The 72,089-nt window shown below is 42.3% G+C and overlaps 2 long non-coding RNA genes across 4 annotated transcripts in view; both read right to left on the bottom strand.

The window, feature by feature from the left end:
• LOC134391117 (uncharacterized) overlaps positions 1-9,920 on the bottom strand; it is a 19,114-nt gene extending 9,194 nt beyond the window's left edge. For both annotated transcript variants that reach the window (XR_010024919.1, XR_010024918.1), the window contains exons 1-2: positions 9,710-9,920; positions 7,699-7,817 (exon numbers count right to left, since the gene is read on the bottom strand). This is a non-coding gene — a long non-coding RNA (uncharacterized LOC134391117). The remainder of the gene's footprint in view (positions 1-7,698; positions 7,818-9,709) is intronic.
• A 15,766-nt stretch (positions 9,921-25,686) lies between these two features.
• LOC134391114 (uncharacterized) lies at positions 25,687-51,492 on the bottom strand. 2 transcript variants are annotated; one of them, XR_010024916.1, is made up of 6 exons: positions 51,411-51,492; positions 45,812-45,895; positions 36,158-36,285; positions 29,304-29,410; positions 27,487-27,546; positions 25,687-26,356 (listed from the first exon to the last, which is right to left on the bottom strand). It is a non-coding gene; the product is annotated as an uncharacterized LOC134391114 (long non-coding RNA). The 2 variants fall into 2 exon arrangements; XR_010024917.1 differs by lacking the exon at positions 45,812-45,895 and having other exon boundaries at positions 51,411-51,479.
• Positions 51,493-72,089: the final 20,597 nt, after the last annotated feature.

Below are 72,089 nucleotides of genomic sequence, written 5' to 3'. Positions count from 1 at the left end.
TTTTGGTTCCAGTCCTTGTGAGAACTACTGTTTCCATTTTACCATTACTTCTAAGGTATAACCCTTTAGAATATGGAGTGAAAGAAAAGGTGACATTCTAGGGCCTCTCCCTCATGAGCTCTAAACTCTGACTTTCCACCTCAATGAGTCTGCCAAAGACCTTCCCTGTCTCTTGGCCTTTCAGGCAGCTTTTGTTTTCGAAATTGGCAATCACTTGATTTCCCTCTTCTTTCATATCTTGACCTCAAAATTTCCACTATCTTGATGGCTCTTTGATACTTTCAAGCAGATTTTGAAAAATATTTTGTTTATTTTTTCTACTTGTATTCTGCCTGGTTGTTGATCTGAAACAAACTATGCTTGTATTATTCTCAGGGACTATTTTAAACTGGAAGTTTAGGACATGAATTTTGAAGGAAAAACCTTATAACTCTTTATTCTAACCTATTAATGCAACATTTAGAATAATGATTAAAGTAAAAATTGAAATATTCCAAGCTATGAGATATATCAGTTATGTGCTACCAGGTTCTTTCTACCAATTTCTTAACTTAAAGAATATGCATCCTGTTTCTAGGCATGCTTTTGTAATTTTTTACAGCAATGGTTCAAGATGAGTGGAGGATATCTCTCAGATACTCTTAATCTTTCAAATCAATTCCATGACTTTCTTCAGGCAAAGCATAACAAAAATGAAACTGCCATTGCGTTTTGTGAATTGTATGTTTTTAGTAATGATTAGATACTATGTTCATTTGTTGAATCCTTCACCAAATATCTGGTGAATGTTCTCACTATTCAAAACCTTTTGTTGCTATTGTACAAATCTTATTTTTCATTGAAAGTCTCTGACTTGAAGTATCTGTCCATTTCTTGATGTCTGTGCTGCTTTAAGTGGGACCTTCCCTGTCCTTCCTCGCAGTCTTGTGGAACCCAGTCTCTGACACTCACAGCTTGGATGGTGGCCTAATCAAATTTCCCTCACTTGCAACTAGTTATTTCATACATGTAATTAGTAGGAATTTCTCCCAGATTCTGGCAACAGACTTTTTGTAAGTTCAGCTTTCTCTGCTGTTATGAGTGTTTATGTTTCTCTGGGCCTTCAATAGGTAATTTAGTAGGAAGTTGGGAAAGGAGATGTTTTTTAAAAATATATATCTTCAATATCGTTGATATCAAAATGAAAGAAGATGATTACATTAAAAGAAATGGCCAATTGGAACCCAAATTACAGTGCATTTTAATTTAAATATGCCAGCTCTTCCAATGAATATTTTGCAGGCAATAAGTGACTTGGCCCAAGTCATAGACTAAATAGGCAATCATCTCCACTTGTTTAGGAAAAATGGTCACCCCTGGAGAGCAAATAACTTGCTATTTTCTAGGTTGTGGTGAAGTAGACTACGTTGCCCTCTTTAAAATAACGTGCTGCACAGTCCAACCCCTAAGGTTGAACAGAACATTCAGGATATCTCTTAACGATCCCTCTAGGCATTACTGCCTTAGAAACTAAGTAAATTTTTGTTGCCTTTAAAGTATAAACAGAGGCTCAAGATTATGTAAACAAAAGATGAATAAACCAGTTGGGGGAAAAGGAGAGCTTGCCAAATAGCAAAGCTCTCAAATAGCTCACCCTCGCTAGTGTTCATCCTTAGCCATTCTGATGCCGCTTCTCCTGACACCCACAAAGGATGGCTTTTCTACATCCCATTGTGATGAGTCGTTGAAAAATGCAGGCATTTCTTAGTAAACAATATTTCAGATTTATAGTGTTTTTCAGTGGGGCATTTCCAATCTGTAACAAATAATTTATGACAAATTCTAATGGTGTTCCTTATTATGGCAAGGACCATTTAAGAGATAGAAACAAAGGCCAAGAGAGGGCCAATAATACGTCCAAGGTTACAAAGCCATGGGGTGTAAAGTATGGAAGCTGAACTGTGGCCACTTGATTCAAAGCAGGTCCCTTACTAAGCACCCTCCATCAGCTAAATCTAGAATTTCATCTTTTGGAACCTTTCCCCCAGCATAGGTTCAAAAACCTCCTAATGACTGGAACCGTAAATTAGACCAGCACTAGGTGTGAGTGGCTTCCTCTAAGATTTAATACATCTTCCAAAGATTTGACATGATGCCTACAATTAATATATTGCTCAGTATTCTGATTAAGGCACTGAAGGCATCTATCAAATCCTATCCTATTATTTTCTAGAAGAAGATAATACATTAAATAACAGCGAGCATTAATACTCTAATGAAATGATTTTTCAGAAATTACATAACGATTCATTTAGCAGGGTCCTGAGGAAACAGGAATTAAACAGGTGGTTTAGATAAGAGAGAAGTAATTGAGCAAGATCTGGAGTATTGAGGCTATAAGAGAGGATTTTTGCCTGATACAGAATTAAATTATTTACCAATGTATTCTTGGTAAATTGTTCCAGTCTTTTCTCTCCATTCCTTTTTGTGTTTACGTATTTTTATCTAACCAAGCGGTCACTGGATAGGCCAAAAGCCATAGAGTAAAAATCAGGACCGGAGAGCCCCAAAGGAACCAGAAAGCCCGTGTGTCCTTATCTACCAGAGAGAGCACCAGTGCTGTAAACTGTACTGAAAAATAAAGCGACTGTTAGGAATTGCTCTCTTGGAACGGTGAATGTGGGAGAGGTCTGTTCGAAGTGCATGTCTGTGAATATATGTTGCCTAAAATGTGTCTCCACAGACCAGTCTATCAGAGAAACTGAGGTAGCTTGGCGTGAGCCACTGGTTTGGGGCACACTAACTGAAGGAGTGGTTCCAGATCAGGCATCACAGGGGGAGGAATAGGGGATCATGGGAAAGCAGAACGCACTGGGAGACGAGGTGGACACAGAACACAGGCAGGAAGGGTGACCAGTGGGAACGAAGATGAACTGTGCAACTTTATGGTTTTGCTGAGACTAGGTAGTGACCCAAACGTACGTGTTGCCAATTGCCCACAGTCAATAGCTCTAGGCAAAAGTAACTGGTGTTCCTGAAATACTACCTTTATCTGTATTTAATATTTTAGAGGTTTGTTATTTAAAGACAATCATTTAAAAATATCCTTAGTGGAAAACAACTTAATCTAGTAAAAAAAATGACTTTCTCTTAAAATAATAAAAGTTTTAGCTATTCAGTCAAACAAACATACTCAGGGATGACTTTTTTTAAGGTTTCTACCCTGAGATTATGTGTTAAATTCTAAGACTTTTTCCAGGTCTAAAATTGCATGTCTATGAGATCTCTCTCTATATGTAAATCACCAGAATCATCATCTTACTGCTGGATTAGAAAGAACCTTCATTATCATCTGATGGGCCCACCCTCCCTCTGATGTTTTAATCTACATACACCTGGGTAACTGCAGGGGTGGGAACGTGCTACATCCCATGCCTTCTGGGATAAGCCTCATTCTTAGGAAGGTGTAATTTGTTTATACCTTCCATCCATTAGTCTTAGGTCTATGCCTTTATTGCATAAAGAAAATTCCATTTCTTTCTTTAAAGTATCTAAAAATCTGTTATCAGATTCTCTGAGACTTGAACAGGCCAAACGTTAAAGCTCCTTGAGTAGTTCCTCAGGTGAAAAGACATCAGTATAATTTTGAGTCATTTTTTCATCCATCAAATTTTCTTTCTGAAAAATTATACCTTTTATATATTGAACATAATTGGACAGGTTTTGTCCAACATGCCTAAGACTTAGTTGACAGGATTCCAACTACAAAACTAAAATGCCTTTTTAAGTATAGTCATTTTAAATGCTCGATAATTATTTTTAAGAGTATGATTTCCTGATCAAAAATATTACTAATTACAGGCAAATATTAAATAGGTTTAAAGCAGAATAGCTTATTTATTCATTCAATAAGAAGAACTTTCTTCTGCCAAACCCCATGCTTTGTCATGGGGATACAATGGAAAAACAAGACAGGTACACACACAAAGAGCTGTTTTCTGGGAAAATGACAGGGGAACAGGGAATTGTGGTGCATGAAAGACCACGAAAGGAGAAGCTCAGTTCCACAGGAGACGGGACCTCCATGCTAGACAAACCATGGAGGTACGGGGACAGGTGTGGGGGAAAGGTGTGCAGGGTTTAGTCTGACGGAGCGTGGAGGGGATCTTCTAGAAGAGGTGTTATTGGTTTAAAGTTTACAAAGGAGAGAAACCGCTGCAGTTGCTTACACAGGATCCAAAATGGAGGGTGGGGGAGGGAGAGGAGGGAGAGGAGGAGGAAAAGGAGGAATGGGAGGAGTCGGGTGGGGAGGGAAGAGATGCCGAGGACTGGGACGGAGGGCTGAGAAGGACATGTTATGACAGTCTTTGCAGATCATGTTAAGGACTTTAGACTTTGTCTTAAGGGCAATGAGGGAGCACTGAAGGGTGTTCAGACCACGTTCGCTGAAGTGTGGAGAAGGCCCAAGGTGGGTCCAGCCTGACTGCAGGGACATCAATCAAGAAACTGCAGGAAGAGCCCAGGCAAGGAATGACAGTGGCCAGAACCCAGGTCCCAGCCATGAGCTGGAGGGATGCGTGAAAATCCACAGTGTGCTGTGAAGGGGAGTCCAGGCAGGGGAGGGAACAAGGGGTGCCAGGGCTGGCATCCAGGCTCTGCCTGGGCCACCAGCCGCCGGCTGAATCTGGACATGGAGAAGTGGGGACTGGAACAGGAGGCGGTTGCTTTGTTGTTAGCTGTGTTAGGTTTGAAAAGCCTGGGAAATCCGAGTTAAAAGATTCAGCAGCAGTTTAAATACGGGAGTGCAAAGTCGAGGAGAGAGTTTTGTGGTAGAAACAGATTTTCGAATCATCGACTTTGGGGTAGAAATCAAAGCCTCGTTGTGTGAATCTCACTGCCCAAGAAGAGCATCAAAAGTGGGATGGTCAGGGACCCAGGGAAGTCACCTCGGGGTGACCGCAGCCAGAGGAGTCTTCAGAAAACTCTAAGGGCCTGTTAAGGCACTAAAGGAGCTGTGCCCCCCGAGGAAGAGGCATCAGCTGAGGCAGAGGAGGGCACAGCGACTAGAGTCCACTCCCTGCGGCATCTGCGCCAGCTCCATGCTGCTCCGGTTCTGCTGCACAGTGCGGCTCCAGTGCCCAGTCTGCAGCTTCAGCACCAGCGCCCTGCGCCCAGCCCGCAGCTCCAGCGCCCAGCACCCAGCACCCAGTCTGCAGCTTCGGTGCCAGCTCCCAGCTCCAGCGCCTGGTGCCCCCTGCCCAGCCTGCAGCTCCAGCACTCAGCGCCCAGCATTGGCTCCGGCTCTACTGGTCTCCTCACCTCCTCCCATTGTCTCTCCAGCCCCGGGGGTGGTGGCTTCTCATCACTGGTGCAACCATCCCCCGAGGCAGACGTCCTCTGCATGCAGGCTGCCTGGAACGCTGTGGCTGCAGAAAAACCTGCACTCCCAGCACTTATCCCACGCCTCCTTCCTCCACACCGGGAAGGTAGTTTTTCCTCGTGTTTCGCTTCGCGGGCTCACGCCTACAGTGACGAGGAGCAGGCAGTACTAGAACTTAACTGGAAGTCCGAGCTCCAGGAACAAGTGAAAATCCAGGGTTTCTGAAGAGCCCATAAGTCACAGTCGCAATGAGAACCACCACCCGGCGCTGGCCTTGGAGTCGGGGCTTCCTGGCATCACAGGGTCTCAGGTCCGGTCCCCACTCCTCTGTCCGCCAGGGCAGTGCCGGCCTATCCTGTCTTGGCTGTTCAGTTCTGTGGGGTCCAGGCTGTCTGTGAAAAATACACTGAGGAATAAAGACCTTGTGTTCACTCTGTTATCTTCTGTCTTGCTATGGCAAGGTTAAGGCTAAGGCCTGGAATCCTCACAGTGCCAATTGTCTAGCTCTTAATCCTGTTCGTGACACCAATTGTAAAGCTAGGTGATCATACTAGTTGTTGCGGCTCTTTTACCTGCCAGTAATCCTGCACCAACTGGGCCAATGGTTGAACTAGGGCCGGGTCTGGAGCTCACAGACCCCTCAAGCCCATTCACAGACTGGGTCATAAACCCTTCACACACCAGGCTGGGTCACCAGAACCCTTCACACAGGTCTATAAGCTAGACAACCGGCCACACAGTCCTTGGAAGCTGCAGGTCTGGAAAAACATGGCTGCTCAGGGTGGGCGCCTGAGGCACTAAAAACCAGCCAAAGTGGCACCACCTTGCAGGTGCAGGTACTCCACTCACACACACAATGTTTACTGAACTGCCCTGGACCGGCTCGGGGGTGAGGGGAGCCTGATCAACTACTCCATTTTCCCAACAATCCACCTCTTTAGGGTTCCTCACCATAAAATCTATGCATTCAGAATCTTCCGCAATGTTCCCTTAGCGAGGATAAATGACCCTTAATTTTACATAACCTATTGTCCATTCAATATGCCTTAAGGCTTGCAGTTCTGTCCTTTTAACTGCCAGCCGCATATGTCCAGTTAGTAGTCACTGTTGGTGTGATCCTCCATGCTGGTCCTGCAGTCATACCAATGGTCAGTTCAATGCCTACTGAGCAGACCAACATGCTGATCATGCAACTCTGGTGCAGTGCCTGCAGCCAGAACACTTAGCCAAGGCATTGGCTTCATCATTTTTGGACTGGCTAAGGGGAAGTGTTCTGTAACATGGAAAAGAGTTACTTCTTTCTCATGCCCCAATTCCCATTACTCTTGCCACATGGCTTGTCCCCACAGGGGTTGGTGGCCTACCATCCACCATTGATACTTCCAATTAGAAATCCAAAGGGTTAAACCTTTGTATATAGCCCAGCTATCAGTATAGATGGTTAATGGCCCAGGCTCATTTTTTATTACCATCCAAACATCTCTCAATTCAGCCCATTGACTGCTTTGCCCTGTGCCATTTTCATTCCACATGGCATCTGTTAAGGGCTGGACAGCAACAGCTGAGGGTCCCATGCTAGAGCCATCTGTATACCAAGCTTGCTCTGTGATAGGGCCCTGTCCCTCATGAAGGTGTAGCCTCCACCTCCATGGGTAATGATTGTGTCAAAGTTTCCTCAACCTCTACTGGGCTTACCACAGTTTGCAACTCTTTGGACAGAGGACTCGTTGACACAGTGCTCCTTTGTTCTATATATGCTCCCCATTAGACAGAGTGGAAGTCTGACCTACACCTGTTTCAGGGTTGGTTGCCCATGTGTGCAGCCAACCTATTATGGGCTATGTCATCCTCACTAGGACTTTGGCAGGTCCTGTGAAAGCTTCAGTCGCTATGAAGGCAGAATACACAGCTGCTAACTGCTTTTCTATTAGGGTATAGTGCACTTCAGTACCCATAGCTGAGACCAGAATCCTACAGGTGTTCACAATCGGTCTTGTCTCTGCCACAAGCCTCATCCTAACCCCTCCTGGATTATATATACATCTAACTTAAATGGTTTAGTGGGGTCAGCCTTTACAAGGTCAGCCACTTGTAAAGTTGTACTTGCTATATTGCCCTTTTCATAGCCTGATAAGCTAGTTCTACTTCCTCAGTCGAATCCCAGAGGGCTCCTTTCATTGTCAATGCACATAGTGGGCATGCCATTTGGGGCATATGGGGTACAAAAGCTCTCCAATACCCCAAAAGTCCCAAATACATCTGCAGCTGAGCTACCATTGTGGGTCAAGGATATGCCTGTATCTTATCTATAATGGCTTCTGGAATGACCCTCATCTTACCTGACCAGACCACTCCCAGGAATTTGACTGACAGCCCAGGTCCTTGCACTTTGGCTGTGTTCACGGTCCACCCACATTGTTCCAAATGACTTAGCAGCATTGGAGCTGCCTGGGTTAATCTGCAAGAGAATCAGAGGTTAGTAACAGATCATCAATGTAGTGAAACATTGTAACCATGTTGGGCCTAGTCCACTTGGCTAGGTCCCCAGCCACCAAACCGTGACACATGGTTGGGCTATGCAGATAACCTTGGGGCAAAACTTGAAAGGTCCACTTTCTTCCTTCCCACGTGAAGGCGAACTGATCTTGGCTATCAGCCAAAGTTGGAATGGAGGAAAAAGCATTTGCAAGGTCCAATACATAATGATAAGTCCCTACCTGAGTCATCAGCTGATCCATCAAGTCATGAACTGAAGGCACAGCTGAATGCAAAGGAGGCACTACTTTGCTCAGTTCTCAATAATCTACAGTCATTCTCCAGGTACCATCAGGCTTTTTCACTGGCCATACTGGAGCAGACTAATAATGCCAACTTTCTCTAATTCCAATATAGTGGCACTAATCTCTCTATGTCCTCCTGGTAGGCGATACTGCTTTACATTAACCACATGTCTTGGCTTGGGTAACACCTGTGGGTCACGTTTAGCATATCCTCATAACACAGGCTTTACTGTCAATATTCACAGCTGAAACTTTCCAACTGTTGTTTGCAGGTGCAAGCCATAAAGTACATCCATACTGAAGATGTACTCAGCTACAGAAGATATATATACAGGATATACATGAGGAGGTAATCTTCCTATGCCCAATGGCAATGACACAGCTTTGACTTCAGTAGTATGCCCTCCATAGCCATCTATACGAACTGTGGTCCCTGGAAACTTGTCTGGGTTGCTATATATCAGGCTACATTCTGCACCTGTATCCACCAACGCCAAAACATGCTGCACATTTATCTTCGACCAATATATTGCCAATTCAACACTAGGCCTCTGGTCCTCGCCTGTACCCAAAAGACGAGAACCTTGGCCTGTTCCCTAATCAGAATGAAATAGTTCATCCACCTCCTCGGGAGCAACCAAAAAGTCCTTTAAATCCACTGAACATACCTTGCTACCTGTTTTCCGACATTTGGTGAAACACTGTTCAGGGCGTAACTGCTGCCACAAGGCTAACAGAGGTGCATTTGGCTGCCAGTCAATTTTCTTTTTATCAACCCCTGCTGCAAGCAGTCAAGCCACATCTGCTTACAGCTAGTCCTGCTTAGTCCTTTTGGGGTAAAATCCTGAGAATTTCTTGGGGGTTTGGTCTTAGCCACCTCTCGGACCCCTTTTGCTTGTCTTCTATCCTCTACTTTACCCAAGCTGGCTATGATGGTCGTTACCTCATGTATAGGATGACCAATGTATGGGGCCAGTATGGCCATCAGTGACCCAAAGGACATTGACAGGGCATTCTGCAGCACTATGTCTCTCATGCTGCCTGTAAAATTTACATCATCCAGGCCATGGGCATTCACATTAAACATGGACAGCCGCAGCCCCAGTTCCCAAATTATTTGGACCAGCTCAGCATACGTTTGCCATTTACTAACAATCTTGGGCAGTTCTCTAGCATTTGCCCACATGGTTCAGGCAGCTGCATTCATCCAGTCCATTAAGGAGTGATTACCTCGTCTGGGTGCATATCTGCAGCTATTTTGCAGTCACTGTCTCAGAGACAGGTGCATGGTAATGGAGGCCAATTTCTCCATCTCCTCACCAGAGCACATCACACTATCCACCCCTAGTCCCATATCCACAACAGCCAAGCATCCAGGGTCTCCTCATGTTTCTGCCTGAACTGTCTCCCCAATTCAACCAGTTCAACCTGGATATATGGGACACAGGTGGTGAACTGGGTCACCTGTGAATCGCCCACCAGTTGTCTATCCAGTCCCATAGCAGCTCATGCCTCAATATCTTGTGCACAATAGGTCATTCCCAGAGACGCACGGTTTCCCTCAACTCACCATTGGGTTGGTCGTCTTCCCTGGTGTGAGGGGCAGGAGTGGCCAGTTGCTGAACGTCATCCTCTAGGACATTTATCCATGCTTCCAACAACTCTGCTTTCTACTTTATATCTTCCAGTCACTGCACATCAACCTCCAGGATAATTGTCCATGTGTCCAATAACTCTGATTTCTTCTTTGGCTCTCAATCAGTTTGCAGCAGAGTGAGCAAAAGCCAGGCTCTGGTCAGCAGAAAAGTGGCCACCTGGCACCACACACTCAAAGACAGCCACATTTCCTCCCCCTCCCAAGGGGTTTTGTGTCATGGTACCTGGTCTATGCTGCCCTGCAGTATAGTGTGCAGCAACCAGGTCCTGGTCAACAGGAAGGTGGTCATAGGGCACAGCATACTCACAAATAGCCACATTTCTCCTTCTTCTGAGGGCTTTTAGCTCCTGTACCTGCTCAGAGTCCTGTCGCAGACTACGCCAAATGTGGCGTGGTCCTTGAAAGCTGCAGGTCTGGAAAAACGTGGCCACACAGGATGGGAGCCCGAGGCAGTAAAACACCAGCCAAAGTGGCGCTGCCTTGCAGGCACACCTACTCCACCCACACATACAGTGTTTACTGAATGACCCTGAACCAGCTCCAAGGCAAGGAGAGCCTGACCAAATTGTTCCATTTTCTCAACATCTTCTCAACTATGTCAGTTAGAAAATTCCTGCCAAGTACTCCTGGCTGGGTCTGAGCAAAGGGTAAGTTTTTCTACTATTACAATCAACATCTAAAAGGAAGAAAAGACATTCTCCAAATAAAGGCTTTGCTCTTAAATATAGGATCATTCTGGGGCCCACAGTAAGTGCAGGAAAGAGTATATTTTTTCTATTACATTTTAGTCATTGTTTTTCCAGTGGAACAGCTATACAAGGTAGAAAGCCATAATTCTACCCAGTACAGTTCGCAGAGCCATTCCGTGGGGACTCTGAGCTCTGTCATGCATGAACTGGTGACACCGTGGCCTCACCTGCACTACCATCCCAGGCACTGTGGGCTCCTGTGCTGGCAGCACCTTTTCTAATTCTCTTTTAGGAGGAAACAGAAAAAGGAGGGGAGAGTATTCATTCAGCGGCTTGCAGAAAAGACCTCAAAGACCTATTGATTATGCTGCGGCCTACAGGGAATTTGCTTCTGGGGATTCATTTCAACTGAGATACTAAGTAATGAAGGAAACAGCTTTCAGAATCAAAGCTCCTCCCCTCACTAGTACCAGTCCGGGCACGTCTGTAACTCTCCGGCGTGTTTGAGCCAGACCAGGGATTTCCTCTCCCTGTAGCTTTCATTCTCTCACTCTCTCTTGCCTTCTCACTCTCCCCCTGAATTCCAAATATCAGTGATTTCTTTATTCTTTATTCCTCTTCTCTTCTCTTTGGCTTTACTCTCCTCTTGTTTCCTTTCTGTTCTATGGTCAGAAAATTAACGTTGCTTTTGGGTAGCACCTTAGTGTGAGTCTCTTCTTCCACCAACTCTTGACAGAAATTTTTCCTTCTTCTGTTCCTGATAGTCTTTTAATTTCTCTCCACAGTTAGGTTTGACCTCTTCTCCACTGTGTTTCTTCTGTGTGTCTTTGTGTCTAAGGCAGGAAACAAGGGCCTCGAGCCCCATCCCTTCCTAATTCGAGTATTTTGTGTATTGTGGTTTTTTTGTTTATTTTGTTCTGGAATTAAAGTATGCAAAATAAAGAAGATGCAGTTTTATACAAAAAAAAGAGAGGGCAACGATTTTCTTGAACCTGCTCGTTTGTATTTTTTACTGGCATTTGTGCATTTCGTGGGGAAGGAATATGTGCAGTCATAGATGGAGTCAGTGGGGTGAATTGTTGTGATCAGGCCCCCAGTGTGTTCACAGTCCCCATATGCATGGCACTTTGCAGGGAGACTTTGCTGCTTCTCCCATGGGGATGATGTCTGTTTCTCTACTTCTTGGCCAGTGACTTGCTTTGGCCTGTGAGGCAAGTGCAAAAGTAATGCAAAAGGAGGCTCGAAAGTGCTCGCACACTGGGCTTGCTCTCCTGCTGCTCTTGGCTCTCTCTCTCTCTCTCTCTCTTTCTTTCTTTGTGCCTCTGGCACAACATGAGCAAGCCCAGGCCACAGGCTGCGGGTGAGGACCTGGGAAGAGAGCAGCCCGGCCCAGCACAGCCCCAACCAGCCCAGCAAGGCACCAGCCAAGAGGAGCCTGTACAGTGGTGATAGGTGCTCCTGGGAATGATTTTATGCCTTTTCAGCCTTCTCTTCCTTTAGATAGATATTTGGGAAAAGTTAAAATAAAAAACCTCAAAAATTCTGTTTATTATCATTTCTCAATGAAGTCACATTTATTGAGATCGATTTCACTTTTAAATCGCCTTCTTGTGCTTTCACTTGCATAGTAACCAGTGGGATATGTTTGCAAATAAGCCCACGTTTACCTTTCAACAGCGCATAAAATCATGAGGATGAGGTTTGCTGTTCTAATTCACTAGGCTGTGCAGTGGTTCTCCAGGCAGCAGGGTCTGACCGTTTGCAAGTGAGGCGAAGCATGCAGAGTGTGCAGCACAGTGTCGCATGCACGCTGCTGCCACCCGTGTGTGGAGGGACAGCCAGGGTGTCTAAGTCATGCCTGGAACAGAAAGTGAAGTGTTTTTCCAACCCTGGGATTCTCTTATATAAAACTACAGTGTACCTACATTTTTCATATCTTCTTAACCATGATAAGTTACTTGTGCATATACACAGATTTTTAAACATGCATTTAAAGGATGATTACAAAACGGTGGAACTATGGGTGGAAAGGAAAAGGAGACAAGGCAGAAGACAAGGCAGGAAGAATTTTTATAGTGCAGTCTTGGCTCAGCTACAGGAAGCAGACGCTAAGTAAACTTGGCCTTAAAACTGTACTCAGAAGTGGGCTGGGGTGAAGGAGCTGTTAGGCATGTAAGAACTGAAGGGATCAGGCACCTCTGCTGTCTTCTCATGTGCACATGGGTAGCATCGAGGCTGTGTTTAACTTCTGTATTTGGGAGAGAGGTTGAAAAATACGTACTTAGCTTTGGCAATATGACTGAGTTAAATAAACATTTCCCAGACTGTTTGCATCTCGAGCTTCCAAGTTAACTGCAATGTGAGACCTTAAAGGCATGTTTCAGCAGCTCCTAATTATAAAGCATTCAGCATTTGAATGGAAGACCAAGAACAACAACGACAAGAGAAAATATCACTGAAGTGTTTTTTTCTATATGTATCTCAGCAAACTGAATTACCAACTTTTCATTAACACTTCAAAGAAAGAAGATCTTGATATATTTCTATTACATGAAACAGAAGTTGGCAAACTACAACCTGCAGGCCCAATCCAGCCTGCCACCTGTTTTTGTAAGTAAAGTTTTATTGGAACACAGACGTGTCCATTCATTAGCAGATTGTCTATGGCTGCTTTGGGGCTACAACAGCAGAGTTGAGTAGTTCTGACAGAGACCAGGTGGCCTGCAAAGCCTAAAATATTTCCTATCTGCCCCTTTATAGAAAAGGTTTTTCGAGCCCCTGACACAGAAGGTAGATGGCAACTGTATACATAAATAACTACAGCAACCAGTCACTCAAGATGCATAAAGTCTCACTGGTACTCTCTTTTGCTGTCTTTGCTGTTTTATTTTAATTTAATTTTGTAGTGGGCATTCCAGCCTGAGTACAAGCCTCAGATATATCTAAACAGGGGAAGTGAGAGCTCCAGAGACCCATTTCCGTGGGGACGGAGGAGCGTCTTTGGAGAAGTCAGCCTGAGGCACGACCGAGGGAGAACGCTGGGCTCACCCCAGAAGGGAAGCTTCGGCTGCCACAGAGGGGCGCTTCTGAGCGCAGCATAGGTTCAGATATTTGAATTTGTCTTCCAGTCACAACCCCATCACTCGCCTCTTCATCCTCATGGGATCAGGGACAAAAATCAACCTGAGTGGTTTCACTAAAGTCACTGTAAGAGGTCACATGCAGTCCACTCTGGGACTCCTTTGAAAGGGGCAAACATGCAAGGGGAAGGGCATCTGACCCCACGTGCCAGGTAAGAATGCCATGCAGATGTGCCTGCGTGTCGACTCTGGTGAGGTTTTGCTGTCCAGGCAGCAGCGCCCGGCTTGGTGGGGGGCAGTGGAGACAGGAGCGCCTGTTGAGTGAGGCCTGGTTGAACAGATGGGCTGAGCAGAAGCACCACCCTGGGAGCCTGGCAGAGGCTGCAGTCTGAGATGGGCAGAGGGCATCTCAGGGCTGGCAAAACGTGCCCCGAGGACTGGCAGAGCCGGGGGGGTGGGTGTAGAGACCACCACTCAGCAATTCAGCCTCTGCCAACTTTCTAAGTTGCCCAGAAGACACATCCCAACCCCATTGGAATGGAGAAAATGAACATTTTTTCTCATCAGGATTATTTTTCCACTGTTTAAAAGTAGCTGAAGAAATCAGAGTAGATGGGAATCAGAGAATTGTTCTCAGACCAGTAGGAATGTGAGGAAGAGAGAATGTGCCTCTGGTCAGTTCTTCCTCCTAACTCAATCCACTCATTTGCTCTTCGATAAAAATGATGTTCCCAGGCCCATGTGCTTCTCTCCGCAGGTTTACAGAGAGTCAGTACAGAAGCCCCTCACCCCACAGGAGAGACACTGGGGCCATGCTCCGAAACTGCTGTCACAAAGAGAGGCCAGCTGCTAAGAAAATACAGGCCTCTTCCCAAATCAAGACAGACTTATTTTTCTTCTGACTCTGACCATGTCACATAATCTTTCATAGTCTACATTAAAAAGTAGTGCTATTTATAGAGAGATTCTTCCAGGAAAGGGATCCTTTGTCTTTTTATTTCACAGAGTATTTATTCTATAACTGATGTAATGTGTTTTCTAGAGGAATGGTTTATACATGAGTAATATTTTATCTATAAACCATTATAAAATAGCCTCAAGTTCATCACAGAAGTAAAATAAAAGCTATAGATATTGGATTGGATAGCCAGTTCCTCCCCCCCCCCCCCAAAAAAAAGTCATTATGGTAAATTATATCAGGGAAATGCTGGATTAGGAAAAATTAAATGGTTTGTCTACTTCAGAACCTCTCGGGTTCTTAAATACACTAATATGTGAAATGCAGTCACACGAGAGGAGTATACTTTGGTTATTACCTGAATGCATTTGACCAGTTAGGGCCCTTTTGTGTACCATAATGTTACACAAAGCACATTCATTCTTTGCATGTTTTAAAATCTCAGTGTATTATAGGACAGGAATTTGCTTAGAATGGTAAAAATCTGGGAGTATGCATTGTATTAGGCAAAACTCTAAGAGATGAAGGTGATAAAAATTCATTGCAAATTAGCTTGAGTAAAAATGAAACATTCGGGCTGTACCACAGAGCAGCTGTGGGGTCACAGAGCAGCTTCGTGTGTGGCTGAGCAGGTGCTCAGGCCCAGGACTTGGTCTCATGTGCTTCCTTGGTCATGTCTTTCTCTCTCCTTCCATCTTTCAGCTATGCTTGTCTCTGTTTCGTTTTTGTTTGTTGTGGTGGGATTTTTTAAAAATTTTTATTTTTTTTTTCCCCCAGACAGGCTCTTTCTAGAAGGTGGCAAACCTGCAATTTCAGAAGGAACAAAATGCTTCTTTTCTGAGAATCCCAGCAAAATCTGGAGAGAGAACTCATTGGCCAGGTTGGGTGACACATCCATCCCTGATCCAAACACTGTGGACAGGGCACTGCAGCAGTGTGGTGGGTCGGGTCTAGGTCACGTGTCCACCCCAAGCTGAAAGTGGAGGAGGAGGAGTTATTTCCATTCAAAGTATGTGGAACAAGAACCTGAAGACAGAAGAAGAGATGCCCGGCAGGAAAAAATTCATAGACGTCCACTAAGTCTCCACGTGCGTCTGGCGGGTGACCTTGTTTAGGCCTTTTACTTGTTAATCCTCTGTTACAGTCTCTATCTTACTTCTCTATTTGTCATCAGATGGACCAGATAAATTCACTTGGAAGGAAACATTTCTGTGACACCTACATTCTCCTTTACCTTCTACAAATTATTAATTCCTAAATCAAACAGTAAAAAATTCTCTTGAGGAGTCATTCTCAAAGTGTGGTCGTAGAATCACAGCATCAGCTGAAACGTGTTGGAAAGGCAAACGCTTGGACCCCACCCCAGACCCACTAAGTCACACCGCTGAGGTAGGGCCCAGCAGTCTGTGTTTCTCAAGCCCTCCAGGCGGTGCTGAAGCACACTCCGCTGCTGTCTGGGACACTTGGGAGCCACTCCCCACAGGTCACTCCAGAGCCTCAGATGGAAGCTTTTTCCTGCTCTTCTCTGATCGTCCTGATTCAACAGGTCTGGGATTGTACTCACTCATCTATATTTTATCAGAGCTCCACAACTAACCCAAATGTGTACTCAAGTTTGAGGACCACTCTGACAAGAGCAAAATGTTTCCTGTAAGGCTGGTGGCTACATTTCAACAGCAGCCACCATAATTCAAGAACAGTTCATTAATTGGAACAGATTGAAAACTGAGCGACCCCAGGATCTGAAAGCAGCTGTTGCAGGGTAATGAAATGTGATGAGGATGAGAGGAGCCCTTTCTAATGATGTGGCATAACCAAGCAACACTCAGGAACCACAGAAGGGATGCTGCCACTCAGCGATCTGGGGGATATCTGGAGGGGGACAGGCGCAGAGCAGCAAAGAATGTCTGAGCAGAGGCATTAGGTAATCGTGCAAGGTCAGGAGGCCACGATCTAAGCAGCAACGTATTCTACAGTCAGGCTGAGGACAATAGTAGTCATGTAGACATTTCCCAAGACTTCAAGTTTGCTGTTTCAGCCTTCCTGCCACACACGGGAAACAACCCATCAGCTGTGTCATTTTTAATATGGGAGGCAGAGGCACGTGCACCCTTCAGCAAGAATCTTGGCAGCATCGGGAGTCTCCACAGGTATTGAAAACACCAGCAGCAAGGGTTCCATTTCCTGAGGGATGATCACACAGTGAACGGTGACCCACTGTTCTCTTCCAGAGAATGTGGGCTTAAGTGACAACACAGAACCACATTTCCCCGTGAGAAGATCCTGTCTGATGGCAAGGTCTTGAGACATAGACACCAGGATGGATCTCTGCGGGAGGCTGGGAAGGCCTTTCCCAAGGGAGCCGCCTGCTGCATGGCGCCCATGGCCCTCGGAAGTCTCCTTGTTTCCCTGAGCTCGTCCCCACAATCGCTGCAAACTCCATCTGAGAAAGTGGAGGTGGATCCGTTTCTAATACGTAGATTGCCAAAACATTGAGCGCTTGAGGAATGAGGCACACAGAGCCTGCTAGGTTTACATAACCCACTGAAGGCCCCTGGGGATTCCCTGACCGTCCAGGTTAAAACACCCATTCAGTCTCCTCTTGACTGTTTAATGAGGAAGTCCAGTTGGTGGATTTCAGTGTTCCTTTGCTTTTTTTTTTTTTCCTACCTGCTTTTAATCATTTCTCCTTCCACCAGGTGTTCCTGATGAATGAAAACTGAAAGGAAAACTCACGCCACTTTTGCTATAGGTTCACAGCTCTGCTATAGCAAGTGGCCTCCTAAAGTCAAGAAAGACACACACTGACTTCATAACCTGCCATAAACGGTGGGAAGGGGAATGTGCTCCTCCAGGAAGACTTGCCCAGGAAGAGAATGGTGGAGGAAAGACAGCACAGGGTTGACAGCTGCTCGAGCTGCAGTCCCTAAAGATGGAAGCTCCATGCACAGCTGCAAGAGGAGATGAAACTACTCACCTCCTTGGATACTGGTGTGAACAAAACAGACGCAGGCACCCCGGCGTGGAGTGCTCCTCCTGGGAGGTTAGTGCTGTGGCTCCACGGACCCCTGGCTTATCCCCTGAACAGGACCCTGGGGATCGTGAAAAAAAGCCTGAAGACCGCAAAAAGAAATGCAGAGAAGAAAGCAGCCGTGAGAGGCAAGAAGGTGGGAGCTGAGTCTCCACACGCAGGTTCCTAGGGCTGCTGGGGCCTCTGTGCAGCTGCTGCTCTGGATGCACCCCGCCCACCCCCCAGCACCCACAACTGCCTGGTGAGCCGCAGCTCCTGGATCTGAGCCTGAATACGCCTAAATCCAGAGCCCGTGCATTTGTGACATCCTAAATAATGGTGAACACAGACCAGTTCCCAGTGAGGCAGGTAATGTGCTTACCAAGTTCTGACACTGCTGTTGTTGCTGAGTTTGGTTTTCTTCAGGATTCGCCATGTGCACTTGCACTGAGTCAGTTTCCCTAAGCTTGCCCTTATTCCTTTAAACCTGACAGAGCCTGAGCCCACCAGGTGACCGGCTTCCCCCACATCTCTGCTCCAGACCTTCTCCATCTGGCAGGGAAGTCACTGGCTCCTGGACATATCAGCCTTAGCATGGTCAATTGAGGTTATAAATCTCCCTCTAATAGCTGCTTTAACTGCATCCCACAAATTTGATATATTTTCCTTTTTGTTTCGTTTTTCTAATTTTCCTTTAGGTTTTTTTCTTTTATGTATTGATTACTTAGATGTGTGGTGTTCAATTTTCAACAATTTGAAGATTTTACTATTATCATCCTGTTATTGATTTCTACTGTGATCCTATTATGGTTAAAAAACATACAGGGTACTTCAAAAAGTTTGTGGAACAGTAGAAATAAAAGATAATAATAATCTTTCCATGAACTTTCTGAAGATCCCTTGTACTATGTGTGATTTCATTTTTAAAAATTGTTTAGTTTATGACTAAATCAATGATATGATCTGTCTTGGGGTATATACATGTACGCTTGAAAGGAATGAATATTCTCCTGTTGCTACATAGGACTCTATAAACATCAGATCCATTTGGCTGTGGTGTTATTTTGTTCTTCTGTTTGATTGCTGATTTTATTTCTACCTGTTTATTGATTAATGAAAGAGAAGTGTTGAAGTCTCCAACTGTAATTTCTTTTATTTCTATCACTTTTCCCCCTGTATTTTGATGCTGTGTTGTTAGGTGTATAAACATTTAGGTTCTTTTTTTTACTTGAAGTTTTACTGTTATGTGATATCTTTCTTTATTCCTGATAACTTTCCTTGCTCTGAAGTGCAATTTATCTGCTATTTATACAGCCACATAAGATTTTTTTTTTATTATTGGTTGCACAGAGTATATTTTCCATTCTTTTACTTTTATTCTATTCATATCACTAATTTAAAATGGGCTCCTTTTAGATAGTTTATGGTTGGATCTTATTTTTATCTATTTCTGCAATCTTCATCTTTTAATTGGTATGTTTAAATCACTTATATTCCATGTAACTATTTTTATATTTGGATTTAAGTCTGTCATCTTGATTTTCGTATTCTGTTTGCTTCCTCTGATTTTCATTTCTCTTTTTCTCTTTTCCCCCTTTTTTCTAAATTATTTAAATTTTTTGAGCATTTTAATTTTTCTATCTAGTTTAGACTATATTTCTTTGTATAGTTTTTAAGTATACAATATACAAAGTTAACTTCTCATGGTCTACTTAGGATTGATACTTTTCCACTTCATGTGCAGTGTTCAAATCTTCCCACCTCTTTGTCCTGCCCCACCCTGTATTGTTGTTGTAATACATTGCATCTACATACTTTAAAACCCCTTCAGGCAATGCTATAACATTTTCTCTCAACTGCTTAAATGTTTCAAATAACACAGAGGAGAATAGTCTATTATATTTATCTATATACTTAGCATTCCTTTCACTCTTCCTTTATTGCTGATGTTCCAAGTGTCTCTCTGGTATCATTTACCTTTGCCTAAAGAATCTACCTTATCTCCTATATTTGTTCCATAGCAGGTCTGCTACTGCAGATGCTCTTAGTTTTTTTTTTTTTTTTTTTTTTTTTTCTAGGCATGTCTTCATTTCATCTTTATTCCTGAAGGATATTTTGGCTGGACACACCATTCTCCATTGATAACTCTTTCCCTTCGGCACTGTGGCAATGTTGTCACGCCTCCAAGGCTTCTGGTGAGAAAGGAGCAGTGGCTGGGACCCTGCTTCCCTGAAGGTAATGCACTGTGGCTGGCTGGCTGCTTTCGGTGGTCTTTTCATTTCATTAATTTGTAGCAGTTAGATTATAATGTGTCTGGATGTGAGTTTCTTTGAGTTTATCCTTTTGTGGGTTTGCTGTACTTCTATAATCTATAAGTTTATGTCTTTTGCCAAATTAAAGAAAATTTCAGCCATTAGTTCTCAAACAAGTTTTCTGTGACACTCTGTCCTCTCCTTCCAGAACTCTGAAATAAATGTTAGATCTTTTGCTTTTCCTATAGAGGTCTCCGAGTCTTTATTTTTTTCAATCTTTTTTTTTTTCTTTCTGCCATTCAGATTGTATAATGTCTCTTTTCAAATGCAAGCACTCTCTCTTCTGTTGTTCTCATTCCGCTATTACTACATCCATTGAATTATTTATGTCAAGTTTTAAAATTTTTTTAAACTTGCATTTGATTCTTCTTTATATTATATATTTCTTTGCTCAGACTTCCTATTTTTCTATTTGTTTCAGGAGTATTCAGGCTTACTTCTCAGAACATGGTCATAACAGATGCTTTTGATTGCCTTTTCCACTGTGAGTTGAGATTTACCTTGTCTTTGATTTGCTGAGAAATTTTTGATTGTATCCTGGACAGTCTGAATATTGTGGTCTTACTTAAATCTTAATGAGACTGCTGAATTTTTTTTTTTTTTTTAGTTTTTTTTAGCAAGCAATTTACCTGATTAGATTCAGTACACAGCTTCTGACCCACATTCTTTCTGGCTGTGGTTGCCATATCCATTTGTATTTCTAGGCCTTTGCACTTTGTTCCATAGGTGCAAACCCAGAAGCCAGTCTGTGACCTGGCTGAAAGTCTCTATCCTTTAATGAAGTTCTCAGACTGTCGTATGCTGCTCAAAATTAGATACATTCATGAACACCACTCAGAGGAGCCTAGGAGTCATAAGAAATATCACAGGACCGAGCTCTGCTCCCCTCCTCTCTGCACCCTCTCTTGCACTTTCATAGTCCCAGGCCCCCTCCCCTGTCCCAGTACTTTAGTGAGAAAGCCAAGCTTTATTTTCTTAGTTCTGCTTCGCAATTCCCATGACTACATCCATATTAGGACCGAGAAGCATGATCAGAGAGAAAAACAGAAACAGGAATTGCTCTTTCCTTTAGCACTTTAATAATGTGGTCACTCTGTGACTATAGCTCCTCTGGTCAAAGTAAACTCTCCACCTCAGAGCCTCTGTGTCGTCACCCTAGCCTCTACCACGTGGTCATGGCATTGTCTGGGGCTGGGATGGGAAAGAACAGAAAAAAGAGTGGATTCATCCCCCTGCTCTTAAAGACACTCTAGGGTCTCATTTTCTGCTTGTGGACCTATAAGAAAGGAATCCTTTGGGGGATTTTCCCATCGTCACCTGCTGTGGACTTCTGGGTTTTGGCTGCTTTTAAGTCTGGGCAGGATGATACTGGAGGAGGGAAAAATGAGAAACTCACTGCCAGTGTCATACCACATTCAAACTATGGTCTCTTCTCTTTTTTTCCTTTTAATTAATTTATTTTTTAGTTGAACTGTATTGGTTGTACATATTTATGGGGTACGGAGTTGTAGTTTAATACATATATACAATTTGTCAAATCAGGGTAGTTAGCAAATTTGTCATCTGAAAAATTTATTGTTTCCTTTGTGATGAGAAAATTTGAGCTCTTCTCTTTTAGCCATTTGGGAACATACAATAAATTATTGTTAGTTTTAGATGCCTAGCTCTATTATACCCCCACTAGACCTTATTTTTCCTATTTAACTGTAATTTTGTGTCCATTAACCAATGTGGTTTCTTTTCTTAATCAGCCTACTGTCATTTACTTTTTGGAGTACGAGATAGCTGCCTCTTCATTCTGTCCAGAATTTAGTTGCATTCAGTGAGAGTGTCCCAGGATAGAGTGTATTTATACCATCTAGCCAGGAACCAGAATCTCAAGGACAGAATAATTTTTTTATACTTAAACTTCATCTGTTGCATAATACAACATCTCAAATTATTGGATCTAACATCAGATATGTCTTATTTTTTGTGTGTGTAGCTCTAGTCCTATTATTATGAAAGTGATGTTGTTTTGAATGTTTTATTCTCATAGTACAGCCTGCTATGTCTACTTTTTAGTGTCTTCTGAGAACATTTTCTTTATTTTACCAGTATAAAGCTGTTACACTTTATGTTGGACCTAGTCTGGTTACTTTCAATCTAAAGTGTTTGATGAGCTTCATTAATGAAATTACAACTTTTTTTTCACCAACCATTAAGACCTACCATACTAACAGATTTAGCATCGAGACTTCTGGATTTACAACCAATTCAGGACATAAAGAACTGATAGAAAAAGTAATTCAACTAGATGATCATAATTGCACCATCATATTCAAAGAGAGTTAGCGTTCTTAAATAGAGTGGCAATTCAAACAATTAAAAGTGGAGAAGGAGAAGGAGGCTCAATTTTCCACAAAAACGCACAGTGAGACGTGGTGCACAGGAGCTGCCTTACTCTGAGCATGAAACACGGGGTCTGCATCACAGAGGACTGGTAGAGACTGATCAGAGGAGCCAAGAGTGTCAGCAAGAGTAGAACCTCCACCAGATTAATAGTCACAAGGGCTTCCTAAGTTATTATAAAAAACAATAACTAATCTATAAGCTTCAGAATCCCTCTGCTATACATAATGAATGCCCCATTTTACATGCAAGATTTAAAGCTCTTTCGCACACTCCTACCAACCATGTGTTAGGATAATTTTTGCATTTACTTAGCCCAAAATAAAAGTTTGACTAAATTCATAAGCCTGGCCTCCAATGTTTTATGCCAAGAATATTTTATTGCTTGGATTTTCTTGATACTGTTTATACTTGGGAAGCAGATGAACAATCCTCCATACTCAAAATTTGCCCCAGAATCACTGCATATGTATACAAAATCAAAGCAGAAATCACCGTGTATGTATACAAAATGAAAGCAGAAATCACAGTGTATGTATACACAATCAAAGCAGAAATCACAGTGTATGTATACACAATCAAAGCAGAAACCACTGCCTATGTGTACAAAATCAAAGGAGAATTCAGAAGCCTCTTTTTCATGGTAACCCTGTGTGCAAAGAATAAACATGCACAGAGACACACAATGACAGCATGAGTTATTCATAACAGGAACAAGTGTGGTAGGCAGAGCAATGACCTTTCAAAAACATCTGCATCCTAATCCCTGGAGCCTATGAATCTGTGACCTCACATGACAGAAGGGACATTGCAGATATGATTGAGTTAAGAATCGAATTGGGGAGAATTTCCTGGAATTTCCAGGTGGGCCCAATAAAATAGGCGGGAGACTCAGAGTGGGAGATGTGAGGACAGAAGCAGGGGTTGGAGGGAGGTAGACACAGGCCAAGAAATGCAGGCAGCCCAGAGAATACAGAAAAGCAAAGAATGGAGTCTCCCCTAAAACCTCCAGAAGGAATGTAGGTCCCTGAGCTTGGCCACATAACACCCATTTTGGACTTCTAGCCTCCAGAACTATAGGATGATTAATTTCTGTAGTTTTAAGCCAGAAAGTCTGTGGTAATTTGCTACAGCATCAATAGGAAATGAATACCCTAAGTTTGGGGGGCAGAATCTATTTGAAGGAGAAGCACAGGCATCACAATAAATTTGCTGGGACAGAGGGTTCATTACATTAGGAATCTGTGTGTCAGAGGAAGGTAGGGGGAGAGAGAGTCGAAAAGCAAGGAAGGCGGAGAGGAAAGGACAAAAAGGTAGATCATTGTGTGGAAGCCCTAAGGCCAGCTGGAGCATCAGACCCACTTTTTGTTTCTGTTTTGATGGCTGGACATACAGGGATGGAACTCTAGGACTAGGTGTCGTCAGCACCATGCTCTAACCACCTGAGCCAACTGGCTGGCACAGGCCTCCCTTTAAAAACATTTTTATGTTTCTCTAATTTGAATATAATTTTCTCTCCTGTATTTCCTTCTTATGTTGCTTGACCTCTCCCCCAAAAGTCAGAGATGAATTCTTTTTATTCAAGTGGTGTTCTAAAACTCACTGAGAATGTTTCAGGTCTTCCTTAGAAAAACAAATGTAAAGACTACCTGTGAGACTTTCTTCAGGTCACATTGGGCTCAAAATGACTCCTAATTAAAATGAATTTTTTAGTTAAATATTTTTTCTTTTCCTTTTTTAATGAGATTTTTACAATAAAGACAGGATTCTAGAGAAGACCAGCAAAGCCAGCACAGGCACCTCATGTCTTCCGCTCTCAGAGGTTTATTTAAATGACGGATGAAAGTGAGGACAGAGATGAGCCTCCCTGAGCACTGGGAATGCCGTCCCCACACCAGGAGCCACAGGGAATCCAGTTAGCAGGAAGGAGTGTAAATCAGACCCCTTGCCTGGGAAGTCATCAGAGCAGATGCGGATGAAATCCCTGGAAGGTCTCCTGATTTAGAGAAGGAAAACTGGAGGTGAGGAGAAACCGTGGAGGAGGCCCCGGGCTCGGGCCACGCCAAGGAGGAAGGCAGTTTTCAGGAACGCTGTGGCCGCCGTTGCCTTTTTTCAAACGCAGTGAAGAGATACCAGAATCAAAGCATGCTGGGGTTGTACCCTGACCGCCTACCCCTTCCCTAAGTTTGTTCTAGCTCTGTAGACTAATACAAAAGTACAGCAAATGCCATCTTTATTTTTCCTCTAAATTCAAAAATGTCAGGAAGGTGTTTATTTCTTGCAATAAATTTAACTCATGTTTAACTCTAAACCAATATGTAAAGTTGAGCAAAGAGAGACGAATCAGATCTATGCAGAGATATGGCATGTCAGTGGAAGAAAAATTCTCTAAGAAGCAATAGAAACTTGCCGCCAGAAACGAGGAAAATTTAGAGAATTTCTTGTTTTCAATTCTAAGTGATTGAAGTGGACATTTTATCTTTGAAGCAAGTTTGAGCAGTTATGAATAGGGCTCAGGGGAGTCTGCATAAAGAATAAAAATATACACATATTGGCTGGTTGAGGGATTATAAACAATGCGGGTCAAGTATGATAGATGAGCTTTTGCAAACACCACATTGGAAAAATAGTAGACATATATGAGAAATATAAAAGGTACATGGAAAAGATAAGGAAAGGAAAAAAATAAATTTAACTTTTCCTAGTAGGAGTTGCCTGTACTACAGTTGGCTGATATATCTGAACAGTGTTGTAAATGTTAAATGAGTCAATAACTTGTTGTGCAACAAAAGGAACAAAAGTGACCAGTGCAGTCCGGCTACAGACAGTGTTCTCTGGACAACCTCCTGAGCAGCAGAAGCTTGGCAGTGGTGAGGATCTGGATATTATGGATTAATGTTCTTGGTCTGCTCTTGATCAAGGGTAAGAAAGAGTTTAAATTGATGACAGTAAATTTACTGGGAAAAGCAAATTGGGTTGTAACTTCACTTTTCAAATCATGGTTGAATTGCAACTATAGGTTAGCTACAAATATAAGAGTTTGGAAAAAAATCAATGAAAACATTCTGTGAGCATCAATTTTCCATATAGAACTTTCAATAAAAAGGATTGTACATTTGATTATTTTTTGTAAACTGTGTGCTACAATCCCTTATGTCAGCAAAATTTACAATACACACACAGATCCAGTTGTTAAACATTTACCAGCACATCACTATTTATAGATTATATTATATTATAGATTATAGATTATGATTATTTCTTAAAAATCAGTTAGAATTAACAACAAAAAAAATATACAAAATAAATACAAAAATACTTTGGTATGATTTTTATTTGATAAAAGTGATAGCAGGATTTGATTTGGTAGTTGAAAACAAACTGTTAAAGGACAGAATCATATATACAATATGATACATATACCTGAAAATATGATTTCAGCTTAAAAGAAATATTTGCCAATATGCCTATTTGCGGGGTATAAAGCTAAGGCCATTTCTTTTAGCACAATTTTTTTTGTCTTCTTGCATAAATCACATCCATTAATGCAAGACTTTGAGGATATCTGCAACCCTGTGCATAACTTGCCCAAGGCCATACAAGCAGGTAAGTGAGAGACCTAAGGTCTGACCCCAGAGAGTGTGGGTGCAGAACTGTGTTCTTAAGTATTGCACGGCCCTGACTCACCCCGTGTAGATGCTGGAGTAGCCAATCTGCCACGAGTGTTCGTTGTTCAGGACGCCCCAGTTAATACGCCTGAGAGAGGCCCAGGAGGGCATTGGTCATGGGAAAATCTGTTACAAGAGCTACTATAGCTTTACTTTATAACAACAATAACTAATTTAAAGGTATCATAAATCTCTCTACACAAAACTACAATGAGATACTACTTCTCACTCACTAGGATGGCTAGAGTTAAAAAATCAGATAGTAACAAGTGCTGGTAAGAATGTGGAGAGATTCAAGCATTGCTGGTGGGATTGCAAAATGGTGTGGCTGGTGCGGCTGGTTTGGCTGGTGCGGCTGGTGCGGCTGGTGCGGCTGGTGTGACAGTCTGACAGTTCTTCCAGTGGTTAAATATAGAATTGCCTTATGACCCAGCAATTCTATTCCAAGGTGTCTACCCAAGAGAAACAAAAACATACGTCCACACAAAAACCTGTACATGAGTGTTCATCGAAACATTACGCACAGTAGCCAAAAAGTGAAAAGCCTTATGCCCAACAATGGATTAAAAAATTCAAGAAAATATTAAAATACATGTTAATAAATATAATAAATATACTTGTTCTCTGTGAAGAAAGTGCTACAACTTTGATGAGGGCATAAAAGAAGACTTGAAAAAAGAGAATGTGTATTTCTGTAAGCAGGACTGTGTGCTGTGTGCACGTACAATGTGTTGGACAACTTAACACTAACAGATGAATTCATCCCAAGTTATTTTTTAAATGTAAGTTAGTTATTTAATTTCAATAGAAATCTCATCTTTCTCCCTTCTTGTACTTTATAATAACTTTCTAAAGTTTACTTGTAATTTTAAAGCTGATGAGAATTGTCTTGAAATTTTTTAAAAAATGGATAAAGAGAAGAAATTTATTCTAACACAAATTAAGTATTATTGTTTCAACACTTGTACAAATATGAAAAGGCAGATATTTTAATCGAACAAAGGGAGACTAGGAACATAAATTTAATAAATAATTACATTTGTGCACAAAATAATTGAGAAAAGAAACAATTATTGAATAAATTATAACAAGATAACTGGTAAAAGACAAAATTCAATTTGTCTTATATCTTACATTGAAATAAATCATGAATTAAAAAATGTAAGCTACATAAAATATAAAGCTATATAAGAACTAAAGTAAAATAAACATAGGTGATGTCACTTGAGAAAGAGCACCCTAGGAAGAAAAATTCTAAAAGGAACCACAAATTAATATGTTGACATACAGAAAAATGTAAATCTTCTATACATCGAAAGCCTTATAAAACTCAAAGTGAAATAGCAAAGAAGTAAAACCGTGTGAACACGTCAGTGCTTCCTGTCTATAACGTACAAAGTGCTTTCACAGATCACTCGGGAAAAGACAACAAAAGCTTGTCACATATACAATGAATTTATTTTTAAAAAAAAAAACCCACTTGTGAAAACATGTTGCCACACATAAATAATAAATTAAAATACAAATTCACAGGTAACGAGGTTTTTTTGCATAGTTTGAAAAAATGTAAAAAGATACTCACTGTTGTCAAGTGTGAAGTAAAAGGGACATTCTTGAAACTTTTTAGTTCATCTGTAAATTTCTACAACCATTTCAGAGAGAAATCGTCCCAAAGGAATTAGTGATGTTAAAAATCTAACACATAAGGACACTTCTGATTGCATTATTTATTTTACCAAAAATTAGCTAAATAAAAGCAAACTTAATATCCCCAAATAGGGTGCATGCCTAACAAATTATGATACATCTACATGATGGCAAATTATATAGCCACTAACAATCATAGTTTCAAAGAATCTAATCAGAGAAAATACTCACGGCATGTCAAGTTCAAAACTTAATGAACATGATTCCTGTTTTTCTGTGAGTACACACACACACACACACTCACATACACCAAATCATGTTTATAAATACATTCACACATGAACTGGAAAAAATATAAAAAATGTTTATGACGATTATCTTTAGTTGGTGGTATCACCAATAGTTTCTATTTTCTCCTGCAGGTTTTAAATTTTTTCTAAATTATCTATAATAAATGTATTTACTTTTAAAAGTGGAAATTAAGTTATTACAATAAAAACAGGAAGTTTTAAATTGAAGATATTGCATAGGATTTTACAATTAAATAATAAATATTTAATCAAAACATGTTTATTAAACATTTACTGTGTCCCCAGTACAATTCTAGGCACAACAGGGTAGAAATGAATTTTCTTCCCTCTAGAACCTTACGTCCTAGTAACAGCTCACACGAAAACATCTCCCCCAGACTCTGCTGCTCAAAAGAGTATGCTTTAAGGGCTCAAAGCAACTAGTCCTGAATAGGGAATTATGTTTTTACCTCTCAAGTGCTAGGTCACTATTGAAACCAGCGCATAAAACCGCAAACGTCCTATGTACATCGTGCTTTAAGTGATTTACCCCATGAATAATATGCTAGCACTTCATATTCTATATAGTACATAGTACATATATGTATTATCGTCCATAAAGTCATTCACCCCATGCATATGAGCAAGCACAGAACCCGCTTTACCGTACATAAAACATACGGTGATTTACCGTACATAAAAACCAACCCAAACACGAATATCCACAACAAACAAAACCCCTTAATTGGACGTAGCACATCCAAGTCAAATCATTTCCAGTCAACATGCATATCACCTCCAGCGCTGGTTTCTTAACTACCAAGCTTCAAGAAACCAGCAACCTGCGTGGGAAGTGTCACTCTCCTTGCTCCAGGCCCATGAATTCCTGTTTTGACTCTGACTCAACTAACTCAGGAGGAGCTCTCTACCTGTGTGAACATGGGTTAACTGTGGACCACACACAGTTCATTTGTGGTAGGCCACAAATCTGTGTCAGAGTGGTCACGTACTTGAGGGCGCAACAGAAGATATGAGTGGCTCACACGGACCCATTCTCTTTCCTAGAACTCAGAGGTTATAATCCTGTCTTTCCAAAGCTTGGCCTTTCAAGTGTCTGTATCTTTATAGAAGATTCATAGCTTTTCTACTACATGGTTTGTGCAAATTCATGAGTAGCCTCAGATCCACAAAGACATGCCTATTTACAGCCAAATGGGGGGGGGGGGCGGGGATATTCCATCAGCTCTGTCTCTTAAACAAATTCAATTATATCTACATTCTTTCATCCACTGTAGATTCCAGATTTCTGAAGGATGGGGACCCTAGAGGCTACTCTGAACTCTGTAGACACTAACCTAAACACATTAATTTTTAATAAAGACTCTAATGCTTCAGGATGATTAACACTGGGTTATTCAGTACGTAGTACAGAACTACGCACAGGATCTGATTAATGACTTACCTGGGGTGCTGAATAAATATGTTCTTACAGTCTTACACACTTGTTCATACACGCTTTGCTAGCCGTGATGAAATTTTCCAGACTATTTACACAAAATTAAGCTGACGCTGCCAAAAAAAAAAAAAAAAAAGTGAGTTATTCTTAGTTGAGAGAATGTATATCCTTTTATAGGTGCCTGTGTTTCTGGAGGGGCACAAAGTAACCACAGCATGTGCTTCTCTGCGGGGCTGCCATATTCAGGCAGGAGAATGTTGTCAGGGCTAGACTATGTTTACAGCAGAATTTATATTGAATCCGTAAAGAAATGGCTTATAGCATCCCCATATTTTCTTTCTTCTATATTTGCCCTTCCTGGGAAAAAATATTTTGGCTATTCTAGCACATTCATCATTTTGCTTAATTAAGACACATGCCCAGTTATTAGGGTATCTAAGGAAATTCCCCAAATCTACCTAGAGCTTGGAAGAAAATCATCATCTAACTTCCTAAATCCAGCATTTTTAACATCTGTGAGCATCAGATATCCTGTGGAGCTTTTCCAAACAGTTTCTTGGTTCCATTTTCAGCAATTACAGTTCTAGTAGATTTGGCTTTAACCAAGAATTGCTATTAAAAACACAAACAATCAAGAAAAAAACTTACATGGGTGATTCTTATATGCCTTAAAGGTAGAGAACCACTATCTTAACATATATAATATATAATAACTCCTCAATGATTTAAAAAAGGATGTCAGAAAGTTAATTGTTCACATAACATAGTTTTCCATATAACTAAGATGTATCATTTTAATTCGATTCAACTGTATTTATGAAGTATTAATTGTGTACAAGTTGCCTTCCTCTGATCGGGAGAATAAATAGATATGCTAAGATACAAAAACCTATCACACAATTACATCAATAATCAAACTCCAAGGGAGAATCTGGTAGGATCTACAAGAGTTAGAAAAGGAACTATCACTTTGGAAGTTCAAAGAAGAGAGAGGTCTTATCAATCTCATAAAATTATGAAAATCTTACTAAATGAGGAGAATTTGAGATAGACATTGAGGCGTTGATGGAAATGGGACAAGCAAGCAGAAGGGGCTGGGTGGGGCAGGGCAGGAGGAGGGAATGGAAAATATGGAGCAAAGTGGCTGGGGGTTAACTAGAAAAAGTGGGAAAGTTCTTTTGGGAAGTTAATTCCATAGGCAACAACCCAGTGCAAGGAAAAGAAAGAAATTCCCTTACCACCATAGAACTTAATAAAAACCAATTTTCAAAGAAAGCTTAAAAAAAAAAGGAGTAGTAAAAATAGTAGAATGAATTAAAAAGAAGGAGCTTGCAGAGTTAAAGAAATAAAATGGGGAAAAACAAGATTAAAACACATACATTAGAAACTATAATGAACAGAACACCTTGCTGGAATTTAATTATTAAAATAAGGCTTGTGATATAAGAGTTAGTTTGGGGTGCAAATATAAAAAATTAAAACATTTGGATAAATGATGCCATGCTTTATTAAATCAAAGGTGCCATCAATTGTAAGATATACTTTAATTTTATGAACCACCCAAAGAGGAAAAAAGTGCTGTCAATTACACTATGACTCAATGCTGTTTTATTTCTTAGAATTTTTATATTTACCAAAGTAACTCATCTAATCTTAGACATAGATTGTTTTGTATCACACAGCATTCTGGTGCACACAAAACAGATACTATAAACATGATGAATTAGTTCAGACATTCCTAGTTCTTCACATTCTGAATCACATTTTAACTCAGAGTCATTGATGTCTGTGTTGTTTTCATTAAATATTTCAGTAACACAACATAACACAGCAACATAACTGTGGGTACTATTGCTTGGTAAGAAAATATGGCATCGAGTCATTCTGCCTTTGATGAATATGTTTCAGAGATAATCCAATATACAAATAATAGATGTACCTGAATAAAAAAATTCAAAGAATGGATTTTTGAAGTTATATTCAAAACTGCAAGAGAAAAACACCCATGAAATAAGGTATAGTCTGTTCCAGAAAAAAAAAAAAAAAGGAGGGATTTGTGTATGGAGGCAATGCTGATTAAGCTATCACGTTTCAAACACTGGCTGTATCAGGTATGATTTAAGCCCATCAGGCTGAGGCTCGGGCTGCCGGAGTCCAGATCACAGTCCTTCCAGGTGCCATGTGTGTCCTCCCAGGCAGTCTATGCCACCGCTCTGGGGTCAGAATAGAACACGTCTCAGAGGGTTGTCTTGAGGATTAAGGAACCGTAGCAAATGTGTTCAGTAACTGTTAGGTATGATTACCATAAAAACAGCCATTCAGAGTTCTACTCTGGCTGACACGGAGTAACAAGAACTGGGTTTGCCTTCTCACCTGAGACCAAAAACTCAGACCAGCTACATGAAACAAAGGTTTTTGAGACACCAGGCAACAAACTACAGGAATCTGTGAGAAACGAGTCCCGCAAGTTGCCCCATTTTCCTGCTCCCCGGGAGAGTTTCCAGGCCGCAGGGCAGGCAGGAGGGACCCCAGGCGGGGCCCAGTGGTTTGCAGGGCAAGCTGATGCAGAGGGGAGTCCAGGGAGCCCCAGTGCCAGATTTCACAGGGCAGAGGACTGGAGAAGAGAAAGCTGCCCAGGCGTCAGGCCCTGAAGATGGGCAGAGGGTCCCCTCGATCCTCCGCTGAGCACAGTTCAGCGTATACCTGTGAGGAAGGACTGGAGAAAGTGATGGCTGAGTTCACACAGAGCCAGGCTAGAGAACCTCGTCATTCATGGGCCTCTGGGAAGAGTGCTCAGATGCCTCCAGCACAAGAAAGAACCGCTCCCGACCCAGTGCTTCTCAGTTCAGCCTAACAAAGCTCAGAAGCAAGACTCAACCCCCTTGGAGACAAGTCGGATCTTATCCTTTGCCCATTTTTTTCCTTTTTTCAGTTGGGTTTTTCATTTTCCATTATTGAGTTTTAGGAGTTCTTCATGCATTCTTGATACAAGACCTTTTATCATATGTGGGGTTGGCAAATACTTTTTTCCAATGTGGTGTGACTTTTCGTTCTCTAAACAATGTCTTTCAAAGGGCAAAAGTCCTCATTTTGATAAATTGCAATTTATCGATACATACAGAAATGTTCATAGCAGCCTTATTTGTAATAGCAAAAAACTGGAAACAATGCAAATGCCATCAATAGGTGAATGGACAAATAAATTTTCATATATTCATACAATGGAACACCACTCAGCAATAAAAAGAAATGAACTATTCATGTATGCAAAGACATGGGTGAATCTCAAAATAATAATGCTTAGTGAAAGAAAGCCTCCCCCCAAAAAAGTATATACTCTGCGATTCTATGTATATGTAATTCTGGAAAATAGAAGCTAATGTGCAGTGACAAAAAGCAGATCAGCACTTGCGAGGAGGAGGACTGGGCAAGGGGCAGGACAAGCGGCTACCAAGGGGCACGAAGACACATGGGGGGGTGGATATGCTCATTGTCTTGATGGTGGAAATTATTTCACACAATGTATATAATTTAAAACTCATCAAATTGTATGCTATAATACATGCATTTCATTGTATGTAAATTGAACCTTAATAAAGCTCTAAAAATGTTATTCAGTAATACAAGCATAAAACCAAGTACAGAGAAAGGTGAAAAAATTCAAGCTAACCTCAGATTTCTCTATGATCATATTTTATTTACTAGTGATTTTATGAAGGCATTTGACAGACTTTCTCAAGTACATAAGAATCCCGAGCATACAGCATCTATGATAATTTTTTTTTTAAGTACATAATTACAAATTATTCTAAGTGTGATGACTGCTATAGACCAGTCCAGGACACCATCCTGAGGGCCCTGATTCAGCCTGAGGATTCAAAGATGGTATCTCTAGGGAAAGGACATCTGTGCTAAGAAAAAGAAAATTTTCTGGGCGAAGAGGAGTCGGAAGAGTGTTTTTGGAAGAAAAAGCATGTGCAAATGAGGGTTTTCCTTGGAGCTAAATTCTGCCTTAGAGAAAATGGTACCAGATATAGGAAACTCAATTTAATTATTTAAGTTCTTGGCTTAAGTCACACTAGTAAGTGGCAAAGACTAGACAAAACCTAAACAGCTCTATTTGACCTATTTGATCCTGAAAATAAGTTTATATAATTTAACCCTATGAACTGAAAAAGGAAAGACTCATATCACCACTGGGAAAATACAGAAGATATATGCAGAAGTTTCCAAATGTCTCTTTGCTTTTTAAAAAACTTCCAGTGTCTTACCAGTGTCTGGATAAAGTCCAAACAGATTTGCATGACATGCAAACCCTTCGACACTTGCTCACTGCCCGCTTTTCCACATGCATTCATCGGCCTGTCCTCTTCAGGCTCCTTCCAGTGGGGTTGGACGACCTCCATCTTCCAGACCCCACACTGCCTTCTGCCTTTGCTAGGACTGCTCCCCCTGCCCGAAACAGCGCCCCCACCTGACCCAAGAGGCCAACAACACCGTACGTGATAAGACTCCCGCTGTATGGAAAGCTCACTGGGACACCTGAGGTTTAATTCTATCCCTTAGCCAGCATTGAGGATGTGCCCCATCAAAGTGCCCACACGCCTGTCATGGCACTCTTTGAAAACACATCGGTCATTTTTCAGACCTTGAAAGGAATGTTGACAGACAGATCTGAATTTAAGTTAAGCACCTTAAAACAGCAACATTTCATGGGTTGTGGGCAGCACTAAAAGTCCTGGGGAGACACAGAACATACTGAAAGTGTTGGAATTAAACTATTAAGCAGTGGGTTTCAAACGTTTTTAATAGTGAAGCCCTTTTTTTTCACATAAAATATTACCTGGGATCCCAACTTACAGTACAGATTAAAATAGGACTTTAAGAGTAAAAGTTTAATTTATAATTTTGAATTTATAAGGACCATCAATAAGAACAATGAGGCTGCTTAAGGAACACCAAATTTTGGTACTTAACACACTTGAGTGTGTGTGCTTTATAATTACTATTTTGTTAAAAGTTTTAAATCTGTCTTTTAAAAGGTCATTCAAACATTTGCAGACCCTGAAGCAGTCCTGAGTCTAGCTTGAAAATTACAGCCTTACATCAGGAGCCTGACATCACCAGCCTTACACCAGGAGGCCTTACACCAGGAGCCTTACACCAGGGGCCTTACACCAGGAGGCCTTACACCAGGAGGCCTTACACCAGGAGCCTTACACCAGGAGCCTTACACCAGGAGGCCTTACACCAGGAGGCCTTACACCAGGAGCCTTACACCAGGAGCCTTACACCAGGAGGCCTTACACCAGGAGCCTTACACCAGGAGCCTTACACCAGGGGCCTTACACCAGGAGCCTTACACCAGGAGGCCTTACACCAGGAGCCTTACACCAGGAGGCCTTACACCAGGAGCCTTACACCAGGAGGCCTTACATCAGGAGCCTGACATCACCAGCCTTACACCAGGAGGCCTTACACCAGGAGGCCTTACACCAGGAGCCTTACACCAGGAGGCCTTACACCAGGAGCCTTACACCAGGAGGCCTTACACCAGGAGGACTTACACCAGGAGGCCTTACACCAGGAGCCTTACACCAGGAGGACTTACACCAGGAGGCCTTACACCAGGAGCCTTACAGCAGGAGCCTTACACCAGGAGGCCTTACACCAGGAGGCCTTACACCAGGAGCCTTACACCAGGAGGCCTTACACCAGGGGCCTTACACCAGGGGCCTTACACCAGGAGCCTTACACCAGGAGGCCTTACGCCAGGGGCCTTACAGCAGGAGCCTTACATCAGGAGGCTTAGCGTGGAATCAGCGGGCACCCGAGAAGTCACTGTGCTGCCCCATGCAAGCCCAGGTCTGTGCAGTTCTGAAGCTGCATGCTATCCATTGCATCGCTGCTCCTGACTTCGCTGATCCGCCCTGAGCAGTGACAGACAGGCATTTGCACAGTCCTGAACCTCTAATTAACACAGCATAAAAGGCACTGGTGGGAGTGGGGATCCGAGGACCTTGACAACCCTGCACTCTACAAATGGCTCACTCTCTTGTGAGGCTGCCGGGCCAGATCATGCAACCTTCCAGGAAAACGCATTTGGTGAGGCCACAATTAACTGGGCTTGGGCAGTTTAACGATGATAAAAATGGAAGATCTTAGAGTTCGTCCAGATGCTTTCAGGAACAGCCAGTATCAAGTGCGTTTGTGAGGTTCCTTCCCCTCCACAGAAGTGGATAGCTTCTAAATGAAGTGATTGTGCACAAGCTTAGAGGAAATCTGAGCCAGTGCCAAACCGCAAGGAGGACAGCAGGCTCCTCGCCCAGGCGACAGGAGCTACAGAAGGCCGGTGCACACAGACGCTGTGGGCCATCTAAACAGGCAGCAAGGGTGCACGGTATATTAAGTTCATTGGATTTTATAGCCAACATTTGGCCTCAAGGACAGCTGTGGTCAGGTTTAGTGAAAGACTTCAGTGAAAAATGTTGAAGTCAAAATATTTGAGCCTCTCCATTTGCACTAAAGCAGTTTGTTAATCAGTCAATCTACATTGGGACTTATATTTACCAGTTCCATTTTAATTGAGGCAAGAGTAAACTTCTTCACACTTCATCCCTTGAACTCAAGGGAGTTTTATTCATACAGCGCTAGGTTTTCTGTTTGAAAAACATATATTTTTATTGTTAAGAAATTAGAAATGTTTCTCTTAACGTCTCTTGAGTCTTACTCACCCTGAAACCACTTGGCATCTGATGAATAAACAGAGAGAGGAGGTGGAGGTGCTGAGCCAGGAGGCCAGCCACCCTCGATCTGAGATTGTACATAGAAGTGTATTTAGCATAAATAACAACTCTTACCTGGAAAGCATGGAAACGACACTGAGGGATTTTATATTCAGTGCAGAAAAGCTGCATCTCAAAATCTGAGTCCACCTTGCAGTCTGCTTCTAATCTCTCAGAAAACACATCATGGATTTAAGGTGACCCTGAAGGACACAAGGAAAATAAGAATTGCCCTCTGACCCACACTGGAAGCTTGCTGAATTAGTCCAAGCACATTTGAAATGAGTTAAGATGGTCAACATCTGCCTCCTTTTGTTAGGAAAATTCTTTGTATTTATAAATAAACACTTTATCCAGGGAAGATTGTGAATTCCATCAGTCCGTGCGTTTGAGTTTCTGAGCAACTTGAGCACTGGGCCAGTAGCACAGGCACATTCTAAATCTCTCTAGAACCCATCGCAGGCCAGGGAGAATGAAACAGAATCAGCTAACACATGGCAGGCTTCTGCCTAGTCCTATGTGCAGCCGGTTCGGCCACACTGAGGAAGCTTGGGACATCACCGGGACCTTCCTGACTCACCCACAGCTGACTGGCTCAGAGGAGCTTGCAGCTCCTGAGAGTGGACCACGCCTCAGCCAGCATCTCCTAATTATTGGAAAACAGACAAGGCCACAAAGACCGTCACCTGCTTTCAGCCTCCTCAATGTGAGTGTTCACTGACATCAAGTGGATAAAGGAAAGGAGCTGTGGATGTTAGAAAATAGGACATGCGAGAGGAGGATGGGCCCCTGCCCTCCACACCCTGCATCTTCCTCCTGCTTTTCTCAGGAATGCGCACGATGCGGCTTTAAGTGTGGCTCTTCCGAGTGACCACATGATGTGGCTTACGGCTTATTTAATGGGTAGGCTGGTTCTGTGAATTCGGGAAAATAATTTCTTGTCAAATGCTGGAAAAATGGAAAGTCTGTTGAGGGAACGAGGCCCTTTTCACTAGAAGGTCTACGCCTCTCATACTGACCCTTCTACTTGAAGAAGAATGATTTTGAGGAGTGTCAAGATGGCGGCGGCTGCGGCGGCTGGCGCGGAGTAGCTGAGGTGGAAAAGGTGGCCACTGGGCCTCAGGCAGCCGGGAAACTTGTGGACCTTCCTCTCGCCATCTCTTAAGGGAGGACCGCTGCTGGTGGCTGGTTGAGGGGGGTGACCGCCACTTTGCCCCCGGCAGGAGAGGCTGCCTCATTTACCGGCAACAGCTTTGAAGTGTGGAGCAGGAAAAGAACTGATTCTTAGCTGCAAAAGCGAGTCTTGAAACAGGGAACACGGCGCCAGGGCTGCTGTGGATGCAGCCAGGATCCCGGAGGCTGGGGCCGCACTGAAGGCGGCCAGCTGCCCTATTCAGGATTCGAGGTTTCAGGCCGGCATTAAAGAAGATTCCTGGGAGCGCCCGAGCGGCGCCGCGACTGAACAGCCCGAGGCGGCAGCGCCGAGAACACGGAAGGCAACAAACCAGAGACAGAGCGAGCGCCCGACCTGGCACAGCACTGTGAGTGATCCCTGGCACAGCTCTGTTCGGGGGGTGGTTGCCCACCCGGCTCCCGCCTGCACCACCAGGCCACTCACTGCCCCAGTGCTGCCTCCATTTTCCCAGGTGCGGGCAGCTCCGCCCTGCTCGGCCATCACTGAGCCCATTTGCTTGGCCTGGCGCGGGGCTTTCCGGACCCTGCGGGCCAGCCTCCTCTCCCACTCCCTCCGCGGTTCTCTGGCGGGGCTGGGGGTGTGGGGCGTCCCGACCAGTGTTGGGAGGGCTAGGAAATACGGGCGGGCTGACTGTCACTCCACCACACCCTGGACTCCGGCCGGTAAACTTCCTGTTACTGGGAGGCAGATACCATCTCTGCGACCACCAGTTTGGAAAAAAGCCTAACGAATTTCTGGTTGGGAATAGTGTGGTAGGAGAGTTCCCAGGTCCGCTAGAACCTGCCGGAGAGCAGGCTGCAGGCGGGCACTAGACTCGGTTTATACCGGGGGGATACAAAGGTGAACAAGACCCGAGAAAGATCTACACAGTGCTACAAAGGCACCCAGAGAGACCGGTCGTCTGTGCCTAGCAGAAACCTGGTAGACTTCCTGGGCGAGGCGGTGATGAGCAGGGTCTTGAAGGCCCAGCTGATAGACAAGGGGTGCAGAAGACACACCCCAGCCCAGCACAGTGTGCACAGAGGGGGGAGACGTGCGGCCAGGGAGGCGGAGACTCGACAGAAACCACACACCCGGTGGGGTCGCCACTGCACGATCTAACAGCCTGGGCCAGAGCACACGGAACGGGGAGAAGTCCTGTACAGAAAGTGAAAGCTCAACAGAGATCACACACCCTGTGGTAAGTGATCCACCAGCCCAGCAGAGTACAAGCTGACCAGAAAGGTGGATCCCCGGAGAAGCCCAAGACCCGAGGCAACCACACACACAAGACACTAGAGGCCAACTGAGCAGTCACGGCGGGAGCCATACCAAATTGGCAACCACAGCAACATCCTAGTTAGTCATTAGTCTCAAACCGGTGGACTGTGAAACCCCCTGCCACAATGAATAAACACCAAAAAAAAGACACCAGAAATACAAAAAATCAAGAAAGTACACCACCAAAAGTTAATAAATCTCATACTCTAGATCCTATAGAACAAGAAGCCCTTGAAATAACTGACAAGGAATTTCGAGTGATAATTCTAAGGAAACTGAATGAGATACAAGAAAACTCAGCTAGACATCATGATGAAATGAGGAAAAGTATACAGGATCTGAAAGAGGAAATATACAAGGAAATCAATGTCCTGAAAAAAAATGTAGCAGAACTTGCTGAACTGAAGAAGTTATTCAGCGAAATAAAAAACACAACGGAGAGTTTAACCAGCAGGCTTGTCGAAGTTGAAGAGAGAACCTCTGAACTTGAAGATGGGCTGTTTGAAATAACACAAGCAGACAAAAAGAAAGAAAAAAGAATCAAGGACATGGAAGAAAATCTGAGAGAGATATCAGACAACCTCAAGCGCTCAAATATCCGAGTCATGGGTATTCCAGAAGGGGAGGAAAATGGAGATTCCATTGAAAACATATTCAACAAAATAGTGGCAGAAAACTTCCCAGGTATAGGAAAAATCACAGATCTTCAGATCCAGGAAGCTCAACGATCTCCAAATGTATTCAACCCAAAAAGGCCTTCTCCAAGACATGTCATAGTCAAATTGGCAAAACTCAGAGACAAAGAGAGAATATTAAAAGCTGCAAGAGAGAAGCGTCAAATCACCTATAAGGGAGCCCCAATCAGGTTAACATCAGACTTTTCATCACAAACCCTAAAAGCTAGAAAGGAATGGGATGATATTTTCAAAATACTAAAAGACAAAGATTGCCAGCCAAGAATACTCTACCCTGCAAGGCTATCCTTCCGAAATGAGGGGCAAATAGTATATTTCTCAGACAAACAAAAACTGCGGGAGTTCACTACCACAAGACCACCCTTACAAGAAATCCTCAAGGGAGTACTGGGTTTGGTTCCTGAAAAATAACTACCACTGCCATAAAAACCTAAGAAAAATCTAAACCCGCTAGTACAATAAAAATGGCATTCATGAAGAGAAAACAAGCTAACAAAAACACTATCTACAACCTAAGGAACCAACAAACAAAGAAACCAAATAGTAAATCAGAAAGCAAGGAACAAAAGACACCTAAGACAACCAAACAACCAATAAAATGCTAGGAATAAATCAACACCTTTCAATAACAACTCTTAATGTTAAAGGCTTAAATTCCCCAATTAAAAGACACAGACTGGCTGACTGGATCAAAAAGCAGGACCCAACTATATGCTGCCTACAAGAGACCCACCTCACCCATAAAGATTCACACAGACTAAGAGTGAAAGGATGGAAAAAGATTTACCATGCAAACAGAAAAGAAAAACGAGCTGGAGTGGCTATTCTTATATCTGACAAAATAGACTTTAAACTAAAAACCATAAAAAGAGACAATGAGGGACACTACTTAATGATAAAAGGACTGATCCATCAAGAAGACATAACAATCATAAATATGTACGCACCCAATGTTGGAGCAGCCAGATTTATAAAACAAACTCTATTAGACCTAAAGAAGGAAATAGACACTAATACCATAATATCAGGGGACCTGAACACTCCACTGTCAATATTAGACAGATCATCTAGGCAAAGAATCAGTAGAGAAACACAAGATCTAAACAAGACTCTAGACCAATTGGAATTGGCAGATATCTACAGAACATTCCACCCAACAACCTCAGAATATTCATTCTTCTCATCAGCACATGGATCATTCTCCAGGATAGATCACATATTAGGTCACAAATCAAGTCTCAGTAAATTCAAAAAAATTGGAATTATCCCATGTATCTTCTCAGACCACAATGGATTAAAACTAGAAATTAATAACAAACAAAACTTTGGAAACTATACAAACACATGGAAATTAAACAGCATTCTACTTAATGACATATGGGTCCAAGAAGAAATCAAGCAGGAAATCAAAAAGTTTATTGAAACTAATGAAAAAAATGATACATCATACCAAAACCTGTGGGATACTGCAAAAGCAGTATTGAGGGGAAAATTTATTGCATTAAACGCTCACTTCAGAAGAATGGAAAGATGGCAATTGAACAACCTAACACTTCACTTTAAAGAACTAGAAAAACAAGAACAATCCAATCCTAAAGTTAGCAGACGGAAAGAAATCATTAAGATCAGAGCAGAACTGAATGAAATTGAAAACCAAAAAACAATTCAAAAGATCAATGAATCAAAAGGTTGGTTTTTTGAAAAGATAAATAAAATTGACAAACCATTAGCATGGCTAACAAAAAAAAGAAGAGAGAAGACTCAAATAACAAAAATTAGAAATGAAAAAGGCGATATTACAACTGATTCATCTGAAATACAAGGAATCATTCGAGACTACTATAAACAACTATACGCCAACAAATTTGAAAATCTGGAGGAAATGGATAAATTTCTGGACACACACAAGCTCCCAAAACTGAACCGTGAAGACGTAGAAAATTTGAACAGACCAATAACAATAAAGGAGATTGAAGCTGTTATCAGAAGGCTCCCAACAAAGAAAAGCCCAGGACCAGATGGATTCACAGCAGAATTTTACCAAACATTCAAAGAGGAATTGACACCGATTCTTTACAAACTATTCCAAAAGATTGAAACGGACGCAAATCTCCCAAACTCATTCTATGAAGCAAACATCATCCTGATACCAAAACCAGGTAAAGATATAACCAAAAAAGAAAACTACAGGCCGATATCCTTGATGAATATAGATGCAAAAATCCTCACTAAAATACTAGCAAACAGAATACAGCAACACATACGAAAAATTATTCATCACGATCAAGTGGGATTCATCCCAGGGATGCAAGGTTGGTTCAACATACGCAAATCAATAAATGTGATACACCATATTAATAAACTCAAGCACAAGGACCATATGATCATCTCTATAGATGCTGAAAAAGCATTTGATAAAGTTCAGCACTCATTCATGACAAAGACCCTCTATAAGTTAGGTATAGAGGGAAAGTATCTCAACATAATTAAAGCCATATATGCCAAACCCACTGCCAATATCATCCTGAATGGGGAAAAGCTGAAAGCTTTTCCTTTAAGAACAGGCACTAGACAAGGATGCCCACTCTCACCACTCCTATTCAACATAGTGTTGGAAGTACTAGCCAGAGCAATCAGAGAAGAGAAGGAAATAAAGGGCATCCAGATTGGAAAAGATGAAGTCAAACTGTCCCTGTTTGCAGATGACATGATCCTATATATCGGACAGCCTAAAACCTCTACAAAAAAACTGTTGGAATTGATAAATGATTTCAGCACAGTAGCAGGATACAAAATCAACACACAAAAATCAGTAGCATTTCTTTTCTCCAATAGTGAACATGCAGAAGGAGAAATCAAGAAAGCCTGCCCATTTACAATAGCCACCAAAAAAATAAAATACTTAGGAATTGAGTTAACCAAGGATGTGAAAAATCTCTATAATGAGAACTACAAACCACTGCTGAGAGAAATTAGAGAGGATACAAGAAGATGGAAAGATATTCCATGCTCTTGGATTGGAAGAATCAACATAGTGAAAATGTCCATACTACCCAAAGTGATATACAAATTCAATGCAATCCCCATCAAAATTCCAAAGACATTTTTCTCAGAAATGGAAAAAACTATTCAGACATTTATATGGAACAATAAAAGACCACGAATAGCCAAAGCAATGCTCAGCAAAAAAAATAAAGCTGGAGGCATAACACTACCTGACTTTAAGCTATACTACAAAGCTATAATAACCAAAACAGTATGGTACTGGCATAAAAACAGACACACTGACCAATGGAATAGAATAGAGAATCCAGAAATCAACCCACACACCTACTGCCATCTGATCTTTGACAAAGGCACCAAGCCTATTCACTGGGGAAGGGACTGCCTCTTCAGCAAGTGGTGCTGGGATAACTGGATATCGATATGCAGGAGAATGAAACTAGATCCATACCTCTCACCGTATACTAAAATCAACTCAAAATGGATTAAGGATTTAAATATACACCCTGAGACAATAAAACTTCTTAAAGAAAACATAGGAGAAACACTTCAGGAAATAGGACTGGGCACAGACTTCATGAATACGACCCCAAAAGCACGGGCAACCAAAGGAAAAATAAACAAATGGGATTATATCAAACTAAAAAGCTTCTGCACAGCAAAAGAAACAATTAAAAGAGTTAAAAGACAACCAACAGAGTGGGAGAAAATATTTGCAAAATATACATCTGACAAAGGATTAATATCCAGAATATATAAGGAACTCAAACAACTTTACAAGAAGAAAACAAGCAACCCAATTAAAAAATGGGCAAAAGAGCTAAGTAGGCATTTCTCTAAGGAAGATATACAAATGGCCAACAGACATATGAAAAAATGCTCAACATCACTCAGCATCAGGGAAATGCAAATCAAAACCACATTGAGATACCATCTAACCCCAGTTAGGATGGCTAAAATCCAAAAGACTATGAACAATAAATGCTGGCGAGGCTGCGGGGAAAACGGAACTCTCATACATTGTTGGTGGGACTGCAAAATGGTGCAGCCTCTATGGAAAATGGTATGGAGGTTCCTTAAACAATTGCAAATAGATCTACCATACGACCCAGCCATCCCACTGTTGGGAATATACCCAGAGGAATGGAAATCATCAAGTCGGAGGTATACCTGTTCCCCAATGTTCATCGCAGCACTCTTTACAATAGCCAAGAGTTGGAACCAGCCCAAATGCCCATCATCAGATGAGTGGATACGGAAAATGTGGTACATCTACACAATGGAATACTACTCAGCTATAAAAACGAATGAAATACTGCCATTTGCAACAACATGGATGGACCTTGAGAGAATTATATTAAGTGAAACAAGTCAGGCACAGAAAGAGAAATACCACATGTTCTCACTTATTGGAGGGAGCTAAAAATTAATATATAAATTCACACACACACATACACACACACACACAAACCGGGGGGGGGGGGGAAGAAGATATAACAACCACAATTATTTGAAGTTGATACAACAAGCAAACAGAAAGGACATTGTCGGGGGGGAGGGGGGGAGGGAGAAGGGAGGGAGGTTTTGGTGATGGGAAGCAATAATCAGCTACAATGTATATCGACAAAATAAGATTTAAAAAAAAATAAATAAAGATAAAAATAAATAAATAAATAAATAAATAAAGGGTGATAAAACACTTTAAAAAAAAAAAAAAAAAAAAAAGAAGAAGAATGATTTGATTTGAACAATAAATTAGGACAGTGTAAGTTTGGACATGACACTTAACTCCTTTAGGACTCTTCGTCTGCTTCAAAAACGATACGAACATTGACATTTAAAAGCAATCTTTACAATATGTCTTCACTTAAACATACAATGTGTATAATGTGTGCCCCCAAATAACCCTGTGCTAGAGACATCAACCCACTTGAGCCAGGAGGAAAATTAATAAGACTCTTTTTTAAAAAAATTTAAAAGGATAAATAATCTATTTTAAAATTAAGGAAAATATTAGACTTGCTAAGACGTGGACTGGGGTTCACATCTGGTCTTCCCATTTCTCAGTTCTGTGTTCATTTCACGGCACTAAATACAAGGCACCTAAAAAAATAAAACAAACCTGAAAACTGTTACCATTCTACTCATTACAAGGTTTGATTGAAAGAAAGATATTCTGTTTTTGTTAATATGTCAGGCAAGGTACCGAGATCAACCCAGTGAAGACAAAAAAAGAAAGCCAGATAAAGTATTTTTTGAAGAATCTTATAAACAACCACTCAATTGTGACTAAATTCCTTGAGGGCATGGGTTGTTGTCCATTTTTTACACTGCTGTATCCTTGGCACATAAAACAGTCATTGCAGGCACTCCACAAATACTTGTTGAATAATTGAATTGGTGAGCTAGCAGGAAAATCTATGGGAAGGTGAGAACCAGAGAGGCAAGCATAGCATTTCAGCTTGAGTATATTTGCAGGACCTGGCAATTTAAGCTGTCGAGACTGCCAGGCATGTAGGTGAGAGTGTCTAATGTGAGACCTCCCCCATAAAGCAGAAACACCAAAAGCCCATATCTTCAGTATGAGTGTAAAGTAGGAATAAACTCTCCCACCCTCCTACCAGAAAATGGTAAACAGGGGGGAAAACATGGAGAGGGGAAAATTGCCTGTTTCCAAATGCTGGCACTGAGTAAAGGGGGAAAATAGACCCTGAGAAATTATATTCATGGTCTAGATCTCATATGGATTTGCTTCCCCAATTTCATAGTACCTGGATGGCCCAAAGTACCTAAAATAGAATTTAGCTTAAATAATCCTAGACTACTTGCCATCTGGCAGATGAAAGTAATATTTCTCTCCTCAGAAGCATCTACCTTTATTATAGTCCTTACAAGATTCTCACATAAAAAAGACATATAAGAAAATTAACAGCCCACATTTTAGAAACCACTAAACAGATGAAGACACAAGATACCTCTGAGTGAGAAACAGCAGAAAGTTGAACATTCTGTGAAAACTTTAGACACATAAACAAAACAATTATGTTTGCAATAATTCAATAAATAGGCTATAAGTTACAAGTTTCCATATATGGACAGAGAATAATAAATTGCAAAGAGAAATCATGCATATTTAAAAGAAGAATCAAATAAAATTTCTAAAAAGGAAACATAATGATAAAAATTTTGAAACTCAATGGGTGCATTTGAAAACAGATCAGACAAAGCTGAAGATTAAATGGGTAAACTGGAGGATTGACCTAAAGGATTTATCCAAAATGTAGCGCAAAAAGACAAAGAAGTAGTAATTATAAAAGAGTTAAGACACATGGAGGATAAATTGAAAGATCTAATTTATACCTAATTGGAGTTTCAGTAAGCAGAAGAAAAATATGGCAAAAGTAATGTTTGAGGAACAAATGGTGAGAAATTTTCAGAGAAAAGATTTTAAAATTTAAATATCTAAAAGAGGATATACAAAATGATATACACAATAAGATACACCATATTAATAGTAGAAAACATTGATGTCAAAGCAGAGGTACTAGAGGAAGCCAGAGAGGAGAGAGAATATACCTTCAACAGCGTGTCAGACTGACATCAAACTTCTCAGAAGCCACTTGGAAACAAGAAGACAGTAAGGTGGGGATTTCCACAGTACTGAGAGCAAAAACAAAGAATAAGGTTGGACATTTTTACAGAAACAAGAGCTGAAAGGTTTTGCTGCCCTCAGACATTCACTAAAGGACATTCTAAAGGGTGTCCTTAGAACTAAGGAAAGTAATTTCCAGATGGAAGATTTCCGGTGCCAGGAGAAACAAAGAGGAAAGAAAGTAATACTTATTTGGGTAACATTTAATGACTATTGAGCAAATAAATCCATAATAATTGTCCCAAGATAAGAGAGGAAATAATATACACCCAATAATAGCATTTAATTTGGGAAAGAGGTGAATGGGGTTAATGTGTTTCATGTTGATAAGTTAAGTGTGCATGCTCGTATGTAAACACTAAAACAATAGATACTAAATGTACAGTATCCAAACTAAAGGATAAAAAAGATTAAAAAAATAAAACTCAAGTCCCAAAAAGTCAAAAAAAAAAAAAAAAAAAGAGAGAGGGAGAAAAAGCCCATAACAGGTGAGACAAACAGAAAACAAAAATATGACAATAGATAAAACCAAATATAGTAGTTAGACATTACAGTGAATGTAAATAGACAAAATAATCTGGTTAAAATATTAAGGTTGTCAGTCTGTATTAAAAAAAATAATAATCAAACTCTACAATATGTGTATTTACATAAGGCAGCTGTCCATATAAAGACACAGAAGACTAAATGTAAAAGGATGAAAATATTAATGACCACAACAAAAGCCACTGTAGTTACATTAATAATATAAAATATGGATTTAAGATAAAAGGATTTCCTAGATATAGATTAATTTCAAATTATAAATGACTCGACTCAGCAGTAAGATATAACAATTCTATATGTATATGCACCAAATAATACAGCCCTGCATGGGAAGCCACAGAGCTGAAATGGTACTGCCAGGAAAAATAGAGTACAGACGATGCCTGGGCACAGCAGACCTTGGACCCTCCCAGCAAATATTCACTCATACAAAGAAAGGACCCTCCGTGACTGGAATCTACTGTAAACAAGTTTTAGTTCACAAGGATATGCTTGCTGAGGGAAGCTGGAAAAGGCTCTGGAGGTGACAAATATCATAAAGCATTAAAATAAAAATAATGAAGCATAAATTTTGCCCACGTTTGTGGCAATAATTTTCAAACAGATAAAATAGAGAATTTTCTAATAAAACAGAATTTAAAACAGGCTACAGATAAAATGAAAGAAACATCTAAACAAATTGATTAAAATTATAAAAAGTAAAGACATAAAAAGACCTAAAACTAAAAAATAAATAAATAAAATAAAATAAATAAAATAAAAACCCCAAAATATTTTATATAAAAAAATTAAAATTAAAATAAGACAAGGTTTAGATGTTCTAATTTTATCAAATCTGTAAAGACCAGATAATCCAATGCTATTCAAACTGTTTTAAAATATAGGTAAAAAAGTAAAAGTTATAAATTATTTTTAAAGAGGGAGTGTGTCTGATAAAGATCATGCACAAAGCACACAAAAATACAAACTATCCTCTCATAAATACCACAACAATAAGTGCAAAATCCTAAATAAAATGTTCATAAACAGAATTCAGCAGCCCATTAAATTAATATAAATTTAACCAAATAAGATTTATTCCAGAAACACAGGGATGAATCAACAGTGAAAAATCTGTTAACATAATTCAGTATATTATGACATCTAAGAAGAAAAACTATACGGTTATCTCCACAGTGATATAAACAGAATCTGACAAAATTTAATCTAATTTTGATATAAATAAATAAATAAATAAAAAGATACTTCCTCTATAGCAGTAGATTATAATTAGCAACACATAATTATGATCAAGCATTTCTACTTCTAGGTGTATACCCTAGAGAAAGAAATTTTTGGTCATGCCCCCAAGAGGTGTGTTTAAGAATGTGTGTGTATATACTGATATGTATACATAAACACACACATAATATATAAGCTATACTATAAAGTATAAATATACTATATATTTAACTGTGTATTTATAAATATACATAATAATAGACAATATATATAAGTGTGCATGCTATCTATCTATATGACAAAACATTTCAATTTGATAGCAAATAATTGAAAAGAAATCTGTCAGTGGCCAAATAAATTCTGACATATTTGTGCAATGGAACACTATAAAGTAGTGCAAATAAATACACTTCAGCTTTATGCATTAATATAGAATAATCAAAAATATATATATATATACACATATACTCCTTTTTTTGTGTGGTTTGGTTGCTTTTCCTCAATATTTTGTTTGTGAAATTGACCCACACTGTTGCATACAAAAATAGTTTATTCATTCTCTGCTTTATTATTTTTAAATCGTACAATATATTTTATGTACTTTTCTGTGTACATACTATGTTTCACAATAAAACATGAAAATAAAACTTTGAAAGATCACATTCCAGTGGTTAGTGAGTTCCTGTTACTCTGTGCATGTCCATTAAAGTTGTAAATTTTAATAATCCAAATATTTTAGACATTAAATATTTCCAGAAAGTCTGGAAAGAAAGTCATTTCTCAAACACCTCAGTCTTTCTACTTTGGCTGCCAAGTCCAGTCCAGACACAGGGACAACAAATATGGATTCTGTCAAGTAATTTTACCCAAAGTGTTTATAACAGCAAAATTCAAACAGCAGAAACAAAGCAGCGCTCACCCAGCCGGACTCCCCAAGGGGACCTGCCCCTGACGCAGCTGCACAGCAGGGAGCTTGCTCCAGCACCCGTGCTCCACCAGGCCTCAGCCCCATGCACACGTGCGCCCTTTCCCGTGTTTGCCGTTGTGATCTGCAGCCCCACCCCTGCACCGTGCTCAGTCCCGATTTCTCCTTGCGCCAGTCTTTTTACTACCGATGAAAAGGTCTGATAAAATAACTACAAAAATATGGGAAAGGAGGGATTCTCTCTTTCTAGAGACTGTCACATTTTACGAAGGCAGTGGTAAGAGCAAAGCTGTCACAAAGTATCAGCCACAGCAACAGAACCCTGGGGGAAGCCTTGGGGTGTGATTTTTACATAATATATAGTGGACTTTACCCTAATTTGCTTGCAGTGACCCTCTGCCCTGGGAGACTTTTGACAGCAGGAAGAAGGCTCGAGCCATACCCCTGTGCCCTCCAAACCAGAAACTACAATTCAAAAATGAAAGCTAATCTTCATGGCAGAAAAATCTTTCCGAACCGCTGCCACTGCAAAAAGCAAGAAGTCAACTCAAAAGAGGCCGTGATGGAAGAACTCCCAAGCACTGCCAACTCTTCTGACCAGGCCGAGTGGTGCCTGGAAAATGCCTGCACTTGAGCTGTGTCTGGAGGCAGATTTACCGGTCCAGTGAGAAGCGGGCTTGGGGGCAGCTGCCTGAAGCCAGTCCCGGGCCTGTGCCCCACTGTAACTGACATTGTTTCCCTGGAGAGGTTGCTTTTGCTGCATTCTTCTCTGGGACAGGCATTCGTCCTACCCACAAGGGGGCTGTACTTTCAGACTTGCCTCAAAGAGTCCTAGTTTATGCCTGCTGTCCTGAAATCCCTTTTGGTTTTGCATTTATCCTAGATTTTTTGTTTTCTAACAAGGTATTGTTAATAGTGGTTGCATTAAAGTATGTTGGGAAAGGCTGGATACACCCCTACTTTGTATCTCTAGCTTCCACCATGTCTCCTCCAGGAGTGGGGCAGGTAGATGATCACTGAGCAAGGTTCTCACTTCATTGCCTGGGTAGAGTAGAAAGATGACCAGCAATAATCTACTTTTTCGCTTGATCTGTTTCCCAGATGAATCACCTCTTTTGTGCATGCAGGATGCTGACTGACCAGCTAGAGCCTGGTTGGCCCTTTGCAGCTAGAGACAGCTCACTACTTCCAATCTCCAGTGATGTGCTGCAGGAAGCATTCTGGCCAGTGCTGCAGTCTACAAAATGCAAGATGCCACAGGACCACCAGATCCTACACCTAGGAAGTGGTTGAACTGGGACTCAAACCTGGATGTATCTGACTTGAAAACTCTTACTCTGAAGCACACTACCAACACCTCCTCACTTTCACTAAAGACTATGGCAAAGGCTCCACCTCCCTCTCTACTCCTTGCCTCTTTCTTTCCAGACGAATTCCATGTCCACGTCATCAGTTGCATCATCGTCTCAAGTTCATGGCTCCATGCCAAGTGCTACACTTGAGTGGTTGAAAGCTGACAAGAAAATTCTACAGCTCTGAGCTTAGTTCAATTATAATTCCCTGGCATCCTTGTAGTGTTTCCTGACAACTCCGCTGGTCTTTGATTAGCTCACTCTCCATTCACCTAAACAATGATATAAAACACTCATGACTTTTCTCAGGCCCCTTATACTATGCCAACCCTTTTCCTCTCAAAAGGTGGCCTCAAATCCTTCATCATTTTTGGAGAATATTGAGGGGATTGGCTTTGAATTTCTCAACCTTTAGACACCACCCTGCTCTTCCCTCCATGAAGGGCAAGCTATCCACCTGTGCCCGTAGCCCCTCTGCTCTGTCCCTCAAGGACCTGGCTCCATGACTTAGTACTGTATCCTTTCCGCCTTCAACCTACCCTGCTCTACTGTGTGTCATTTCTCTTGATACATAAACTTGATCAAGTCTCCCTCACCAAAACAAAGACACAAACAAACACAAATCCTAAAACTTAAACCATTTCTGCAATGGGATCCTTCTACCCTTGACCTAGCCTCCTTCTACTCTCGGAAGTCAAGCATCCTGAAAATGTAGAATATATTTGCTCTCTAAGTTTTTTCACTGCCCATTCTCATCTCAAATCCTCATAATATAGCTTGTACCCCTGAAACTGCTCCTGCAAAAATCACTAACATTCTCCCTACTGACATTTCAATGAAAAATAATTACTTTTGCTATTATTTGATCCTCTGCATAATTTGACATATGTTAGTATTCCACTTCCTGAAATGTTGTACATGCCTGGTTTCTTGTAACCACTACCTACTAATCTTATCTTCCTCCAAGCCAACTCCCATTTCTCCCTCTAATAAAGAGGAACACAGCCGTCTGACACACCCTCCTCAAATCTAAGCATTTCCTCTTAATCTCCTTCATGGGACATCAGAGTTCCCAGGACTCTCTCCTTGGGTCACTGTGGTCCTCACTTGACTGCTGCCCCAGGGCAATTCCACCCACACTAATGGTTCATCAACAACCTATAGGACAGTGACCCCAGATTGTCCTTCCCATCTTGGATTTTCACCAGCACATCAAATGCATATCCCTGCTTGTCCCCTGGAATTTGTACATTTAATTGTTACAGATACCTCATAGCTCCAGGGTCCAGCGTGCCTTCTTTTCCCCTAAGACTATTCCCTGTACTCCCTGCTTTCCTGTGTCAGGTTCCACCATGCAACAGCCAACTGGCCAGAATTCTGGGATTTATCTGAGAATCTCCCCTCCCCACACTGTCCAATGTCCAAAGAATCATCAATTATCCACTTTTCATCCTAAATAGTTTTCAAAACTGTTCCTACCTTTCATAACTGCTCTTCTCAGGTCCTCACTGCCTAATTTCTCTCCCTGCTTCTCTTCTGAACTTTTTGTTATCCCATGCTGCTGCCAGGCTAATATGAACCAACTTTCTAAAATAAACCTGTCGTGGGCTTGCTGTTGCCTGCCAGGCCAGCTCCAGGCTCCCAAGATGGCAGGTGCAGCTCTCTTTGGTGTGCAAGCCGAGGTCAGGCCACTCCCTGCGTCTGCCTGTCTGCTTCCTCTCTGGAAAACTCCAGGAGAAGCACACAGAAGCACCTTCTCTTCTCTGCTGACATGAAATTTGAACATGCATAAACCAGCAGCAAGGTGATGTAATCCCATCCAATTTTCACAGATAATATCCAGGGTGGAAATGTTTCCAAACCACAGCTGAAAGACACATGTGGTTTTATTCGGCATGAAATTCAGCAAGTAATTAATACTCAACTCTGTCATGCTCCTGGAAGCAGGGCCACTCTTGGAGCTTTGGGGAGTGAGATGAGACCCTGGTCTATACTGACTCCCTCTGTCCCAGCAGGGAAGTTCACATGCACTTCTGGGGAACCATGCACCTGTGCTCACTGCTTCTTGGGGTTCATGGAGATGTGTGAAAGACTCTGGATGATTATACAGAGAGAATCCTGAATCAAGACTGTTTCGGTGACCATCTGAGGCTGATTTCTCTCCAACATATCCAGCTATATATTGCTAAAGACAGTCCAGGAGAAAATATAAAATCATACTGAGGGTTTATACCACACTAAAGGTGTCGGATGCTAGAAAAACCTCCCATTTAAGACCAGCTGAAGCAAACCACAGGGGAAAACTAGAGGAGCAGTCGGGCTTCAGCAAGATGTACTTTAGAAAACACCAGCTGGACACCTCACCTCAGGCACATCTTTAAACACTCACCATAAGCGATGCGGAGTTTTCCTTTTCATTCTGCTCTTTCCCCTGTCCCCTCTCTACTGGATATCTTCACTCCTTACCTGGTCCTGCCTTTAACCAGTCTGCAATTCTGCTTGATGACTGACATCAGTGATTATAATAATTTGTTGGCTTTTAATCATATTTTGGTTTTTAATATTCTGGGACCTCATTGAGAAACAAAATTAAGTTATGGGCATTCTCTCCAGGAAAAAATGTACATACCGGTGAAATTTTGCTTATAATTCAGGGAGTCCATGGACATCCACAGCATCCCCAGGGCCTTCAAGTATTTGAAGAGAACTTTCTTCCTCCTCTCTTGTCACCCCCAGCCTGACTTACCAAAGTCCTTCCATGCTTGTCATGTTTCTTTCTCCTCCAAAATCCCTGTCCATTTTCCTCCTTGGTGGGGTCCTGAACTGCGTTTGACTCTGCAGGTGCGGTGCAAGGCACGCACGGAGGACAGGCCACTGCGTCTTCTCTCTACACAGCATTGCAAGAATCGTGGCAGGCTCTCACGGAACGCTAAAACTCTCAGCGTGCTCCTTGACATACGGATGCCAAGTCGCATCTCTATAGAGCATCACTCGGGTCTATAGGCCCCACATGGGAAGGCCCAGTCCACTGTGATCCAAGAGAGCAGGTGAGGGGAGGCCAGGCCCTGGGATCAGAGCTTCCCATGGGAATGGGGGCAGCTGCTGTACTGGAATAGGCTGGCAGTGCAGGAGGAAGTCCAGGGTGGCTGCCAGCACAGGGCACCCTTCACGGAACACCCATGGGTGCAGACAGGCAGAGGGTGCAGAGGTTTTGCTGTAATCTCAGCCCACCAGTGAAACAAAGCATGGGACAGCACGTTCTTTCATGCGTGCTATGAACCACTTCTCACCGTGCTCCTACCGAGTCCCAGTCTCTGTGCGGGGTGCCTGGAAAATAATGGTGTTTTTGAAAAAGCCGACATGGCCCGACCTTCACGTACATCCTGTCTAGTGGGTGATACAGCCACGGTGTGTGACCATGGACCACGCAGGTAAGTGCAAAGTTCCAGAGAGGACTTAGGAGGACGTGGAACATACTTTGGGAGGGGGCTGCTAATGGGTGGGGGGAGGCCGTCTCGGGGCTTGACGTCAGTGCCGACCTGTGCAGGGAGGCGGTGCAGAGGGGCTGGGGAAGAGTGGAGACCCCGAGGCAAGAGGGTCGTGCGGAGCAGAGAGGGAGGCTGGGAGACCGGGACATCCACAGATGTTACTGGAGCAGGAAGGGCCCAGGACACGATGGGCCTCTGTGCGGTCTCAAGAACTTTACACTCCGTTCCGAAGGGTTCCAGCACGGTGTCATCCAAGCAGACTTGAGTCCCGGGGCAGTGACGTGGCAATCGGGCCCACTGTCAGCTTGCCGCAGGGTTGGGTGAGGCTGGACCTGACTGGACCTGTCCTGAGGGCCAGTCAGCAACCAGGGGTTCAGACGGGAGTGCTCCAGAGCCCCTCATTTCTCTTCCACGTACCCTGGTGCGCCGCAGGCAGCGAGGTCGCTGAGCTCCTGTGCTTCCCGCCCGTGCGGAGGAGCAGCTTGGAGGTGCCAGAACTGATCGGGCACCAAGGGGCGTCAGGGAGTGAAGGTTCCCTCCTGCACAGTCACCCAGCGAGCTGACGTCGGCAGTCTCTGCCCTGCACCCGCCTCCAGGGCGCTGCGCGCAGGTCCTTGCCCGGTCCCCGGGCGGGGGCGGCATGCGGGGCGGGGATGGCGGCGAGGCTGGCCGGCCTTCCACCGCGCGCGGGGGACAGGGCCGGGCTCCCCCCGCGTGCAGGGACAGGGCCGGGCTCCCCCCGCGTGCAGGGACAGGGCCGGGCTCCCACCGCGCGCGGGGGACAGGGCCGGGCTCCCCCCGCGTGCGGGGGACAGGGCCGGGCTGCCCCCGCGCGCAGGGGACACGGCCGGGCTCCCACCGCGTGCAGGGACAGGGCCGGGCTCCCCCTGCGCGCGGGGGACAGGGCCGGGCTCCCCCCGCGTGCGGGGGACAGGGCCGGGCTCCCCCCGCGCTCGGGGGACAGGGCCGGGCTCCCCCCGCGTGCAGGGACAGGGCCGGGCTCCCCCGCGCAGGGCCGGAGGGACGGGGAAGGCCTGTCGCTCTAGTAAACTTCTTGAACCAGCAAGCTTTGGGGTGTCCGGTCAAGGGCTGGTAGAGCGAGGCGCAGAAGAGAGTGCGTGTGCGCCTCTGTCTGCTCCCGGGCTGGGGCGCGCACCTGCCCCTTCCTGCTGGAAGTGACCCGCGGACCCCCGCGCCAGGCCGGCCGCCCTCCCCGGGAAGCCGCGCAGCGTCCCCGCAGGCCCCCACCCCCGCGACCAGCCCGCCGACCTTCCGCTGACCCCTCCCCTTGGGACAAAACTCGGCCCAGGCAGCTGCCCGGTAACTCTCGGAGGTAATGGACCTCCTCTCCGTGCTCCTCAAAGTGCCCTGCGCTGGCTTAAGCTCTGGTAATTACTTTTGCTGAGAGATCCCTGGTGCCAACCGCTGCATGAGGTTTCTGGGGGCTCCGAAACCGCTGGGTGTGTCACTGAACTGGCTCAATTTTTTGGCAGCCAGCTGTAAGTCCCTGGTGACACTGATTAAGGGGACTTTTGAGGACTCTCGTGCTTCCTGTATATGAGCCAAACTGGAAACTCAACCTTTGCTGGGAAGCTTCCCTCCCTATAATGTGTGGGTGACCGGGGATATATGGGATTGTCTTGGCCTGAAAGCCAGGAGTGTGTTTGTTCTGCAATACGGTCTGAAGATGGGAATAAAGCCCCCAGGGCTGCTATCTGTACCTCAAGGCCAAAGTTAAAAAGAACAGGAGCTAAACTTTGCATTGTATCCAGTAACACCACAAAGCCCCTCACCCAGGCAGCCCACCGCCGTCTGTTTGGAGAGCTTATTCTGTGTAATCTTATATATCAGAGCAATTAGCAAATCCTAGAAGGTTCACTTATCAGTAAATATTCACACAACATTTATGATGAGAGAGAGAATCAGGAAATAGGTACCTCCCTTGTCTTTAAGGAACCTGATTTTGAGAGAAGAGAAATAGACTCTCCAGATTGGAAAGGATTAAGGACCGCGTGGGCCAATGTCTCTGGAAGCTCCAGCCTCCTGCATTATCTTCCTACTGGCAGAACTGGAGTCCAGGAAGAGCACTCCTAGAGATTATGTGCACTGATAGCATTGGCCCCTCTTCCAGAGGGGAGCTCATCAAATATCCCAAATCCAGTGCTCTCTGTCCCTGCTTTGTGCAGGCGCTGTCTCCAACCTTCTCCCAATCCTCTGAGATGAGGTCCAGGGAGAAGCTTTCTAAAGTCACCGAAACTCACTCCTCTCCTGTGCCTTGTCTTCCTCATCCTTAAACTCATTAGTTGATTCTTTAGTTCTAACGTGATCATCTCATTTCTATAATACAGCAACTTCATCTTTTTACGTTCATTTCCTTATGTCTTTCTAGATCAAGGCATCTGTACTGCCTACCATCTAAGAATTGTTTTTACATTTGTAAATGATTGGAAGCAAATCAAAAGAAATATATTTAATGACCCATGAAAATTATATAAAAATACTTACATAATATCTTCAATTGTATCTCTTGGGCTGCAAAGCCTAAAATATTTACTGTGTGGCCATTTACAGGAAAAGTGGGCCAAACCCCTAGTCTTGATTTTAATTCTGTTGTTGAACATAGCACAGTCAATCTGTTTTTCACAAGGGCTCCAATCTGGTAAGGATGATGTTTCATATCTTTCGTAAACTCTCTAAAACTGCATGCAGAGCAGACAGGGTTGGGATAGCACAGATAATATCCATCGAGTAATCAGGGTCGGGCAACTCCTCTAGTTCAGTTGTTTACAAATGTGCCTTGTGTTCAGGGACAGCAAGAGCACTATGGCAATGATCTTATTTACACCCAGACATACCAAGTATTCTCATACATCTCACTGCTGTTTGTGCTCAGGAGTCATTTGAAGTAAGACTCTGAAGCTAGACTGACATAACTTATACTTAGGTGCTAGTCTCCTTTTCTAGCAACATACACGATTTGCCCCAGAATTGCTCCAGGACTCAGTGGTGTGCTCCCTGGCCTGAGCTTGAGAGACCTTTCTGTATTGGTTAGGTAGTGCGTGCTACTATGACAGATAAACTCCACAATCTCGGTGTATTGGTGCAATAAAAGTTTATTTTATTCTCAAGGCAGTTTATAATTTGTGTAACTTCCATATCATGGCTTATGGACTTAATCACTCAAAGCTCTGTCTTCTCCTAGGGCTTCAGCAGGGAGAGAGGAGGTGGAAAAGGTATATCTGCCCCTAATCTTCCATCCCCTTTGATCACATGTCACTGATTAGGACAGTCACAAGACTCTACTGAAAGGGAATGACATTCCAGTCTCTTTCCAGCCACATTCTAAGCCATGAAAGAGGAATATAAGATTTTAGTGGGCAGCTAACCATCTCTGCTATGATACTTTGTTTTTCTTTCAAAAATTGTAGCTATATTTTCAAATATCTAAGTTGGGCCACCTCTGTTTTTCCTTCTATTATTCCTCCTTGAGCATTGACAAAAGGCATTTGTATTAAGGCCTGGACACAAGATGTATTTTTATTTTTATTGTCTATCAACAAATAATAATAGTATGTATTTATGGGGTACAAGGTGATGTTTGGATACATGTACACATTGTGGAGTGAGCCAACTGGGCTAATTAACACATTCATGACTTCACTTACTTATTTTGTGGTAAGGTAAGAACATTTAGAATCCATTCTTCTAGCATTTTTTAAATATACAGTGCATTATTAACTATATTTATATTATTAAATTTTATTATATATTATTATTGTTACAGTTCTATTGGTAATCTTAGCCACCTTGCTGTGCAGTAATCACCGGAACTAATTCCTGACTAGAAGAAACTTTGTGCCCGTTGGCCTACACTTCCCCCTTCTCTGCACCCCTCGCACACCTCAGTCTCTGATAACTCCACTCTGCTCTCTACTTCTATGAGTTCAAATTTTTTAGATTTCACACATGAGTGAGATTGTGCAATATTTGTCTTTCTGTGACTGGCTTAGCAAAATGTATTCTGGATTTATCTACATTGTCACAAATGACAGAATTCTGTTCTTCTCTAAGGCTGAGTAGCATTATATTGTATATATAGGAGGGGTCTTCAAAAAGTTCATGGAAGGATTCATATTATCTTTTCATTCCATTGTTCTATGAACTTTTGAAATACCCTTGTATGTACCACATTTCCTTGATCTGCTTATCTATTGGAGAGCACTTGGTTATTCTCATGCCTTGGCTGTTGTGAATAATGCTGCAATAAACAGCAGATGTCTCTTCGACATATTGACTTCAACTTCTTTGAATATATATTCCCAGAAGTGGGATTGTTGGATCATATGGTAATTCTCTTTTTAGTTTTTTGAAGAACCTCCATATTGTTTTCCAAAATGGCTACATTAATTTACCTACAAACACTGTACAAGGGTCCGTTTTTTCCACATCCTCACCAACATTTGTTTTGTATGTATTTGATAACTGCCATTCTAAAACATGACATTGTAATTTAATTTGCATTTTTTTTCTTGCTATCAAATAGTTTGAGTTCCTTAAATACTGTGAATGATTTGCAAATATTTTCTCCCAATGTGTGGGTTGACTCTTCACTCTGTTGATTGTTTCCTTTGCTGTGCAGAAGGTTTTTAGTTTTATTCAATCCCATTTGTCTATTTTTGCTTTTGTTGCATGTGCTTTTGGAGTCCTATGCAAGAAGTAATTGCCCAAACAAATGTCATGTAGCTTTTCCCCTATGTTTTCTTCTAGTAGATTTACAGTTTCAGGTTTTACATTTAAGTCTTTAACTCAGTTTGTGTTGATCCTTATATAAGGAGTGAGATAAGGGTCCAATCTCATTCTTCTACACATGGATATCCAGTTTTGCTAACACCATGTATCAAAGAGACTGTCCCTTCTCCATTGTGTGTTCTTGGCACCTTTGTCAAAAATCAATTGACCATAGATTCATGGGTTTATTTGGGGGCTCTCTATCCTGTTCCATCAATTGATGTGTCTATTTTTATGCCAGTACTATGCTGTTTTGATTACTATAACTTTGTAATATTTTTCTTCTTCTTTTTTTCTTTTTTTGTGACCAGTAAAGGGATCACAACCCTTGGCTTGGTGTCGCCCGTACCACACTCAGCCGGTGAGTGCACTGGCCATCCCTATATAGGATCCAAACCTGTGGCGGGAGCGCTGCTGTGCTCCCAGTGCCACACTCTCCCGAGTGAGCCACGGGGTCGGCCCTGTAATATTTTTTTGATGGCTGGCCAATATAGGAATGTAATGTATTTTGAAATAAGGTGATGTGATGCCTTTACCTTTGTTCTTTTTTCTGAAGACTGCTGTCTTAGTCCATTTTGTGTTGCTATAACAGAATACCTGTGGCTGGGAAATTTATAAGGGAAACAGGTTTATTTGTCTCACAATTCTGGTGTCTGGAAAGTTCAAGATTGGGCAGCTGCACCTGTCAAGGGCCTCAGGCTGCTTCGACTCATGGAGGAAAACAAAAGGGGAGTGGGCCTGTGCAGAGGGACCACATGGTGAGAAAGGAAGCAAAAAAGAGAAACCGAGGAAGCCAGACTCTTTTTAACAACCCACTCTCCTGGGAACTAACCTGTCCCATGAATGCAAGAACTCACTCACTCCTGTGGGAGAGCATTAATCTATTCATGAAGGATTCATCCCCATGGCACGAGTACCTCCAACTTGGCCCCACCTCCCAACACTGCCATACTAGGGATCAAATTTCAACATGAGTTTTGGCAGGAACAAACCATATCTAAACCACAGCAATTGCTTTGGCTAATTGGGGTCTTTTGTAGTTCGAGATGAATTAAAGGATTGTTATTTCTATTTCTGTGAAGAATGACATTGGAATATTAATATAGCATGCATTGAATCTTTTAGATCACTTTGGGTAGTATGAACATTTTCCAAATTTTAATTCTTTTAACCCATGAACATGGAATATCTTTCCACTTATTTTATTTTCCATTTATTTATTTTCTTCAGTTTCTTTCACCGATGTTTTATAGTTTTCAGTTTATAGATCTTTCATTTTCTTTGGTTAAATTTACCCACAAATGTTTCTTTTTTCTTTTGATGCTATTGTACATAGGATTGTTTTTTAAATTTCTTATAAACTTCTTTCTATGGTTCATTGTTAGAGTATGAAAATGCTACTGATTTCTGTATGTTTATTTTATATTCTGCGACTTTACTAAATTCATTTATCAGTTCTGGCAGTCTTTTGGTGGCATCACAAGACATATTTTTAAAAAGCAAGATGTTCTGTTAGAATTATTTCACTCAAGTGATATTATTTCCACTTAAAAATTGTTCTACCCATATTGGTTTTAAGATCATTCTCTCTCTCTCTTTTTTTTTTTTTTTTTTGGTGGGTGGCCAGTTCCAGGATCCAAACCCATGACCTTGGTGTTATAAGGCTGCACATTGTCTACTCAGAGACAATGGAAATAGGAGGTGGGAATTCCTTTTCTATCTGTTATCCATATTCATTGTTCTACTGGCCGCATGCAGCCAACCAAGACCTAAAACTTCTTTGTCTTTTGTTTTGTTTTTAATTGTTGTTTTTGACTTTAACACGCAGATGCACACACACTCACACACCTAAAAGAACATGTTTACCAATATCATGGAGTAAAACATATTACATGCTGTGAGTGAGACATGAACAGAATGCTGTAAAAGTTTGGAAGTAAGAGCGATCCTAGGTGACATTCGGATTACAACCTGCAGGACATATAGGATTTCAACTGGCAGCCATGGGGAGGGAAAAAGAGGAGCTGGGGCAGGCATTCCAGGCACATTCAATGTTTTGAGAAAATCCTGAGCTGTGATCTCTATTAGAAAGAGTGTCAGAGTGAAGGGCAGAGCGGAAGAGTTCCAGTGAGTATTTTTTGGAACAAGAAGTAGCTGGATTTGGCTGAGGTCTATGAAGTCCAGAGTATCAGGATACATAAATTCTGGCATGCCTGTGTGAGAAACAGTCTCATTTCCTTATCATCTCTCATTGTAGATTTGGTTTCCCTCATTAAATGCCAAGCTCCTTGAATCCTCAGGGAAAGAAACTCCTCTACAGAAAGTCAGCTGTGTGTTGATGCGTTTTTAAGTCTCCATAAATCATGCTAGCCTTTCATAAATCACATGGAGCTGCCTGCATTTTGCAGCTGCACTCCACGGACACTTCTGGTTAATGCTTCTATTTGTCCCAGGCAAAACCATCAAGACTGCGGCAGTCCCCGGCATTTCTAGATGGTGCCTCTCCCCACCCCCTTCATTTGCCCAAAGGCCTCTTCTTGCCTTGACTTTCCTCTTCTTCCCACCCACTGCACCCATGAAAACAGGAAAGACTCTGTTATCAGTCACTTACCCTTGATGATGGATTGATTAATGGCACTTTAACTGAAATCCAGTCGCCCAAGTAGAACCTGTGCTTTTAACTGTTCATTTGAAATGTTAATCCTTTTATCTTCAAATGTAGAATGAAAGACTATTTTCCATGCTAAAAGAGATTCCAGGCTTTAACCAGTTTATAGGGATATTTTAGATGGTAACGGCAAAGAAGGAGGGAAAACACCAAAGGAAAAGATCAGGAATATTGGACACACTGTAAAGCAGGAAAAAAAATATAGAAGAGGTAAAGAGCCATGTGGAAATTAATAAAGTATGCCTAATAGATAAGATGTTTGTTAAATATTTATTGAATATGTGCTTATGGGTGCTGCATTTAGAAAAACAGATAAATTATGTATTACGCAAAACCCATAGAACTGTACAATACAAAGAGGGAACCCTAACATAAAGTTAGTAATAATGTATCAGTACAGACTCATAATTGTAACAACTGTACCACACTAATGTAACATGTCTATAATAGGAGCAACTGTATGTGTGGGTGGGAAAAAGGGATGGGAGATATCTGTACTTTCTGCTCAATTTCTCTATAAAACTAAAACTGCTATAAAAATAAAGAAAAGAAAAACAGATGAATAACTTTTCTCTTCCAAACTAGACAGCAAGTCTCTTGGAGGGAAACATGACTTATTTTTTTATCCATGGCACTTAGGATATATTGCCCTACTCAATAAATAAGTAAAGACTTAATAAATATATGCTGATTGAGGTGCTATATGTATCATTAGCAGATATTGCCAAAATATGTTTCAGGCTTGGAGTCTGTCGATGAAATAATTTTTAAAAGCCCCAAGCCTCAGACTTTTACTTCTAGACCCCTGGCTTTTCAATCAGCTAGCTGTGCGACTTCAGCCACTGGTTGAACTCTCTGTACCTGTTTCTTCCTTTGCTAACTAAGTAGTTACAGATTAGTAAATGTGAATCTGTGCTCCATGGAACCCTAGTGGTCTCTGAGAGTGCCCCAAAAGCCATCGTGGGGCAGAAGGCAAGGAAAAAGCAGGGGGGGGGTGTGTAGTGAATTGAATTATGTCCCTCCAAAACTCAAGCTTGAATTGTGTCCCCCAAGTTTTATGCATTAGAAACTTAGCCACCACTGTGACTGTTAAGTGGGTGGGAAATCCTACCATGGTAATTGAAAGGTGGGACCTTGGAGGGGTGATTGGGTTGTAGGACTGTGCAGTAGTGAATGCATTAGTAATGGTGGCTGGGGTGTGGTTCTGAGCACTTTAAAAGAAGAGGAGAGTCTGTCTCTCTCCTATGGCTCTCTCTGCTTCTTCCATCTTGCAATGTGAGACCCCTGGGTCACTGTCACCACCACCCAGACCCTCATCAAACGTGTTCCCTGGACTTTGGACTTCCTATCCTCCAAAACTATAAGCAAATAAATTTTGTTTTCTTATAAGTCACCCAGTTCCAAGTATTTTGTTGTAAGCAACAGAAACATACTAACACAGGAGGGAGAAAGCCATGCAGCCCAGCACTGCCTTGGCTCATCCCCCCGCAGCTCTGTGTCAAGGACAGAGCACTGCTTTGACCTTTGCCTGCTTTATAGTTCTGAGTAATTTTGATCTGAAGTTTCAAGACCACTGCACTTGACCTCCAAATTCAAAATTTCTTTTCACTATTTTTAGGATATTTTCCCTAGCAGTAGTATCTCACTATAGAAGCTTCTCAACTTTCCATGATTAATATCTTTAAAATTAGGAATTCAAAACAATGCAATTCCAAAGCATTTGCCAGATGCCTTTATACAATAGACGCTAGGCTGAAAAGAGATTTAGACATAATCTTAAAATTACTACTAGTACCTTTTGAAGTCCTTTCCAAAATAGTTGCAAAACCCTCAAACTATATTCAAAATATTCATTGAGTCGGCAGCTATGAAAATTAATTTCTGAAAACATCTCTCTCTTCTTAATCAGAAAGCTGAGTCATATTTTGTGGGTTCATGAAGAGGAAGCATTTTATAATTAGCGAACTCTCTGCTGTGTTGTAAGTGAAAAATATAAAGTCTCATATTAATGAAGAAGAGAGCATAAATAAATCTCGATTGTGTGATCACTGGGGAGTTATGAAAACATAGAGTTCATGAAAACATGGGGATTGAAGCAAAATGTACATCCAGCCTCCAGCTTGGTGATGACTGTACTCAAACAGTCCACATATTTAATCTAAAATGATGTCTGAGGACATAAAACATGAGGGCAGGAGATGGAACAACCACGTCACATGGATTGTGAGTGATTTTAGAATTCCTTGACACCTCCATGTCAGGGAGGATTAACTAAAGGCCAACATCTAGTAATTCATGTAGACATGCAGCTGTACATGTGCTTGTGTTCAATGCAGTTAGTCAAATATTTCCTGCACATGGAAAGATTGTACTTCCTGGCTTCCTTGTGGTTGGATGTGGCTAGTTCTGGCCAACATTTGATGTGGGTGGATTCCGGGCTAAGCATTTGATGGCTAATGCAAGACATTCCAGAGTTCTCTTTCTGCCTGGCATAACTCTCAGCAACGTCTAGATGGTGGTGAGTCCCAGACAGATGATCAGAGACCCCATGGTGACTGTAATGGGTGTGTAGTTGGGTAGCGCAAGTGAACGATAAACCATCGTGCTTTCTGCCACTGAGATTTGAGGGTTAATCACTGCAGCATAATCTGATAGGATGGGTGAAAGAGAAATTTGTTTTAACCAGCTAGTAAGTAGCTTTCCTTTCCTGAGCAAATTGGAAAATTTGCAAAAGACCAGACCACAGGCAGGAGTTTGGGGGATAACTGTGGCATACCCCTTCTGAAAAAACAAAAACTCTGCACCTATTCCTCAGGCTCCCATGGAATACTTAAATACTCTCTGGGAGACTGAAATAACATATTTTAATTGAAAGCATATGACTTTTCTACTCCCATCTTGAAGTTTTTAAATGGCATATGCATATTTATGTGAAAACAAGACTGATTGAGGTTAAAAAAAAAAAAAAAAATTCCTGTAATGATTTTCATTTGAAGAGAGCTCTGAAATTTTTCCAACAGATTTTTTTTTTTTTTTTTTTGCTTTGAAAGAAATGCTAAAGAAAGAAAAAAAAGAAAATTCTTCAGAACATCTCATGCCTCACAATCCCAGGCACCACCTTCAGATACATTGATGATAGGTCACAAGGCTGTCTTTCCAGGCAACTCTGATGGCTCTTAACCTGCTTAACACAGGCTTAAAGGCCAATGGCTGATGGCAGCGGCCAGACTCCCCTGCGAGGGGCAGAGGGAGGTTCTTTCCCGGAATGAGTGCCGGGGTCGCCGGGGCTGCTGAGTGCACGGTTTCTGTCAGCCAGAGTTCCAGAGCTTCCGCCCCGACTCCTGTGTCAACAGCAATATTAATTCCATTCCTATGCACTGAGGTTTGGACAAGTGCCTCCTTGATTTTTAAAAACGTATTAGTAGTGAATCAGAATGAGCCCCCGAGTAAGAGAAAAGTACACAAAACCTCTGCATAATTCCACTCATATTAAACCATAAATTCATCCACTTTTCCACTTTATACTTCTTTCCGTCATTTAGTCTTACTGGAATACTCTGTCCTCCCACTAACCAATTAGTCACTAATATTTTATTGGTAAAATAAAATGGGACATAAATAATTTATTTTGGCGGTACTCCTTGGGAATTTTTTAACATGAAGTTCCCAACTTCCAAATGCCAAGTACCATCTGCATTTTATAGTCTCACTCAAAGACTGTGGTAGCAAAGCACTTACTACCCATGACTACTTAATTAACTTCACAGATTATTCAGTTTATCTCTTTAAAATATAATGCCTGAAACCACAGTGCCCTCAATATAGCTTTATTTTCAACCTGAGGTATATTTTCCACATGTAGCCTTGGAAGTTTATAAATTTGCCTTTTGATAATTGAGCCTCACAAGGCTCTGAAAATGCAGGGTGATGATGAACACAATGGCCTAACAGTCCATTAGTTGTAATCGTTAGGACCTTGCTGTCATCTGGCAAATTGTCATCCTGGCTTTGTGGGTGTCATTGTGGCTTCCATGGAAGAACTTTCTTAAAACAGTGACTCTTGTTCACCGGCAGCTATGTCAACAGCTGAACAAGTCAGAGATATTTTTACCATCATCGCTGCAACTACCTTCCTGACACTAGAATGGATGATCTGATTTAGTTTTTTTTTTTTTTTTTTTATTAAATTTTTTTTTTTTTTTTTTTTTTAAATTTTATTTTGTCGATATACATTGTAGCTGATTAATGCTCCCCATCACCAAAACCTCCCTCCCTTTTCCCTCCCCCCCCTCCCCCCCAACAATGTCCTTTCTGTTTGCTTGTTGTATCAACTTCAAATAATTGTGGTTGTTATATCTTCTCCCCTCCCCCCCCCGATTTGTGTGTGTGTGTGTGTGTGTGAATTTATATATTAAAACTGATTTAGTTTAAAAAATAGAAAGAGAGGTTGGTGACTTCAAATTTTTGGTCATCTACTAGAACAACACATGCGAAAAAAAAAAAAAAAAAAAAAACCTTTAAATGTTCTAAGTTTTCCCTTGAAACCACATGGTTTGGTAAAGATTTGGCAAATCAATGGTTTGGTAACTAGAGTCAGGCTTAAGTGAAGGAGCATGGGAGGTATGAACAAAAAAAGAGTCAGAGAAAGACTTTTTAAATGTGGTGAACATGCCACAGGCAGCATGTCTAGGACCTTCATGGCTAGTGCTGTCTGCACCATGTGCGTGAGGACACGCTCAGGACTCGTGGTCTGTGCATGAGGTGAAATTAGAAAGTCGTACTGTACACAGTTGTAGCCCTCAGAGAGCTGTGAAACATTAAGCAAGTAGAAGAATTTTTAAAAATGCACTAATTTTATGTATAAGTAGGGTCTGGTTGGTTTTATGCAATAAGTAAGGGACTGGACTAATAAGTGAAAGATGGAAATGTTAGGTTAGTGGATTTTTCATGTCACTATTCTAGATACACTTCTGAGGATGTCCAAAATTATGTTAGGCAATACATATACATATATTTAAAAACAATTCTGGCTTGATTTGAACTGATAATTATTTATTAATCATCAAGCATCTGTTAGTACTAACGATGAAGACTTTTTAAGCTTCCTTTTATTAAGTACTTTGCATGTGTCAGACCCTATGCTGTTCATTTATGTTTTGAGTTGGTGATTATTATCCTCATTTGCTAGAAGAGGAAGAAGAGGTGCAGATTAGCCAGATGCTGACAAATTGCAAAGCTGAGAGTAGAAACGGCGCCTATCTGAATTCAGATGGTCGCTTTGAAAGTAGGTGCTTTGATGAGTTAACTCTTTGCTTGTTTATTTTCCTTACATATGCTTTTTGATATACTTGGAGAGTTGAGGAGGCTAATAGTGGAAAAAGAGAACCCAAGAAATCAGGGGATAACATTCTGCAGAGAGAAAAATGCTGTTGGAGAAGGAGAGAACAGGAACAACCCCAAGTGAAACAAACGAAGTTCTGTCTTCCTTACACCTGTCCCCACCCCAGCGGGAGCCCGGATGCCTCGACCTGGAGCCACGAGTGGAAAAGCCAAACACAGAGTGAAGTCTGAGGCCATCGCTTCCAGTCTCTGGGAGTGGTCCGGACAGCCTGCTCCAGTGCCAACACCTAGCGCAGGAAACACACGGAGGCCCACAACTCCACAAGGCAAACTGCTCATAGCAGAGTACCATGTCATGCTATCAGACAGAATTGCACAAGGACTCCCAACTGTTCAGCCTAAAACAAGGCTACATACGTCTTGAGCTTCCTTAAAGGAGACGGAATGAGTTTTCCCAACCAAGGTAGACCTGGAATTCTCTGTGTCTATGGATTTTATATATACCTAAAAATTTCACTTTTATATAATCACTTGATATATATTTGAATTTTGTAATTAAACTTTTTTTTTTTTTTTTTTAAAGATGACTGGTATGGGGATCTCAACCCTTGGCTTGGTGTTGTCAGCACCACACTCAGCCAGTGAGCCAACCGGCCATCCCTATATGGGATCCGAACCCATTGCCTTGGTGTTATCAGCACCACACTCTCCCAAGTGAGCCATGGGGCGGCCCCTGTAATTAAACTTTTAAATATAATCTTATGTTGAGTTCAGTCATGTAATTGAAATATTCTGTGAGTGTCTGGAGAGGGAAATATGCCACATGGCAATATTCCATAAAACTACCTGGAGAAATCCAGACGTATGTGCAAGCTCCCAGGCGTGTGCGTGTGAACGGGGGAAGGCTGGAAGACAGTCTTGTTCCTAGCCATCTGTTTAAATGTACTTTGCTTAATAGACTTCAAGCATCTCAAACAGAATCTGTTTTAGATGCAGTGGCCAGGATCACAGAAGGAGGGGTGTTAGGCATTTTTAGACCAAACTACACACTTTTCTTCACAGCAGCACATGTGACTACGAGACCATCACCTGGAATCCTCTTCCTTGCCTTTGCACCCTAAGGCATGATCACTCAGTGCAGCTCAGTGCAAAACTTAATTTTCTGGATAAGCACAGCTGAATTGCCCTCAGGGAATGGGGACCAAGGGTGACGATATTTTCACTAGAGTGCTGGATATTTGCAGTAATGTCCCTGGTGAGCATGGGTCACCCTGGTTCAGATGGCCACCTCTGCCTTCCTGGAAGGGGGCAGGACCCTGCCTGGGCCTCAGTGTCATAGAGGAGAGTGGTGTGAGCTATGGATTGAATGGCTTTCCTCGGGGAAACCTTCCTTCTTCAGTGTTGGAGCTCAAGGGGAGTGTTTTTCTTCTTTCTTTACGATTCCCAACCTCCCTTCTTGGTCTTGTTACCGCCAAATTGCACACAAGTGTGTCCTTTAAGCCAGACATTTTCTGGGCCCTCCACATCTCGATTTCTTCTCCTGATGAGGGTTCCATGCTGGGTCTGGCACTCACGCACATGGGAAATTGCCTAATAAATCACAGTGATCATGGGCTCCTTCTATACAAGTGTGCTTTTTCTTCATATATCTTCTACCTGGTGCAAAACACATTCAGGACTGATTTTCTGTGTGAGTAATTGTGCAATTTTATGCATTTGCAAGAACCCGAATCTTTAATAAATCAGATCTTTGGAGTCCTTCGAGTATTTCTCTTTATACCTCAGATCTGAATATTTTGTATAGTTTGTGGTCATTTGTTTTTTAATATTCTGGCTGGTTTTCAGTTTTCTTGGTAGTATTGGCTGCACACTTGTAACTTCTGCTGCAGCTGAATTTTCCAGTCAGAACAGTTTTATAGCTCTCTGGTGTTCACAGAGACCAAAATAGACATTTTTGCCAATTTGACCAACTTCATTGACAGACTCAGAATCTTAAGTGTGGGCCAGATAATGGACCTGATCCATACCTTACAAGCTCCCTGCTGATTTCCCAGATCTGATGCAGGCCTGTGCACAACACTCTGCAGCCTCTGCTCAGGGAGGACACAAGGCCCTGCCCCACATGGCAAAAAGGATGTTCTTCCTCATCTCCAGCACTTCTTATGCTCAGGGTTGTTAAAATCCTTTGGGAGAGATGCAGTGTCCACATGATCAGGAATATCTTTCTTCTTGATTACGTATGAAGAAAAATGTATTAGAGCAGTCTCTTGCAAAGGAAATCTAAAATGACTTCAGAAAGGCTCCCTTATCCTGCTTCAAAAGAGTGATCTCCAGGAGAATGACAGATACCCCAGATGTCGTCTAAGGATAGCTGATATAAGACAATACTTGCCTAATGTCACATATCAAGGCAATGAAACTCAGCACTCAAATCATTGTATATAATCTAGCTTGAGCTAAAATTAATGCTAATTATTATGCACGAGGAGGCATTCTAAGTGAAGTTCAGTCCCACGTAGGAAACACAACCTTCAGAGAAGTTGGGGGATGGGAATTAGCAGGAGTGAGCATCTGCTGTGTGGCCCCTGCCTTGGCTTTATTAAACTGAAGTGAATGCGGATGGACTCGGGAGTCCCGCCGAGCAGATCAACTGCTCGCAGCAGGAAAGTGGAGCACGCGTGTCTTTTTCTGACCAACACTGCGCTAAGGCCCAAGGCACGCACACCTAAAGTGCACGACGATTCCTCTCTTCTGGAAGCTCATAATCTAGGTGGAGAGACATGAGGTAACCACACACAGTAGTTTACTAACAAAACAAAGTAGTATTTATTACTACCTTTACTTATGTATTCACTCTTTGGTTAACAGTCAATGAAAAAACTTGATTTTTCTAAAACATAATTTATATAACACCCATTTCTAAAACATTTGAGGCCAAGCACCTGAATGAAAACAACGTTGACCACGGGGGCCCAAACAAGCAAAGCACCAGGCAGCACGGGACTGTGAGGGGACCAAGGAGGAAAGAGGGTGGCACCGAGTACTCAGAAAGAATACTCAGAACACCGGGTAAGCAATGTGCTCAGGGGCAGGGGCAGCATGGACATCGGTGATATTCAGACTTGCCTTTTTGTGTCTTGGAGTGCCCAGTGCAGGGTCTGTCTGCACTACTTACAGATAACCTGCCTTTTTTCAGAAAGAATTTAGGAGGGCTTACAATAATATTTAAAATGCAGCAAGGTAACTTAGGCGAGGAGGAAGTGAAGAATAAATCAGTTAAAACAAGGAGAAGCCAAACTGGAGTCCGCAATACTGCTAATATTTAAAAAAATAAAATAAAATAAATAAAAGAGCACATGCCAGAAACATGGACTTGCTGCAGACCAGGCAGCACCGAGTGCCCTGCTCAGCCACTCTGCACAGGGCTCACTGGCTGGTCACTGATTTGCAGAGCCCTCCAGCTGACTGCCAGGGCACATGAGGACTGTAGTGGAAAGAACTATCTTTCCCTCCCATCTTGGGTTCATGGCTGAGGTCCCTATAAACGAAAATTGATTAACAAGAGAAAAGCACACAAATTTATTTAATGTAAGTGGGGTTTTTTTTGGTTTTTGGGTAGGGGTTTGTGACACGAGAGCCTTCATGAGGAAATGAAGACCCAAAGAAATCGGGACACTTGTATATTTTTGTGCTTAGGTTTGAACAGTGGACAGTAGTGGAGAGATATGGTAGGACACAGGGGACGTGATCTCATGGTAATCAACTGGGAGAATTTAGCAAGGCCTGTTTGTTCAGAGTCTTCTCTGTGTGCCTGTGTCTTTGGCTCCCATCTCCTGGGTAGAGGAGGAGCACCTCTCAAGTGAGGGTCTTATGACCTGCTTAAGGGGATAAGGGGAAAGGCAAGAGTGACCTTCATGCTTCTGCTTTCTCAAATGCCAAATAAAGTGTCATATATTGGAGTAGCATGTCCCGAAGCCCATCAGGACAAACCTAAAAGAAAAGGGAGGTTGCCTGGGTTTCACAGAGGCAAGGACACAAGGGAATCATAGTCATTGAGGAAGGCTGGAGGTGGGTCTTGTCTCAGAATATAGAGAGCAGGTGGTCCTTGTTTTTCTGGAATACAAAAGGGCAGAGGATTTCTTACCTGTGTCTGCTTTTCAGGATCATGGGGCTCAGATGAAGTTCAAAGTCATGAGCCCCCATGTGGCCTGCAGCCTAGATCTCTTTGCCCACCTATATCGGCCCTGTCCTTTAGCCCCCTTCTTCTGCCTTGACCCCGTACTGGTGGTTACCTGACACTCTCTACTTGTCTTCTGATGGACGTTGAATTCATAACCGGCCTTGGCCTTCCAAGTCTCCTTCTGAAACACAAGAGCCTTGTCCCTAGACCCCAGCACAGAGGCTCGGAGTCCTTCCCGCTTCCTGGCTGCGGAGCAGATTCCAAGATTTCCTTTCTCCATGCTCTGCCCACCTGTTAAAATCTCAGCCTCACACTCTCCTGCTGTCCACCCCTTCTGACACTGTGCTTGAGACACCTGCATTTGGACAGGATCGCTGACTCCCAGGGCCACGCACAGCGTCGGCCTCCACAGGCGGATGGGTTTCCCAGCCTCATTTGAAGTGAAAGTCTGGATGTCTGGCAGGCTCCTGGCTGTCTGCTTCCTCGCCTGAACCATGTCATCTCCCCAGATCCATGCAGTCTCATATCTAAATTATGAATTGTGACAAACGGTCCAATATCATAGAACCAGAAGGACCGGTTTTTTAACTGTGTACCTTGAACCAGTAAGTGATCTCAGGAAATGCCTCATGTTTATGCTTTATTGTGTATCAAATATAGCAACATGTTTGGCACCTAGTATGCGATCGATAAATATCTATTGAAGGGAAGAGAGATGGGGGGAGGAGGAAGGAAGGAATGGAGGAAGGGAGGGCAGGAAGGAGACAAGTATACCGTGCTCGCTTCCTTACTGGGCTGTTGTGGGAGCAGGTGATTGATTATACGCAAAGCGTTTTCAGCTTTTCAGAAATTCACGGCTCAAATCCCAAGTTAATTTGTTGTCATCATCAGTAGAACGATCAGTTGTATCCGGAGGGCCCTGATGCACTTTTAGTGATGTCAAGCTCACAGCTTCTAGTGGTGGTTGTCTATTAAGAGGTTCATAAACTGAAAAGTTAAAGAAAATGCAGCGAATCCCACAACAGGGCCACAGGCAAACAGGGAAATGACTGCATGGGGTGGGAAGAGTGGGTGCCAGGTCTCTGTGGAGGCACTGGGGAGGGTTCCACGTCCCTGCGTGGGAGGTGAACGTGCTTGGAAGCGCACCAGGCTCGGGGTGGAGATGACGGTCATGGTCCTGCAGCTGCAAGAGGAGCTTCTAGTAGTTCTCCAAGAGAGGCAGGGCCTTCCCCACGAGGTTCTGGCCTCTTGCCTGCAGGAGCCCTCCTGCCACTGGCAGGCCTGGGCCATTTCTTCCCACACCTCCAAGCTCCAGATCTCTTGGAAGAGCCGGGACACCAGAATTTGCTCATCAGAATGACAGCTGAACCAGTGCTGGCCTGTTTGTTCCACACTTGTTCTGGGTTTGGGTTTTTTGGCTTTTTAATAAATAAGTTGATATTTTCCTCAAATGGTCAATTTCTCCCCTTTTCCATTTCAAGTGAGCTGACTTCCTACATTTTTCCTTCTGCTATTTTCTTCGGCCAAGGGGAAACGCTTGGCATTCTCAGGAAAGCTGTACACCGCACCCATGTGGTGCAATTTCAGAGGGCTTGGGAGGGCCCTCCTTACCCGAAGACCACCCCTCCCTGGCTGCCTCCATGCTGCCCGGGCCAGAGTAATGGACTGGGGCTATAGAGGAACCAAGAGGGGTC

The sequence above is a fragment of the Cynocephalus volans genome, chromosome 11 (assembly GCF_027409185.1).
Source record: "Cynocephalus volans isolate mCynVol1 chromosome 11, mCynVol1.pri, whole genome shotgun sequence".
Lineage (NCBI taxonomy): Eukaryota > Metazoa > Chordata > Mammalia > Dermoptera > Cynocephalidae > Cynocephalus > Cynocephalus volans.
Note: the sequence above shows the minus strand (reverse complement) of the source record. Positions and strands in the feature narration are given on the sequence as shown.